General features: G+C 36.8%; 1 protein-coding gene across 1 annotated transcript; it reads left to right on the top strand.

The window, feature by feature from the left end:
- The first annotated feature begins 5,488 nt into the window (after positions 1-5,488).
- Positions 5,489-30,000, top strand: LOC147635428 (uncharacterized). Its single transcript, XM_086802189.1, has 10 exons — positions 5,489-5,718; positions 6,310-7,427; positions 7,849-7,931; positions 8,100-8,108; positions 8,313-8,401; positions 8,622-8,695; positions 8,800-8,850; positions 27,672-27,748; positions 27,864-28,498; positions 29,551-30,000. Exons 2-10 carry the CDS (start codon positions 6,484-6,486, stop codon positions 29,830-29,832), a joined length of 2,244 nt encoding a protein of 747 aa, XP_086658315.1. The 5' UTR covers positions 5,489-5,718; positions 6,310-6,483; the 3' UTR covers positions 29,833-30,000.
- Positions 30,001-61,200: the final 31,200 nt, after the last annotated feature.

Raw genomic sequence — 61,200 nt, 5'->3', positions numbered from 1 at the left:
CATCTTCATATACCGGCGGGGGGCCTAGGTATATGCATCAATTGAATCAAGATTCAATGGAAATTGTTAGGAAGATGGGTAAACCTGACCTGTTTATTATCTTCACTAGCAATCCTAAGTGGCATGAAATAACCAATGCCTTACTGACTGGTCAGGTTCCCCAAGATCGACCTGACTTGACAACTTAGGTCTTTTATGAGAAACACAAGGACATGATGCACTTATTGGTGAAAAAAGAAATATTTGGAAGAGTATTGGGATTTATTTCTATTATTGAAATTCAAGAAAGAGGCTTGCTACATACACATATATTATTGATATTAGAAAGTGGAAGTAAACCGATTGAGATTGCACACTATGATATGTTGGTATATGCTAAACTTCCTGATAAGGTGATGTTTCCTGGGTTCCATACCATAATTAGTCATTGTAAATATTCATGGACCATGTGGGGAACTAAATATGTGCTCTCCTTGTATGGTTAATGGGAGGTGCAAACATCGGTACCCTCGAAATTTTTTTGAGACTACTTGATGACAATGGATATCCAACTTATATGCGGAGAGACGATGGTAGTTTCATACAGGTAAAGGATCAAAGGGTGGATAGTCGATGGATTGTTCCGTATAACCCTTTTCTGTCTATAAGGTACAAAGCCCATATTAACATTGAAGTATTCTCTACTAATACTACCGTAAAGTATTTGTATAAGTATGTTTACAAAGGACATGATAGAGCTACTATAGAGTTGCAAGACTCACACGGGGTTCTTGATGAGGTTAGTCAATATTTAGATACGCAGCACGTGTCTGCTGCTGCAGGTGCATATATCAATATGATTTGCATGATGAAAAGCATGATATACAAAGGTTGCATGTCCATCTCCCAATGCACAACAGTGTGATATTCAATGATCAGGATGATTTGCGTGATGTGATTAGTTGTGATAGAAACCAAAGAACATCTTTGATTGAATGGTTCAAAGCTAATCAATTGTATACGGATGCAAGTAGCCTGCTATATGTTGATTTTCCTTGCAAGTGGGTGTGGAATTCAGCTTTGCGGTCATGGACTAAAAGGAAAACGAAAAATGTGATTGGACGTATGTATAATGTTAGTCCGAGTGCAGGTGAGAAATATTACTTACGCATGTTACTGTGTGCAAAGGTTGTAAATCTTTTGAGGATTTATGAACGGTGAATTAACATTTGTATCCCTATTTTAAGGCTGCATGTGAGGCCACACGAATGCTAGAGAGTGATGAGGAGTGGTATATGTATCTCTAAGAAGATGCATTTGAGAAAACAAGATTCCAGCTGTGTCAATTGTTTATCATTATAATGGTTTTTTGTGAGCCTATATCCTCGGGACACCTTTGGAATAAATTCTCCACCGAGCTTTAAGATGATTTTTTCCATACCTGCAGTAGAGAGGGTGTACAAATGTTGGTGTTTGTAATTCTATAACAAAGAATCAAGTTCTGGTGTAAATGTAAGACAATGGTATGGAAAGTAGTTTGCATGATTTTAAAGGGTTGCATGTTCCTAATAATCAAGTATTGCCAGTGTCAACAATGGTTTGTTGATGGAAGAGATAATGTTTGATTCTGTTCAGCAGACTGATTTGTCCGTTTCCATGGAAAGGAGTCTAAATAGTTGTCAATCAAGAGCATTTAACACTATCCGTCAGGATGTTTCTTTAAACAAGGGTGGTGTTTTTTCCTTGATAGATCAGGTGGATCATGCAAAACCTATCTTTATAATTCCTTGCTGTCACGATTACATGGAGATAATAAAGTTGCATTGGCATGTGCATCATCTAGAATAGATGCATTATTGCTTTCAAATGGTCATACAATACACTCACGTTTTAAAATTCCATTCGTACTTAATGCTTCTAGCACATGTGGAATTAAAGCTAATAGCCCATTAGCAGAGGTGTTGAAGCTTACAAAGTTAATTATTTGGGATGAGGCTCCAATGATGCATCGGTACGTATATGAAGCACTGAACATGACATTGAAAGACATTATGCAAAGTGATAGAGTCTTTGGTGGGAAAGTTATGCTCTTTGGTGGTGATTGCAGGCAAATCTTACCGGTTGTGCCAAAGGGATCACGTGAGGACATTGTTGATGCAACGTTATGCCGATCACGTATTTGGAGATATGTGAAAGTTCTAAGCTCATCCAAAACATGCGGGTTAGACAGAGTGCTTATGATTGTACAACACAGAATAAGAATTTGTCAAATGGACATTACAAATTGGAGACGGCTCTATAAGCCATCCAAACAACGAAGGCAGAGTAGTAATACCACCACGAATGTTGATCCATCGGAAATCCATTTTGAGTTTGGTAGAATGGGTATACAAAGATCTTCAGAGGGTGAAGGAATATGTATGCTTCTTTAAAGACCGTGCTATACTTGCACCACAAAATCTAGAGGTTGATGAGGTTAATGAATTAGCCTTTAGTCCATTGCCTGGTCTTGAAAGAGAATACCTCAGTGCTATTTCGGTTGCTTCTTCCGAGAATGACGCAATATTGTACCCAATTGAGTACTTGAATAGTTTGAACTTGGGTGGTGGTTACCGTCCTCATCGCTTGATTCTAAAGATTAATGCTCCTATCATGCTGCTCTGCAATTTGGATCCTCGGCGGGGACTTTGTAATGGTACCAAATTGATACGTAAGCAATTTCACTCAAAGGTGATAAAAGTAGAAATCATTACAGGTACCAACATTGGAGATAGGGTCTTTATTCCCATGATAACATTCATACCTACTATGCTGCCTTTTGACATAAGAAGGAGACAATTTCCTGTAAGGTTAACCTTTGATATGTCAATAAATAAGTCCAAAGGACAAACATGGAGTGCATTGGGACTTTACATGGCCACACAAGTATTCACACATGGACAATTATACGTTGTTATGTCACGTGTTAGATCATCTGATGCAATGAAAGTGTGTGTAAATCATCACATGGAATAGGAAAGCAGCATAGAAGGTTTAACCAAAGTCTTTACAACCAATTTTGTCTACAAAAGGAGGTTTTCCAAATGGCATAAATGAGGATGTAAATTTGATCTATGCCCAAAAGGTAGAGAACAATTTATTGATATAGCAGCTTACAAACGTTGGAGACTACAATCATAGATATATCTGTATCAATGAAAAAAATGTTTCCAATGATGTAACATGTGTAATATATGTTGTCTTTCTGTGCAATCTTTCACATTGATGCTTCTCTCTTTGGTATTATTGAATTCATGTATGTAAATCTACTTGCATTTATCTAAAGATACCATGTAGATCCACAAAAGAGAGTGCCCCGTCATTGCTCAAGAGGTGGTTCTAATTGTTGAGATGGCAAACGGGTGTTGGTGAGTTCCTATTTGTTATTTTTGGACATTTGGAAAAGCAAATGTTTGCTTTGGCTTACTTTTATTTAATTTTCTTGCTTGCACAAAATACTAAACATATATATATATAATGAGAGGGGGAGAGAGGGAGACCTTAAAGTGTTATGTAAATTATTAGTGTTGTGAGTGTTATATTTGATATCACGGGTATATTTCTTAGGATGGAGGTGGCAAGGAGATCATTTTCATTTGTTTATGGTGATGGCCAAGATATTGAAGGTAATTATTTTTGAGATTGCTATAATTCAGGTATTTTTTTTTCCATAATCTATATAATATTCATGGCTGAATTGTAGATCCTCCATTTTGGGAAGGACAAGCAACAACATCTCTAATTATCGAGTTGTTAGACAGCACCGGTGTCTTACGGTATATATAGAAACGTGTTTTTTATATAGGTTTTGCATTTTGTTTGATAAATTTATATTGTTATTGATACATTCTTTTCGCAACAAGGAATATCTTTATTTTTTAGAACCCAGATTATTGTTGGGTTTGTATGGTCAAGACCCTTACAATGAGAGCTTTGGGCTCCTTGGAATTTACAGTCTGAGATTATAAAAGATCGCAGATCAACTTCATATACATGTAATGTTTGTGGACTATGAAAAGCCTGACAGGTTAGATTATCGAGTCATAGGCACTAGACAATACATGATTTTTTGGTTTACTATCTACAATTCTGTTTAAACCCCATTCACCTCAAATATTGATCCACCAAATGAGTTCTGTAAGGTTTTGTTTTTTTCCTTCTTTTTTTCCACGAAAAGTTTATCTTGCACTAGCTAATGTTTTTTTCTTTAATGTTTTTTTGCTAGATGGAGGCGAGGAATATAGGCTTCCAAGGAGAGAATCCAATTGTTCGAAGATTTTTTTAAAGCTTTGTTCAGGTGTGTTGAGATTATCAACTTTTTTTGGATTGAAATGCTGGCTATTTATTTACGCCAAGTTTGGTGTTTTACTCAATGAAATTAAGTGCTTTAGGAATATATATATGGCAAGCATGGTGTGTTTATATATAGGTTGGCAAGTAAGGTACCATGGGGCCCATCATGGGCTTCAAATATAAGGCTTATCCCTACTTACTCTTCGAAGATGAGTGTTTTTTTTAATTGTTTGGAATTAGAAAGTAAGAAAAAAAACACACCCGTGTGTGCCATCGCTTTCGCAATGAGGGCTCTAAAGCAACACCTCTCTCTACTGAACTGATTTGTAATCAACAAATAAGAATACTCTTGCTTGTCAGGGACGGGTCAAGCCACTAGTGTGTGTAAAGGCCATAGAATCTGTTTTTTTTGGGGTGAAATTAGGGCAATGGCATGTGAACAAGGCCTTAAACATTTATAAAATAGATTGATTGTCTTACGAATTGTACAAATGTTTATTAATTATTTTTTTCTTGCATGAAATTGCGGGCGCATTTATTAAGTCCGGATTTAGTGAAACTATTACACTAAGCATATATCTTCTTGTAAATCGAATTGCGCCCTAGTAGACCGACCCTATCAGCCCTAAGGGCTTTTTTTCTCTCTTATCGGATGTCCCCACTTTCTTAATTGTTTGTGGAAACTCTCGCAGCAACGCAACGTTAGCCTAACCTCTTTATCCTGTAGGTGGAGCACACTTGCCGATACAGAAGAGTGAGTCCTCCCTCTCTCTCTCTCCTCTCACACACACATACGCACATATATATTCATATCCTCCTCTCCTCTCCCCCGATCTCTCTCTCCTCAGTCATTCACTGATATGCCCATTGCCCATGTCTGCCTCTCGAGTCTCTCTCTCTCTCTCACACACACATGCTTATATGCTAAGCTAAGGAGATTGAGGTAATTTCTCTCTCTGTCTCTTTCTCACTCTTGTAGACCGTACCTAGTCTCAACCCAAGCCTGTTTGCCCATGATCCATCACCATAAGGTATAATGATATTGATAATTGTACCCATATGCAGCTATATTGAAGACTTTTTAATAGGAAAAAGTTTGCCCGGAGTACTTCGGATGGGGTAAGCTTGCTTTTAAAATGGTAAGTTTTGTCCCTATCAGGCCGCTGCCACGGAACGGAAGCACATGACCATGAAGAAAAGGTCCGGCAAGGGCATTAACAGCTATGGTTTTAACGCAGACAGTTTACAGTCCAGGCTCCAGAGTCCACACACCGCGCGCGCGCGCCCGGAGTATTGCAAAGAATGTTTTATCAAGGATCTTGCTTTCTTCCTCATAACGATCTTCTCTTTTAAATAAAGATCACATGTGGTTATGAATTCAACTTAGATTTTATGATTTAACATAAGGTAAGTGCCAAGCCTTTGTGAAGATCAATCGTTGCCTGGTCATCCTCCTAATCACTGTAAAATCTTGCTTGGTATTAATCATCCTCCTAATCAATCCTTGCCTGGTCATCCTGCTAATCGTTGTGAAATCTTGCTTGGTATTAATTATTACCTTATTGGCCTCCTAATCGCTTAAAGCCTTCTATTGAAGTAAACATAGCAACTTGCTTAGTGCTGTTGGTTTCATGCTTTCGCTTCTATACTCTTGAGTGCCTTGATTTTGATCCAGAGTGAAAACATCGAACCGCATGTGTCCTCTTCAGGGGTCTATTTCTATATTCACCACAAGGAATCTTAGAATGTGCTTAGTATAATAGGTTTGTTTGGTTGAGTTTTTTTAAAATCTCAGTTTTAACCTAAAACATCAAGGGCGGATTGATGAGATAAGTGGTAGGCTGAGTTCCGGCTTTGACTAGAGGATGCAAGATTTTAAGTCCTGTATCTCACTCTAGGCACAGACCATCAGTTAGGGTTTCCTCCCTTAGATGGACTGAAACTAGCTGAATAGCGATTTAGTTTGTTAATAATCGGAAAGGTTCCTCATGTTTGCAGGTGACCGAGCAGTTAATGGTGATTGTCAAGGAGAAGTAATGAGATCATCAAGAAAGCATTAAGTGGCACCCAAAACTGGAAGATTTTCTGGGGATCGAAACTACGGCCAGACTAATCTACTCTGCTCGGCCAGTTGAAGATCAAAACCCCTCTGATTTGGCAACCATTGCCTTCATGAATGCTAAATCTAACTCTGGATTAATGTTTAATCCCAATGGGGTTGATCAATCTTCTCTCAAGCACTCCAGGTTTAACAAAGATGGCGCTCCTGATTTAGCAGATTCAGTACAAGATGACAATACTATGATTAGCATGGAGTTAACGGGCTCTAAGCCGAGTGTGAATATGCAACAGTATCATCAACAGCAGCAACACTACGTTGGATTAAGTAGCCCTTCATTAAGATTAATGCAGCCAATTTGCAGTAATATGGCTTCTAATATACTTCGGCTTTCTTATCAGAGCGACCCAAACGATGCATACTCTATGCTTGATTGTTCGGCTAATAATTGCAATCTGCAGCTAAACCAGGAAGCCTGTAATATTTCATCTGCTACAAACTTTATGAACGGCTTTTCAGAGGCGAGGTCGAATTGGAGGATGAGCTCACAAACGATTAATCAATGCAGTAATTTAGATGAAGGGCAACATAATTCAGTTGTTAACCAGGATTATCGTGATAGTAAATCAGGAACAGCTCCTAGATTAATCCCTAATAAGTACTCAGCGGCCTCTCCCGTTAACCCTAATCAGAATGTCCATGTGAACCCTTCTAATAATTATCAATCAGCTCTCAAGCTCTCCACGGCATCTTCTCCGATTAACTCTAATCATGATTATAGCCACAATAATCTCCAATCGGCTCTGACGCTTTCCATGAATCCAACCAGCAGCTCTATTAACTGGGTCGATGGTAACTCCACGCAAGCCGCTCATGCTGTTAACATTAACCATAGCATCATTAGTAATAATAATCAGAATAATGCAATGGTGAGCTCTTCTAGTGATTCGAAGGGTCTTTTGGTAAGCCTGGAAAAGTCTGCTGCGATTGAATCCACTTCCAGAAAATCAGTCGACACCTTCGGGCAAAGGACCTCAGTATACCGCGGGGTTACCAAGTAAGCATATTATTTCATGTGGTCTTATACCCTTTGATTAATTTTACCTTGATCATACCATAGCTTCCGTCGATTTACTCTACTGCCAATGCTCTGCTCATGATCATGATAAGCTCCAAAGGTATAATTTATGGTTAAGCTCTTTGACCTTAATGGAAGCGTACAAGAAGCTCGTATTGTTTCAAGATTGAAGTGTAAAATAATTGTAGCCTTTGGTATTAGGCTGTTGCGAGAACGATTGTTTTGATTTTAGTGGCCATCATAGAGATGGGTTTATGTGTATAATTAATTCTTATGATTAGTGCACTTTAACCGTTGATACTATGTTGAAACTTGCAATTAGGCTAAACTTCTTTCATTTTATTATAAGGCAAGCCCTTTTAAAAACTTCTTGATTATTCCCCTTGTTTGTGGTAATCAGACACCGTTGGACTGGAAGATTCGAAGCTCATCTTTGGGACAACAGCTGCAGGAGAGAAGGCCAAACTAGGAAAGGAAGGCAAGGTAGAAAAATTACACAAATCTGTGATTTTTAACCAGTAGTACTAAATTATCTTTTGTTTTCTTTAAATGGTCTTGTTCAATCACATTTTGTGATTATTGACCCTCCAATGTTTTGGCCCATTGGATGCATGTATGTACGTGGACTTTCTATCTGAAAACTCTGTGCAGTTTACTTGGGTATGCTCTTCTACCTTAGCCTGGATTAATTCATATGTTGTTATGTCTAATTTCCATGTTTTCCTTAAAACTTATGTTTATAAACCTCCAATTGATATTTAATAGCGACGTGCATCTTCGTAACCTCCTTGAATGAGACATACTAATTGATGCTGTCTTTTAGACACACTAATTGTTGTTTTCTTGTATTATTTTCATATCCAGGTGGATATGACAAAGAAGAGAAGGCAGCTAGAGCATATGACCTTGCAGCACTCAAATACTGGGGTCCTACAACCACCATCAATTTTCCTGTGGGTCATGTTCTCTAGACTGTTTTCTACAGTCTTATAAGTTAGTATGAAATGATTAATTGATCCAAGAAAACATAGTAATATAAGTACAACCTTATGATGTATAAATAATGTATAATTGTTATATCAATTCTACCAAGCGTACCTCTATAAATATTTTGCTGAAATGTGAATCTCAATCAAACGTAGTTTAAGACTAAGAAGCTATAATTTTTCCCAGCTCGAAAGCTATGAAAAGGAGCTAGAGGAGATGACAAACATGACGAGACAAGAGTTTGTGGCATCCCTAAGAAGGTATTTACACAGTCTAATTAGAGCATTTCTTTTAGATATTCAGCATTCTCTCAAGGTGAGCATGTCTTGAGGTGTTCCTTTTTGCCTTTTCTTTTATTTGTCAGGAAAAGTAGTGGATTTTCAAGAGGTGCTTCCATTTACCGTGGAGTGACAAGGTTAGTACAATCGTACCTTTGAATCAATTTACACTATCAACATCACTAAAACCTTTGGAAGTGTGCACCTTGTAAATGAGATATGGATAATGGTGTAAAAGTGCGTGTTTCTAAGTGCAATAGGACTTCAAATTTCCCTTAAGTTTCTTTGTGCACTAGTCTCCTGCTAAATAGGACTCAAATTTAAAACCTTTTAAGCCTTTCTTAAGGCATTTTACGCTCCACATAAGACAAGTAAATCTACCCTGAAGTACTTACCCTAGTTAAAATTTTGTCATATACATACACCATATAACTAAAGTACTTACCCTAGTTAAAATTATGTCATATACATATACATATACCATGAGAAAGGTGGAGCTCCCACATAGTTGAGCTTGTATTGAGGTCAAACTTAGCCATAAGTTTTTGAACTCCAAAAACCATGCCTTGTGTTCTTGCCCTACACACAACCTCATAAATATAACATGGGGTTGAAACAAGGCCTTTTTTTTTGGCTTAACTTGCCTATTTTGGCAAAGTTGGCATAAATGAGTTTGGCATGAATTGTTATGAGTGTGTGGACAACAAATTGCTAGTGTTTCAGGCTAGGCTAGGTCAAACATAGCCACATGTGAACTCCACTTGTGGCAGTTTCTACCACCTTTGAAACTTTGATATATATGCATGAAGCTTATGAGAAACTTCTTTGTCTTTGAGTGCACTAAGTAATGTCCATTCTTAATGGCCCGAAACTACAAAATGAGTAGTTGATACGAAGTTTGTAAAAAAAGCATACATTAGGTCACTCTTTCATAGTATACTTGCACCAAACATCAAAAACTTCTTGGCTAATTTTTTTAATAAAAAGATAGCATCTTTACGTGAAACTTATCAACCACAAAAAATCCTATAATTTGCCTAAAACATTAGTATCTCCACATGCATGATACTTTATTTATCTGCTAGTTTTTTTTATAGAACCATCTACTATCACGTACTTCATGATGCATAGCTTTCTAGCATTGTATCTATTCTTTGGTAGGGGTAGTCAAACCCTCAAACTCAGTCTTTTGTTTTGGTAGAGTTGTGGATACAAGGTAGTCGATATGAGAATATTGTTTGAGTTCTACACCAAGTTGTTAGCAAGGGATTCCAATTAAATACTCCTTCTTCATGCATATCTTGTCCCTCTCCATGTGTTTATTTATACCCATTTAGTACTTTGGTATATGAGCATGAAAATCTTTGTGAGAAACATCTTAGTTTTGCATGAGAACAAGTTATGCATTCCAATTGTGAGAACAAGTTTATGCTTTGAACAATTTAAATGCCTCCATAAAAAACTCATCTAAGGAGCACTTAAAAACATGTAAATCCTATACTATCTCAAGGAGCTATACAAATTAGGTCCATATTTAGCCGTATGGTCTACTATACACGTATCTTGGCTATAGAGAAATTCTCTATGAAGTCCAACATTGAGGAAAGCATATGAATATGATGATTTGGCTATCCACGTATATATAATGCGCCAATGCTCCTATAGTCAGTTAATAGTATTATTGTGTCCGCCCACTTGTACCTGACCTCCACATCATTATAGTGCCACTCATCACCACCCCATTGTCCATGCCATGTATCACATGTGATATCAAACTCGACTTGTCAGCTATTATCTGACGTCTATATGTGCCCTACATACTCCTTTGTGTGTCAAATTCTCCTCTACTTGCATAGCATCAATTGCATGTCCTCTTGATAAGCTCTCAACAAATGGGGAAAATTTGTATGTGAAGTGATCCTCATTAAACTAAGATGTGTGTTGGATTGGGTAGCCCTTAAACTTGAGGAGATACTAATGTTGCTTTTTACTAGAATCCCACTTGTGTAGTGATGAAAAATAACCTACGCCCGTACTAAGGTTTCTCAAATGAAACATCAGATAAGTCTTCTAATGGCTCAATAACTCCAACTTCAAGACTACATCATTGAGCTTCTTGATAATCTTCAAAGGACTTTTCTTCTTCGAATCCATCATGATACCATCCTCAAAGATGACATGTCCCAAAAAGAAATTTTTGTGATAAAAAACTCTAGCTTTTGAGGGTGAAGCTGTAAATTATGGGCATCAATCAACCACAAGGGTGTCTCCACATGCTTTGACTCATGCTCATCTTTATTCTTTGCTGAAGAGAATGATATCTTGCAAGAAGACAATGCTAAATATCCCAAGGAAAGGCTGGAAGATATGAGACATCATCCTCCTAAAGGTAGATTGGCATTTATGAACCCAAATGGCATCACAAGAAACTCAAACAAACCAAATGAGTTTTGGAAGGCCCTCTTCTAAACATCATCCGGATGTATGTGAACTTGATGGTATGTGGATTTTAGATCCAGCATGCTAAACCACTTCATTGCTCTCATATGAGCTTAAATCAATGCGGGGCAGTGATGTGAACTTACTTTTTATAATGAGCTTGTTGAGCAACTAGTAGACCACCCACTAAATAATCCTCTCCTTCTTGATTGCAATAGGTCTTGTGTGAGATGGCAAGGACTTGCCAATCACCTCTGAAGAGTGGGCCACCAAAAGTATCCTTGAAAGTTAGCCTATGCTCTTTGTGGTAGACCACGCGTGCTTGATCATAAAACCATGGGAGGCTTAGAATAAGATACACTTGATCCAAAGGTGCCACCTTCAACTGCAACATTTAAAAAACTCCCCAAATCCAACAAGGAATCTTTTAAGGTCTCCACAGTTTAATTTCTTTTGCTTGCCTTTCATGGTGGTGGTTAGGACTATACCAATTTCTCAACCGCACAGTGTCTAACGATGTCCTTTGAAGAATGTTTTCAATGTCCAAATATGGTCATCAAATTTCCATGAAGCCTTTCATGGTGGTGGTTAGGACTATACCAATTTCTCAACCGCACAGTGTCTAACGATGTCCTTTGAAGAATGTTTAAATGTCCAAATATGGTCATCAAATTTCCATGAAGCATTCCTCAACATGTCAGCATATCATGCCAGCTGAGGACCAATAAGATCCTCCTAGATAAGATTAATTAAAAAGAACTTGTGGCACTAGTTGGCAGCATGAGGAGTAGATGGTGTAGGTGCCATAGATAGTGTTGTGAGATAGACAAACTCTCCTTCTTGTTGGACTTCTTCATGCCCTTACCATTGTACTTCCTCGTGTTCTTTGGGTATTCCCTTATAATATGCTCTATGGAATCACAATAAAAGAACTTTTTATCACCCATCTTAGTGTGACTTGGCACGTCGCTCTTCAAGGGTGAGCAAGTCACCAAGGCTCCCCCCACTTGGCTTGTCCTTATCATCCTTGTCCTTAGACTCGCTACCCTTGTCCTTAGACTCGCTACCCTTGTCATTGTCTTTCTATTACCTTTGTTTTTGAGTCCATACTTGGAACTCTCCAATGTCTCAAGGGTTGTCGTAAGACAAACTACATCTCAACGGTCATGGGGCTGATGTGTATGAATGTCTACATGCGAAGATGGTTTCAAACCATCCACAAATTGTTCAACCAAAAATAGTCCTTGGGATGATGAGCAAAAGCTTCTAGAAAACAAGTGATATAGTTGATTTATCGATTCATAATAGTTCGTCCTTGGGAGCATAAGGAAAAGCTTCCAGAAATGAGCAAGATAGTTGGTTATTTCAACATAAAATGCCACCACCGTTTCTTGAATTCACATTGGTAATGTATGGGAATAAACTTCTTCAAGACTACCTTGCAACAACAGAGTGGTAAGTGGTATTTCTAGCATAAGAGTTGGTATCATCAAAGACATACTACGCACCAAATGGAGTTAAAAAATATTTGAGCCACCTCACCAACCACTTACATTCTCCTCATTTCACTTTCAATAATGCATGTCCTTGTGGCATAATATATTTGTATAGACATTTTTTTGTTTTGTTTGTTTAGTTTGATGTTCCATTTTTTGGATTATATATTTGGCATTAGACCTTCAACTTTCAAGGTCTTCTTTTATGTATCCAGTCTCATAGTTCATAATAGTTTTCTCTCTCTCTCTCTCTCTCTCTCTCTCTCTCTCTCTCTCTCTACTAAGAAGTGGATCAAGTCCCAAAAAATCTACAAAGACAAAAATCTTTGAAGCCCAACTTTAATTTTAGATGCATAGTTTCATCCCTCACTTACTAATGCATGTTTTCCCTTGACCTACGAGACACACTTATGTATTTAAGACATGGTATCAATCAATCGTTGATATGCCTCTCTTCCAAGATGAATCGATGCTAGTTTTCTAGACTAGTTTATCAAGGACATAAATAGCTATATTAGAAAATCTTACACTTCCCCAAAAAGAAATTAGAGTGTAATGCATCATTTTCACTAGTTTATGAATTTCTAGATTTGGATGTTTGATGAACGTGCCGCACAAAAAAGTGAAAAGGTACTTGACATGTAAGTTTTTCCTCAATGCTTGGGTGTTTCTTGAGATTGCATGGATGTGTGTAGGTGATGGGATGAAACACATTTTGAACCATATTTTTTTAAATCATATGGATAGCACGAGGGAAGTTTACATTACTCTTTTTAAATGTTTTCTTTCTTTTTACAAAGCAAGCTTAAAAAGAGGGGATAATTATTAGGTGAAATACTTCAAATCATGGATCTTTGAAATGATTATTATGTTTTATGGTGTCCATCACAAATTCAAAAGGAAATTCAACAAATTATTGTACACAAAAGAGTCAATGACACATTTCTGTTGGGAATCAAGGTCTTACATGTTTATGTGTGAACCATCTCCTAGGAGTGGTGATATGGAAAAGTTTGTGTGTCACCACCTGTTAGAGAAGTTATAATAATGATATTTTGTGTACTTTAATATAAGCAATGATGTTAGGAGATGTACCTTGGAACCTATAAAGGTATTGTACTTCTCTGAAGCAATATCAATCACCATTATTTGGTCGTGTTTTATCTCTTTGTTGAGTATGGTCTCTCTCTCTCTCTCTCTCTCTCTCTCTCTCTCTCTTATTTTATGCTTCTTAGCCATGGCTACTAATTGATTCAAGCCTCCATAGCTAAGCTCAGCACTAAACCCTACAAATGGAATCAAAGCAATTTCTTATTACTTGCACCCTCTTTCTTCCCTAATGTTGTGGCTATTGTTCATCGAGCTTTTGATTTTGTTGCTAATTATACTACTATTGTGCTTGTTGCTAATTATACTACTATTGTGCTTGATGTTGACATGTTGATGCTAATGCTGCTATTAGTCATCAACACCTCCATGTACTAGCTATGTAGCTTGTGTTGGCCCCATAAGCAATATCTACCATTGCTGCCTAGTATAGCTACATCTCCACTAGTGTCACCTTCACCTTAGCCACGTGAGCGTAACACCATCAATAGCCTACAGCATTAGAACACACCATTAGCTATTTGCAAGTTTAGAGGACTTAATTTAGAAAAACATGGCATACTAAAGAAAGTACAAACACCAATTTGGGCCGTTTTTTTGTGTAAAATCTTGCTCTCAATCAAAGCAATAAACTCCAAATACTTCATCTTTTTTTTTTTAAATTGAGGGTGCGTATCTGGCATTAAAATGTTTCTATGGCATGCTAAAGCATCATTTTTCAAAAACCCTAATTTTAAAAAAGCATAATTTCTTGGGCATTATCTATAAGGAACTAGAGACTAGCATTGGATAATCTCCATTGTTAAGACCTTCCCAAAGTCATAAGAAATCATGGCATCCTACATGTTTATTGAAAAAGTTAATGGAGAAATCTTCTATACCTAGCAGACCACCAAACTAAAGCTTAGTCTAATGAGAGAGCCCATTTGGGGGGGAGGAAAATATGTTGAACATGAAACACACAGAGCTTGGAAGCTCCAAGATCAGAAAGATTTTGGCTTCATAGTTGTTGGACAATTTCATACACCATGTTGTTGATCTAGCGACTTCAAAAGAAGCTTATGAGATGCTAAATAATATCTTTGGAGCACAAGGGAGGAACTCTAAGGTCTCTTTACAAATAGTTTTTTAGGGCTTGATGATGTTGTCACATGATGAGAGCTTCGACGTTCATGTGAACAAGATGAAGTTCTTGATGAACCGACTTGTTGTAATTAAAGCCAAGATGGAATAACATGTGGTTGTAAAAGTTCTTATCAAGTCAATGACAATGCCAAAAGATCTCTATGGAAACTTCATTCACCACTTCCAAACCTTACCCTAGAAGCAATCATCAACTCCATCAAAAGGGAGGGGACATCTACTTCTACACAAAGAATAACTTAACATGTACAAAGTGTTCCCTAAGTATAAGGAGTAATCATACATAGAGAAGGATTGCTACTCAAAGAATCCATTCAAACATTGTGGCAAAAATACCCACAACTAAAAATATACTTTCACAAAAAGACAGAAGTAAATATCATGGAGGATACAAGGCTTCCCAAAGAGGAAGATAATTACTGTCATGAAGATTAGGCCATCGAAAGTCCAATTTGTGTGTTCCTATTTCCAGTTGTGTTGTGTGTTATGTTTTCGTTGTGTGTATGTGACCTATCTTATGTTGTCTCTACCCTTGGGATCTCATAATAACTAGCATGAGAAACTAGAGCCATGGGCCTAGATTTATCCTTGACACATTATGGAGTAATCCATTGAGAGTGGGTTTGTTGTGATCAAGGTCTTACCTATTTATGTTTGGACCATCTCCTAGGAGTGGTAATGTGGAAGTGTGTGTTTGTGTGTGAAGCACTTCTTAGAGGGGGTATAATAATATCTAGATATTTTGTGTACTTTGATATATACATTGAAGTTAGGAGATATACCTCAAAACCTATAAAGGTATTGTATTTACATGAAGTAATATTAATCATCATCTTTCAATCGTGTTTATCACACTCTCTCTCGAGTATAATGTTTCTCTCTCTCTCTCTCTCTCTCTCTCTCTCTCTCTCTGATTTTATGCTTCTTACCCATGGTTGTTCATTGCTTCAAGCCTCCATAGCTAAGCTTATTACTAAACCCTATAATTTTTTATATTTCATGCTTAGGGTGGCTATTTGTAACATGAGTGCTTGAAAAAGCATGTTTATGATTGATTGATTACAATAAGAGCCCAATCAAAGACTTACCATGCACAATAAGCTGCTTTTTCTTCATGCTCAATACAGAGTTGAGAGAGATGACCTAATAAACCATTTATTACTAACATAAAGTATATACAATGTTGAATACAGATACTCAATGGTAGCACTGCTCCTGATCTCTAAATGGCTCAATAACTATGTATGATTAGCTTGGATCTTGACCCAGATCCAGGTTGGTCATGCTAATTTACATGCATAAAAAAGCTTTCTAGTTCCACACTTTGATCTTGCTCTCTTGATGCTTGCCTTTGTTCTTAGATATTCCTTGAGCATATTACAATGTACTAGCAAAATATCCCTTACAAACACATGAATGCAGCCATGTACTTGACCTTTAAGCTAGCCAATAACTAGATACATGTCCATGTCACACTTGTATCAAAGTTTAGCTTGGATCTTGACCTAGATCCAGGTTGGTCATGCTAATTTACATGCATAAAAAAGCTTTCTAGTTCCATACTTTGATCTTGCTCTCTTGATGCTTGCCTTTGTTCTTAGATATTCCTTGAGCATATTACAATGTACTAGCAAAATATCCCTTACAAACACATGAATGCAGCCATGTACTTGACCTTTAAGCTAGCCAATAACTAGATACATGTCCATGTCACACTTGTATCAAAGTTTAGCTTGGATCTTGACCTAGATCCAGGTTGGTCATGCTAATTTACATGCATAAAAAAGCTTTCTAGTTCCACACTTTGATCTTGCTCTCTTGATGCTTGCCTTTGTTCTTAGATATTCCTTGAGCATATTACAATGTACTAGCAAAATATCCCTTACAAACACATGAATGCAAAATATCCCTTACAAACACATGAATGCAACCATGTACTTGACCTTCAAGCTAGCCAATAACTAGATACATGTCCATGTCACACTTGTATCAAAGTTTAGCTTCTTTGATTTGACTTGATGCAAGAGTTGTGTGGTCTTATGCTTAGCATGAATGGGAGATTGTGTCGATACATTGGAATCACACAAGTAGTGCTCTTCATTTGACCAATTTTTTTAGAATCTTCGTTGTCTTGGAATAGGATTCCATGCCAATGAATATTCCTTTACATTTAGTGTCAATACTCTTGAAGAATTTGTAATAGTGAACACAAACAAAGTGGCTTTAGCCACCACTTTATGGGGCATGCAAAAGAAATTGAACCGATTTTTAGCTTTTGGATTATTTTTTACTTTTTCCACTACACCTTCAAGGTGGTAGCATTGGATCATGTGGATATATCTCTAGGAAACTCATGGTTATATGATTATTTGGAAGTGGTCTACTACAAGGAGCATAGGTTGAAAAGAGCAACAGAGTTGCCAACAATTATAAGTCCTTAATTACTAATTCAGACCCATTGTTGTTGTATTCCCTTCTCAGCCAAAGTGCACTGTTCGCAATGTGGTTATGCTTACATGTTATATGTCCAAATAAAGTGGTGATTTGACTATTCACAATGTGGTTATGCTTACATGTTCTATGTCTGAGTAATAAAGTGGTGATTTGGAGGATCTTGAGGAAGAGAAGAATTCTGGACTATTATGGATATCACTTTAGTTTGACGGTCTACCAAATGAGTTTCCACCATCTTGTTTTATATTGGGTTCATTACATAGATTTTGCAATCTCCTTGATAGATAATGTATCGTGAGTTGATAGAGTTCAAAGTACAGTTGGATGAGATCCTAGCAAAAGGGTTAGTCCATTTGAGTTCTTATCGTATTTTGGATCTCTTCACCTCTTGTTAAAGAAGAAAGATGGGTAGTATACAAGCCTATGTGGGCCTAAATAATAAGGATCTCTTCTCCTCTAGTTAAGGAAGAAAGATGGGTAGTATACAAGCCTACATGGGCCTAAATAATATGGATCTCTTCTCCTCTAGTTAAGGAAGAAATATGGATAGTGTACAAGCCTATTTCGGGCTAAATAAGCTTACCATAAAATCCAAATCTCTTTAACTTGTATTAATGATTTGGTAGATGAGTTATAAGTGAAAAATGGTCAAGCAAGTTGGATATAAAGTTTGCATATGCATAGAAACAATGACATTCAAAAGACCACTCTTTAGACTTTTTGTAAGATTATTTCAGTTCTTTAAGATGTTATATTTTAGGCTAATAACATCTCTTTCCACTTTTAGCAAGATGATGTCTTGAAGTTTTTAACTTTTTAGAAATTTGTATCATTATATTTCTTGATGACATCCTTGTCTTTATGATAACTAAGGATGAGGATACAACTCATGTTGAGATGTCTACTTGGGGGACTGAAGAAAACTTTCTATGGCTTCATTCTTAAAAAACAAAGTTCCTTATAACCAAGATCATAATTTTTATGTAACTGTTCTCTAAGAATGGAATTTTTATGAATATAGAGAACATTGATATCATTGTTTTGTGGTTCCTATTTGAAAATATATATGAGTTTTGGGGATCTTTGGGGCTGACTATTCTTTCTGGTCATTTTGTGGAGCACTACGCTTAGGAAACCATTATTAGATCCTATTAGAGGAATCCTATTTTGAGAAGTTTGAGGTACTCATTCCTTTACTCTTCTTCTCTAGATGCTTTCTTTGATTAAGTGTTTTTCTCAATTTTCGAATGCCCCATGAAGGTGGATTTATTTGGTGTCATGTACATGCTAATCCCAGGGCTAATCCTTGTAGAAAAATAGATAGAGAACCAATTTTGGACTAGACTCAGGAGCTTGTGTTGAATCCATGGGCAGGGGAGGCTTGTGGAGAGAACTAGGTGGCTATCGGCCAATGCATGAAGGGGATCTATCTTCTGTCGACTATAGCATATGGACATTTACTTGTCGAGGATGTGGCCGACAATAGGTCAGCCAATCCATAAGGACTCCCAAGGCATATATAAGGCATTGATTGGTCATTGAATAAATCATTCAATCCCCCATGGGTTGAGTCACTAGACTTAAGAATAGACTAGGTGAAATACCACCTTTTGATAGTAGCCAAAGGCTGGCCAAGACTTGTAAACCTTTTTGTACTACTGAAACTCAGTTATCTCTCTCTTCTCTCCACCTCTCTTGCTTGCATCAGGTTGTTCCAAGATGGTTTTTAGCGCTGAAAAAAGAAGACTTTGAGAGCTTTTGCATGTGACATTGGTATCACACCATCAGGCTTAGCAAGATTAAACTCTAATTTAGACCTAGATGAAGGTGCACAATCCAAGGAGAGGAACACAAGACATGGAAGAAGTTCCCATGAGGTTTGTTGGTGGTGTTTCACAAGGCCAAATGGGAATGGCAATCCTATGAGTTGGATGCTACTTGGGGAATACTAGAAAAGTCTTTCAGGGAATGGTTCCAAGGGAAGATAATCCTCCAAGGGGTGGAGTGAGAGCGCCAGCCTCAATTCTCAAGAATAGAAGACCAGAGAAAATGTTCAAGGACATGGCATGAAGGGCTAGGGGACAAGATGGAGCATTTGTATAGATGTTCATCAGATTTGTAGACCAAGGAGGGTTTTCAATGAAAAGGTTACCAAGAAGGGAAGGATGACAGGTTTGGAACTCTAGGAAGGGACAAAAGGATGATGACAATCATCCAAGAACATAGTTGGAATCCCCTCATCAAGTTTATCAGAGGGGGATTCTATGTGCATGCACATACTTGTGGAGAGAACCAAGTGGCTGTTGGCCAATCCATAAAGGGGATTTATCTTTTGTTGGATGAAGCATATGGACATTTATTTGTCTAGGACCTGGCCGATAGTAGGTCGACCAATCCATGAGGCCTCCTAAGGCCTATATAAAGCATTGCTTACTCATTCGTTCAGTCCCTGATGGGCTAAGTCACTAGACTTAGGATTAGATTAGGTGAAATACCACCTTCTAATGGCAATATAAGGCTAGCCAAGACTTGTACACCATTTTGTACTATATGAATATATTGAAACTCAACTATCTCTCTCTCTTATCTCCATCTCTCTTTCTTGCATTTTGCATCAGGCTATTCTAGGGATGGTGTAAATAGGACTGACAGAAGACTCCCACAGCTTCCACATGTGACACTTGGTTTCCCATGACAATATGACACATAATGTTAATGTAGTAAAAAGACTTTAATATTATTAGTGCTAAGCTATTAAGGCTCACCCTAACCCTCCTTGAAACACATCCAAAAAGAGATTACCTGGTGAACCACAAACTGTCGTAAAAGGATCTTTCCAATGGCTGAGCTCGTAACCCTTGAGGTTTCCAAGCTCTACAACTCCTTGAGAAGAAATTCCACCGCGTCTCCCGTGAGTGTTGTCACACCGGCGCGTTGCACTACGGGTCCTCATCCCTCCTCTCAACTCACTTCACTCCCACTAGCATGCATTAGGGAGAGATTAGCAAGAGGATGAGCAAGAGCAAGACTCAATTAAACAATGGGAGAGTATGCTAAATTATGAGAGAAATTCACTTATATATATGGCCATAAGTGTTCACACTCACTTAAACTATGGCCGGTTGGGCACTTTAGGCGCATAAGAGGCCTAATGCTATTACAATGACTACTCTGATAATATATCCATGAAGTACATCACTTAGGACTTCATCCTAACTTGTTACCACACGCTCTTGAAGCGGGAATTGCCATAAATACTTCGTCACACCATTACGGGCGCCCATCCAAGTTGTAGCTTTGGACACTATTGCTTCATATCTTGAATGTATGACCCTTTGTTGTATCTACCATGACTCCTTGATGTAAGATAATGGTAGTAGCTCTTGTTAATCCTAGAATTGGATTAACATAAGCTTTTTAGAGATGAATTCTAATCAAAATTGAGAAAGACACATTAATGAAGGAGAGATAGACCTAATCTATTATGTATCGCAAAACATGTTTTATTCATAATAATGAGCTTGGATCTTGTTCGATCTTGGTTATGTATACCTACTATTGATGCATACAAAGCTAGCTTATTGATTCATAGATTTTTTGATGATGTCTAGATTCTTGCATTTGGGGGTTGAGGAGTGCCTTCTAACAGGTGGTCTCAACCCTTGCCACTTTTAACCTACCTTTATATAGGAAATTGATAGCAAGAGTCATATTCAAGTCGCCTAAAAATTTATGACCCCAAAACATCATATAGAAATTATTTTCTTATGCTCATACTATACACAAATTGCGCATCAACTATTGGTCCATGTGTTGGACACCTGCACCTATTGGGTAGCTAAAACAATCTTGAAGTGGCCATACTCTTTCGCATGCTTTGCCTATAAGGTGGCTGAAAATAAGAAGCAATAAAATATGGCATGCACATGTGTGATGCATGTGAACTTAATTGCTCTATTTTTACCCCAATAGATACATAGGCATAGCCCCATATCCATCAATTTGATCTCCAAGTTGTAGAGCTTGATTAGTAGATCATCTATAAGAGATATAGGATCATCCTACTTTGTATCATACTCAAAAAGACTCTTTGGAGTCTCCACAGAAATTGATAGCACTCGATCATCTTTCTCCTTTTGAGACTCAAAGAGATCTACTTACTTTCTTTCAAGCTCATGTTTGGGTTTAAGTATTGGTAAGTCATGCAATAAAACATCTCCTCAAGTATGATATCATGACCTTAGAGATTCTTGTCATGGTAGGTCGAAATCTCTCCCTTACTTAAATCAATTCTCTTGGTGTTAGGTTGCTTCTTAACCCTAGGTGGTTCTACTTTGGTTCTTGGACATACGTATACTTTATTTTTCACGTTGTTTATCACCATCTTGATGATTTGGACTCTCGTTTTCTCTTACCAAATCCTTGGTTCATGTTATTCTTATTGTCATGTGCTTTTTGATCGATCTATTTCTCATAGTGTGCCTACAACCAACTCTCTCACTACTCTCTTGAGTCTCAAAATACTCCTCTCTTCAATATGTTAATAAATGTTCTAAATGTGAGAAATTTGTTTGGAATAAGATCAGATCAAATTCAAGCTAGTTGCTTTGTAGCTAGTGGTGTGAACACTTGTGTGTGCAACAATGATATGTCTATTAATGTCCTTGAACTATCTTTGTATAGAGAATTGATAGCAAGTTTCATTTTTCTTGGGGCTAGGGTTATTATGAAAAAAGTTATTAAAAATGTATTTACTTAGGTTTATATTGTGCCGAGATTGTGTCTCAAATCTAGTCCCATGTACTTTTCTCATAAGGTGGTTGCAAATAAAAACCATGTATGGCACTCACATTAGTGATGCACATCACATAATATTCCACAAAGGAGAATATGGTAGCTAACACATGTAGTCAATGGTTTTTGTGTGCCAATGAAGAGTATATATGTTTACAGACCCAGATTGTTTAGAGAACATGACTCAAAGTACTCCATTTATGATAGATAGTTTTAATTTAAAAATCAGCTATGTGTAGCCAAGGGTGCTGCATTTTATTGGTTAATTTTATAGAAATATCACAATGGTTTTTTCTTACAAAATTATGGTGATGGCCAAACATTATCGAAATTGACTTTTGTCTTTTATTTACCTCACATGAAGCAAGATGTGCATTAGAAGTCAAATCTAGACATTTGAAGGCAGCTGGCAAGATTCACTCATTATCAAATCCAAAGATACAATGAGAGGATATTTCTATAGAAGTTGTAGTTGGATTGGCAAATTGTTGAAGGTTTGAAAGCATTTGTTATTGATTTGTTTTAAGTAAGGAGACACACTTGGTTCCTTCGGAGTCACGTGCAAGTGCATAAGATGTCTCTATCCAAGAGGTGTTTTGGTTGCATAGGCTTCCACAAAATACTGCCTCAGATTTAAATCCAAAGTTTAAAGTAACAATTTAGAAGGTCTTGTTCTATGGTCCAGGGAAAAAAATATAGTTATATATAGACAAACTAGATGGTTATCTCAAAACCATCAACAAAATGATAACCATTATGCCTTATTAATATTGTTAGAATCATCATCATATGCTTTGGGAGGAAGTTTTATCATTCATGGAGAATGCAATTTATTACACGATTCATGTGTCAATGAAGGAGAGACCCTTTAGGATTGACGATCTGCAATGATGCAGTCTATTAAGACTTTAACACAACATTATGTGGTGAGGATTAAATGGTCTGCTCAACAAAAGATATACAAACCCAAAAGAAATAGTTTCAAGAACCAAAATTATATCATTTTGTGATAGTAACTACAAGGAACAAGATTGGTTTTACTTCAAGATCCATAAGAAAAGGCTCAAGTAATTTCTTCCAAACTGGCTTTAAAAAAGAAGGTCCATTAAGAACATCAAGAATCCTAGTAACATGGTGTCATATGCAAGAATTGCCATGGACATTGTCAACAGATAATCCAAAAGGGGCAGCCAGAAAAAGATGATTAGAACTAGGATTTGGAGCATGAAGTGCAAATTTGGCTACTGTTAGACTTGGAGAAGGACATGGTTGACCTGTCGACTGCAGAAGGGGACTCTTGGCTGCATGGAGTACATGCAGAGTAGAATTTATGAGTTTTATGTCCAGTCGACTGGCTAGTGTTGGACTTGGAGAAGGACATGGTTGACTTGTCAACTGCACAAGGGGACTGTTGGCTGCATGGAGTACATGCGGAGTAGAATTTATGAGTTTTATGTCCAGTTTTATGTCCAGTTGGCTCGCTGACCAACAGCCAACTCTTCAATTGTCCAAGAGCCTATAAATAGGCATGTTTGCTCATTGTGTTACTCATTCAACTCCCTATGAGTTGGGTCCTTAGAGTAGGACAAATTTTGGTGTATTCCACCTTTTATGTAAGGCAACCTATGGCTGTAGATTAGGGTACCTTTTTGTACCATATGAATATACTAAATTTCCAGCATTTCTCTCTCTCTACTCTCCCTTCTATCTGCGTTCTTCTATCTGCGTTTTGCATCAGCATGTTCTCAGTAGTTTTTAGGGCTGAAAGAAGACCCCCAGAGCTTCTACGTTTTGCATTAGCATGTTCTCAGGGCTGAAAGAAGACCCCCAGAGCTTCTACGTTTTGCATTAGCATGTTCTCAAGGCTGAAAGAAGACCCCCATAGCTTCTATGTGTTACATTGGTATCAGAGCATCAGGCTCAGCAAAGCTAAACACTGATTGAGTCCCATATGAAGGTGTACAGGTCCAAGGTACAGGAAAGTACACGGGTACGAAGCCTAAGGCAAGGAACAAAGGAACGGGAAGAGCTCCTAGGAGGTTTGTTGGTGGTGTTCCACAAAGACATAGGGGATTGCAGTCCTGTGAGCCAATAGGTTCTCGGGCAATGGTCCCAAGGGAGGTTTATCCTCCAAGGGGTGATGTGAGAGTGCCTGACTCAATTCTTAGGAATGAATACCAAGACAGTGTTCAGAGGGCAGGAATTGATTGGGGGCTGGAAGGAACAAATGCAAAGATCTTATTTAGAGTCAGAGTGGTTTTGGAGACCAGGCCGGGTTTTCAGAGAAAAGGGTTGCCAAGGATGGATGGATGACAGAGACTCCCGGAACAGAATGGGATGATGACAGTCATCCAAGGAAAAAGTTAGAATCCCTCATCAAGTTTAGCACAGGGAGATGTCACGTGCAAGAATTGCCATGGACATTCTCAGAAGATAATCGAGAAGGGGCAGCTAGAAAAAGATGATAAGAACTAGGTTTTGGAGCATGAAGTGCAGATTTGGCTAGTGTTGGACTTGGAGAAAGACATGGTTGACCTGTCGGCTGGCAGAAGGGCACTCTCGGCTGCATGGAGTACATGTGGAGCAGAATTTATGAGTTTTATGTCTAGTCGGCCCAGCAGTCAGCTAGCTCTTCTATTGTCACGGTCCAAGAGCCTATAAATAGGCATGTTTCCTCATTGTGTTACTCATTCAACTCCCTATGAGTTGGGTCCTTAGACTAGGATAGATTTTGGTGTATTCCACCTTTTATGTAAGGCAACCTATGGCTGTAGATTAGGGTACCTTTTTGTACCATATGAATATACTGAATTTCTAGCATTTCTCTCTCTCTCTCTCTCTCTCTACTCTCCCTTCTGTCTGCGTTTTGCATCAGCATGTTCTTAGTAGTATTTATTAGGGCTGAAAGAAGACCCCTAGAGCTTCCACATGTTACACATGGTTTTCAAGCTCAAATTAGTGAGCATCTAGAAAATGAATCCAATATTTCATTTAAGTAAGCTTGTGGACTAACATGGGCAATAGTTAAGTGCTTGGCCGAATAAAGGCAAACACGAGATGGTGGATGATAGAAGCCTATAAGAGGTGCTAGTGTCCAAGAATTTGGTGTTATAGGTTACATGCAACTACGATACCTTGTCAAGTTTAAACTTCAAAGACTTTGGGGTCTAGTTCGATTAGTATCAATTCACGGGCAAGTTTTTACCATTGTTTAAAACTTGCTAAGAAGTCATGTAGTAATTTTGATGCTAATGGAGGAGAGAGAAAAACCCATCCATAAGGTGACCAAAATCTAGGATTTAGGGCTTTAAGCATTCTTTATCGGGGCTTTAAGCATTCTTTACCGGGCCCAAAGAATTTCAATTGATGATAGGGCGACAACCCTTAATTAAGTGCATCTTATTCGGTAGCCTTAGACTAAGTCAAGTAGGTGACATCCCTATAGGAAGACCAACCCTTGAAACACCTATAAAAGGGGAATTTTTGGTCCTTATTCTCTATCGCATATTTGGATGAGTTCTTCAACAAAAGAGCACTAGTTTTTAGGCAATAAAGAGCTACAATTAGATTTACAGTTATCATTGAGAGGAATATATAATTTTAGCAACAACAACATTGGGCTAAGAAAATGGACATTCACCTTTTGATTTTATTTTTTATCGAGAACTTTCATTTGTAACCATTCTTCTCGATAATATACACAATAAAGTTTAGGTTAGTTTATTTTAAATAAGCACTTAGAGAGCCGTGTTATGTGGGGCCATCTATGTTATCAAAATCACCTGAGACTTGCACCTGGCCTAACCATGGGCAATTCACTTCGCTACAATGGTGGGAACCCAACCCCAAGTGGTAACATCCATCTCTTGCTCATGGTGGGGGAAACCCAAGTTCTTTTTTGGAGACCTTAATGCCCTATCCACTCCACCACTGACCGGGGGAAAGGTCTACATTTATGTCTACTCTCTTTCTATGCTTACATAAATATGTTTGTTGATGTCTTTTGTCTCTTAAGTCCTACAAAAACATCAAGTAGTCCCACACCCGAAATAGGTTTAAATCTATAGTCTTTTTTGTTTTCAAGCAAGCACAAAGTCATGCACAAGATAGACTTGTTAGTGTTTAGGTGGATTATGCAGATGGTCAACTTTGGCACATGATACTTTTTAAAGCCATGAGATCCAAGTATGGGAATAAATCTTGAGTTATATTTGTTTGTTTCATGTGCTTGATGAGGGTGAAGTTATTTTTAAAGCCTCTAGGTAGGCTTGATTTTGCACCGCCTCATGCTCATATTTGGGCATTACGACTATCAAGTACACATGAAACTTACAGGGGTCATTAAAATCATAATAATTTCGAACTTTGTAGGCATCTTGTCATTATGAAAGGAGACCCCACCTAGCAAAATTCAATCTTGCCTCTAGTAGCCACGCAACTTCTAAATGTGATTCTAAGGACATTGTTCCTATTTTGGGACTTTTCCCCCTTACAAGTCACATCTCAAAAGAGTACTATGGGTTCAATAGATTCATTAAAGAGGAGGCCACCAAGAGGTGCGTGGAGATTGTTTTTATGGTCCATATAGAGGTGTTGTTTTTATGTTTTATTGTGTAACATTTAGGAAAAGGAGAAGTTGCCTTCTTGTGTTCTTGTTTCCAAGCTCAAGCCACCTTCCAATACCCTAATGTCGTAGGACGACTTCATTTTGTCAAATTGGTTTTTTAAACCTCTCCTTACTAGTAAAAAGCTTTAGAGGCATTAGTCCTCTTATGCTTTTAGCTTTGAGTGTTTACAAGTCTCATAAAAAGAAGAAGGGAGAATGCACGTGGGACACCTAGCTACTCTATCAAGGCTTACATTGTAGCACCTTTATTTAAATGTATAATACTATAGGACTATCGGATTATACTTGTAAAACCCTCTATGTAGTGACAACTAAGATTTTGATTGTTGATGATGGCTCTTAAAACCTACATGACTCTTGGAATTGAGTGTAGCACAAGATCCAAATTTACTATCCGGACTAAAAAGGCGAGGCAAAAATTATCCAAGAGTTTAGGATCTACACAAAGCTCGGAAAACTTAACTCAATGATACATGAAAAAGAGTGGATAAGGTTAAAATGTGTCATTTTTTTGGATTCAAAACGAACACACAAGAAAACTTTAACGAATATGCTTTACTTGGATATGGTCTGCATTGTCATTAGAATTTAGCACCCAGCATTTTATTGCCTTCCCAAGTTTAGTTTGCATAGTTTTTAGTGTACACATGTTATTACCTACACAGAAGTAGCTTATATATAGGAGATTTGAACCCACATCCTGAGGGTTCTCGAGCTCTATTCTAGCCCTATTCTAACCGCTGCACTAACACATGATCGACAATCTTACATATTTGTCAGTGCATTGTGTATCGATTCCAAATGTGCTTTTAACTTAAAAGTTTCTGCCTTGCTTTCAAAAGTGATGGTGCGCGCTTATATAGTGAGTGCCTTGGCTTTCCTGTTTTGATGTGAACAGACATCATCAGCATGGGCGCTGGCAAGCCCGCATTGGAAGGGTTGCTGGGAACAAAGACTTGTACCTCGGAACATTCAGTAAATGCTCATTACACGACTACATTTTGTACAACATAATCCTCATTAACTTTACAAACTGTGCTAATTCGGTCATAATTAAAAATTCATTTCTTTTCTTCTCTCCCATATGCAGCTACACAAGAAGAGGCTGCTGAGGCATATGATATTGCAGCAATAAAGTTCAGAGGTGTGAATGCTGTGACAAATTTTGATATGAACAAGTATGATATTGAAAGGATATGTTCTAGCACTTCACTACCAATCCAAGCGTTGAGAAGGGCCAAGGATAATGATGCATCAGTTGATCACTTAATGCATATTCATCCATTATCAAATGTTCCTAAAGATAACAGTTTGATCAATTTGCAAGAAGAAAATACTCAATTGTATGGTACTGTACGCCATATGAGTACTACTACTGCTAGCTATAATAGGGGTGCTCAAGATCAGTGGCAACTTCTCGGCCACCACCCACAACCATCTTTGACACACCAAGATTGTCATGAGAACCCATTGTTAATGTGGAGAAAATTGGATCAACCAGGAGAAAAATTCCCACTTAATACTGATTTGTTTCTCCATCAAAATAATCGGTTCCTTCAAGCAGCTGCTACCACTTTGCAAGCCCAGAATTTCCTCGATTTGGAAAGCCCTTCCGTGGAGAGACATGTTTCAACCACAGCTGTTTTCAGCAACAACTTATTGATGAGTCAATCGGCAGGCTCCTTAAATCAATCCGAATTACAACAGCCAAGGATTTCTGACTGTGTAAGATGTCACATCGATTTTTTTCCCTTTTTGTTTTGTTGCCTTCCATTAGGTTTTCAAGCAATATTGGTAGGTTTAAAGTTAATTAGCCCATGATTAAGGCAGGAATAGACTTATATGGCGGCTTAGGGAAGCAAGAATACAAGATACTTCATTATTCATTGTTACAACCGTTCTTTGAACTTTTGTTCTTTCTTGAATGTGGGGTAAATGAAGAATGTCAATGACAAGGCAGTTGTAAACCTTTTTGGAATATTTCTTTGGGATGGCATGTAATTGATATATATATATATATATATACCTGTATATACATATATATGTCTAAAGATACGTGTGTGTAGAATATACACATATATTACATATCTGTATTTGTATATATATACATACCTATTTGTGTATAGGAATATATGCCTCTGGATATATCGCCCCCTCCCTTTGTGGTTAGCTGGGGACACTTCTCATGTAGCTGAAGCACATGATATTTTATGATGTTCAAAAAAACGAGCTTGGCATTCATCAACCCTTAGGCCTAGTAGACAATGTATATGTGATTGTGGTCAAGGAGGTGTGGAGTTAAAATCATAACACTCCTATGCACACATGTTCCTCTCAACCCATTGGCTTAGAAATTTTTCCGAGTGTAAGGATGTAAACTCTCAACTCATTGACTAAATTTTTTTTCTTAGTGTAAGGATGTAAACAGTGTGTAGCAGGCTGTAGAGCTCTGAGTAAAGAAGTAAAAGTGTGTGTAAAGGGTGTAAACAGTGTGTGTGGGTGTAAAGACCTGATGTGTAAAGGTGTGAAACTGTGTATAAAGAACCCCAAGTGGAATCATTGGGATCCTACTTGGAATCAATAAGGACAAAATAAGGAGCTTGGGATGTAGCACCACGGTTCTATTTGTATTCAATGTCTATATATATATACAATGTACATATATGTGTATACAAATATCATATATATATATATATATATTGTGTGTGTGTGTGTGAGAGAGAGAGAGAGAGAGAGAGAGAGAGAGAGAATTAAGTTTGACAATGTGCAACTTGCAGGAGGTGGCGAAGATAAACACTGTATATGATTATGAGCAGCTTCTACGTGGAAAAAGGTGGGCGTTCCTGCAACCCGCGCAGCAGGCAAGTGGAGGCAGCTTTGTCAAATCAAACAGCTACAGCCCGAGTAGAGTTCTGTTGAATAGCTGGGTGGCTGCAGCACCATCTGCATTAAGAGATCATCAAGCCCATGATTTGACAAGAGCACCAGAGGACATAACCACGGCAACAACCGTGTACAACCCATCGCCCATATTGTTGGCTTCATGGAGCGAGAGTTGAGAACGCTCTTCGCCTCTCTCGCAATATGCAGTTTCTTTTGCCAGGCTTTGCCGCTAGCTAGCTCGTCCCTGCATGTAGAGTACATATCACCTGACCATGTTTTTTATTTCCTCTTTTTTTTTAAAAAACTCCTAACTAGCGCTCTTGTTTCAATGATTTGAGGTTGTAAGCTATCCTTTTTGCAACACAAGAAAATCCATTTTGGGTATTCTATTTCATTTTGTAACTCTAATTTTTAAGAGGCCTTCTGTAGAAGGTTCGAAGGGCTTTGATACCCTCTTAGGGCTTCAACTTTTAGCACTGACTGTCAATCACGATTAATTTAAAAATAAATAAATTAATTGTAACAAGATATCTTAGCTAGAGTTTTCTCATATCTCGAATCTTTCAGTCTTATAATCGATATTGCACCTCAAACCAACACATGTCGATAAGCCCCGGCTTATGATAGATATTACGTCCCAAATCGGTACATTCAAAATCCTATGATACTTGAAAACCTTTCATTCTAGAAGTGGAGTAGTGCTAGCCTAGTGGCTATTAGATCTCTTACCATCATTACACCCACGAGGTGCAAAGCCTATATGGCAATTCTTTAAGTACCCTTTCTTGCAATGCAATAAGGACATTGGCCTTGTAGTTGGACTTACTATCGTTGGGTGGTTGGAGCTATGGATTCATAGCCTATCGGTGGGATCATGTGCTCAAAAGATATCCGAGTTTAGTGTTATTCCACCTTCTTTCTTTTAATGCCTTCATGTTTTCAAACCAATTTAAAAAATCAAATATTTTAATGAATTTAATGATATTTCTTATATTTTCTTGTTATTTAAGCCTTTTTACCTTGGGGCTTTTTAAACTCTTTTTACCTCCCTTTGTGATCTATGTGTGTCACATGCAAGTGGGCATGGTGGTGTCACATCCATACATGCATGATACAATATAATGGTAGATTACCTGATTCTTTGTCTATTTCTATAGTTATCATATTGTAACAAAGCATGCAACTTAGCCACTTTAGTTTCAATGTCTATGGTGCAAGAAATTTGGTTGCCACATGAACATTAAATATCAAGACATTTCCTCCATAATTATGGCTCTTGCTATGCAATATTGTTTTAACTCCATTCACCAACCAAGAGATACACTTGTTCCAATTACATATTTATAGACTAGCCAAGAGGCACTCACCAAGAGACACACTTGTTCCTATCACACGATTCTCTTGACAATTATATATAGGGTGTTCATTGCAAACATGTACAAGCCAAGAGAGACTCTGATGGAACTCATCTTGTCCTATGCCACAACTCAAGGCTATAATCCATTTTTTGCATAATCGTGTATGGTATTGTAGTTGGAAGAAGTGGCCCTAACAGTGATAGAAACATTGACTTTTTCGTAGATTATTCTTTTCCCCAATTGGAATGCACTTGGTATTGAAACATAGAACAAAATGTTTGAGAAATACAATCAGTTGTTGACTTTTCAAAATCTTACAAATATTGTAAATTGTTATTAAGCTTGAAGTAAGAAAAATATATTCATAGAATATCTATTAAAGGATGTATCATTAGAGTGACCTAGAAGATTTCTAGGTATTTAGTCACAAAAAATCTATTAAAGGATGTATATCATCTTTAGAGTGACCTTGAAGACTTTATGGAGTTACTAAACACATTAAAATGTCTTATCAATGTGTGGATGCACTTATTTATTTTCTCTCAATCTATATTGTGTATGTGTGAGCATGCGCACGCATGTATATGTCAATCAAGAAAACCTATCAACTCGTATCCTTCTACTAGTCGGTCATATGGATTGTGGGAGAACTGTATAAAATAAGAATTATTTATTACTACCAACACCCTCATTTTGAGTTCTACCTACATTAACTAACTTGTCTCTTCATGCCAAGAAATATTGTGATAGCAATATTGTGATTCTTTAGAGCTTTCATTAGCCAACATGCAATAATCATGGAAGCTCGTATGAAAAAAGTACTATATATAGTATTAATTATGCATTTCCATTTATGTGTAATGAATTTAGGTCAAATGATGCTTTCCATATGCATCAAGACACATATAAAGAAGACAATGAGAGTTTAAAAGGTAACATATCAAGTTAAAAATGTAATTGGGTACCATTCAAAAGACTCATAGTGCCTTTAAAGGAAAATGGATTCCAAGTCGACAAGCCAAAACTAAAGAATAAAGTCTCAACATATATAAACAACCTAATATATAGCACAATAGAAGAAAAAAGTGTTACCATGGCAAGAAGTGGGAATAAAGAAACCAAAACGATCATTTCAAAGGGGATGATGCACCTAGTATAAGTGTAGAGGTCAATACATGTGTAATTCTATCCAAAAAAGATTTTACATCTTAAAATTATTTTCATACTAAATTGAGAACTAAATTAGACATGAATGGAAGGGCATAACTGTACCTATATATCATACTCTTTCATAAGAGCTTTCATGCAAATGTTTTACTTCATTAGACATGAATGGAAGGGCATAACTGTACCTATATATCATACTCTTGCATAAGAGCTTTCATGCAAATGTTTTACTCAAGCTCATCCAAAAAGGCAACAATGTATTAAAGACCTTAAGTTAGACATGATGAAAGCCAAGAATGGTATAAGAATACAAATTTAAAAGGTATACATCTTTGATTTGATCTATGGTATATTCTTATATATACACATTTATTTAATTTGATTGATATTCTAATGATTTTATTATCTCCAAATCCACAAAAGTTTGTTTGCTATGTTATAAGTGACCTTAGTTTAGAGTCAAGGTTGTTTTTTTAGCACTAGATGTTGGATTTTTATGGTAAATGTAGATGCCATAGTATCTATCGGATTGTTGAGAGAAAACTGGATGACTTGTTGAGCCTTTTCTTTTGTTCCAACATTTTCCCCATGTCCTTTTAGTTAGATATGTTGGGTAAAGGTTTAACTTAGAGGAAAAAAATTTATAACCCTTAAAATGGACACTATTGTGTCCTTTCATGAATTTCACAATTTAATTTGAAAGTAATTTAAATTTGTAAAATCTTTTTCAAATAGACTTGTCTACATCCATGTGCAATGTATCCATTCATGGCTTTCATCATGTCTAACTTAAGGTCTTTAATACAATGTTGCCTTTTTGGATGAACATGAGTAAAACATTTGCATGAAAGCTCTTATGAAAGAGTGTGATATATAGGTACAATTATTCACTTCCATTCATGTCTAATGAAGTTCTCAATTTAGTATGAAATTAATTTAAAGATGTAAAATCTTTTTTGGATAGACTTGCACCTGTATTGACCTCTACATTTTTACTAGGTGCATCATCCCCTTTGAAATGATTGTTTTGGTTTCTTTATCCCCACTTCATGCCATGGTTACACTTTTTTCTTCTATTGTACTATATATTAGGTTCTTTATATATGTTGAGACTCTATTCTTTAGTTTTGGCTTGTCGACTTGGAATCCATTATCCTTTAAAGGCACTATGAGTCTTTTAAATGGTACCCAATTACATTTTCAACTTGATATGTTACCTTTGAACTCTCATTGTCCTCTTTACATGTGTCTTGATGCATATTGAAAGCATCATTTGACCTAAAAATTCCTTATTTATATAAGAATACAAATTTATAAGGTATACATCTTTGATTTGATCTATGGTATATTCATATATATACACTTTTATTTTATTTTATCGATATTCTAATGATTTCATTATCTCTAAATTCATAAAAGTTTGTTTGCTATGTTAGAAATGAACTTAGTGTAGAGTCAAGGTTGTTTTTCTAGCACTAGATGTTGGATTTTTATGGTAAATGTAGATGGCATAGTATCTATTGATTTGTTTAGAGGAAATTGGATGATTTGTTGAGCCTTTTCTTTTTTTCCAACATTTTTCCCATGTCCTTTTAGTTAGATATGTTGGTGAGAGTTTAACTTAGAGGAAAAAATTTATAACCCTTAAAATGGACACTATTGTGTCCTGTCATGAATTTCATAATCTAATTTGAAAGTTATTTAAATTTGTAAAAGCGTTTTCAAATAGACTTGTCTACATCCTTGTGCAATGTATCCATTCTTGGCTTTCATCATGTCTAACTTAAGGTCTTTAATACATTGTTGCCTTTTTTGGATCAACTTGAGTAAAACATTTACATGAAAGCTCTTATGAAAGAGTATGATATATAGGTACAGTTATGCACTTCCATTCATGTCTAGTGAAGTTCTCAATTTAGTATGAAATTAGTTTAAAGATGTAAAATCTTTTTTGGATAGACTTGCACCGGTATTGACCTCTACACTTATACTAGGTGCATCATCCCCCCTGTGAAATGATCGTTTTGGTCTCTTTATCCCCACTTCCTGACATGGTAACACTTTTTTCTTCTATTGTGCTATATATTAAGTTGTTTATATATGTTGGGACTTTATTCTTTAGTTTTGGCTTGTCGACTTCGAATCCATTATCCTATAAAGGCATTATAAGTCTTTTAAATGGTACCCAATTACATTTTTAACTTGATATGTTACCTTTTAAACTCTCATTGTCCTCTTTATATGTGTCTTGATGCATATGGAAAGCATCATTTGACCTAAAAATTCCTTATTTATATAAGAATACAAATTTATAAGGTATACATCTTTGATTTGATCTATGGTATATTCTTATATATACATATTTAGTTAATCTGATTGATAATATAATGATTTTAGTATCTCCAAATCCATAAAAGTTTGTTTGCTATGCCAGAAGTGACCTTAGTGTAGAGTCAAGGTTGTTTTTTTAGCACTAGATGTTGGATTTTTATGGTAAATGTAGATGGCATTGTATCTATTGATTTGTTGAGAGAAAATAGGATGACGTGTTGAGGCTTTTCTTTTGTTTCAACATTTTTCCCATGTCCTTTTAGTTAGATATGTTGGTGAAAGGTTTAACTTAGAGGAAAAATTTTATAACACTTAAAATGGACACTATTGTGTCCTGTTAGTCTACCAAACTAGTAATAAGATGCTACAAATTATTTTGGGGAGTTTATTAATTCTTGATTAATACTTCGTATCATAATTTACCTCAATCATAGAATTAAAAATTTATCAAATCACCCCCTCCCCCTCTCTACAATCATATATCTTGTGTCATCGCGTCATTCTTGCTATTTGTAGAAGTTATGGAACTCTCTCTCTCTCTCTCGCTCGCTCTCACTATGTGCATGCGTGCGCGTGTGTGTGTCTCACTCTCGTTGTCTTTCTCGCTCTCTTTGTTTTAATGTTTTAAGAAAGGTTCTTATAACTACTTCATACTCATGGTAGGACAACATATATTTTATAAATAGCACAAAATCAAGACAAGTTTTGTAATGCATATTCAACTAGGTTATTACAAGTCCACCTTAAAGAGTTCTTTGGATTTTTATATTTATAACTCATTGAAAATATAAACATATGATATGATTAACTACCTAGTTATACAAAAAGAATTAAAGGACACGTAGATTGATATAATAATTAACATTTAGATTAAATGCTTGAAAAAGGTTTTTTTGATAAGGTTTCACGTTGAAGAAAAAATTAGAGGTTTTTTTTGGCAATTGCAAGGAATTTTTGTCTTCAAAAATTATAGAAGCTTTTGATATGGCTTTATAATAATGAGATATACACTGCTATATTATGCGCGGGATCAATCTAAAAAGGGCAGCATTGCCCCCAAGGCAGTAGCGTAGTGGATAAGGCTTTGGACTTTCTACAGCTGGAGGTCCTAGGTTCAAATCCTCTTTGGGACACCTCATACAAAGGGTGTGTGTACATGCAGGTGGGCAGGTAGGTTGCCACCTGCACACCTTAGGCAGTCATCATTCGATCGTCGTGGTGCTTGTTTCCACCCTCCTTTTTGGTTATCTTGCGGCGGTGAAACTTCGGTTAGCACTAAAGAAATTTGATAAAAATTTTACCCTTTTAGTTATAAGACGAGTAACCATAGGAATTTGAATAACGCTACAATCCTTTTTTTCGTTGGCTATGATAAAAAGTTTATTCAGAGAACTGCTACCTTCCGTCCATGGCATTGAGATACCCTTTGATTTGAATGGTACCTACTTAGGCCTAGTAGTTAGGGGGGTAGGAAATAAAAATAAATAAATAAATAAAAGAGGGAGGTGTGCTAGAAGTCGTATTCAAACGTCAAAGATTTGGACAAAGAGCAATGTCAATGCATGTAGGCTAAGGAAGAGGCTCGCCGCAGCCTGCAAGAAGGAAAAGCAGCATGCTTTTGACTGTTCTGCAGTAAGAAAATATTGAATAGATCTGGGCCCTGGCAACAAAAGGGAAAGGAGGGGGGGTTCTTGGGATGAGGATGGACGTGGACGATATATTTCTGTGTTTAGATTCTACTGTAGAAGTGGGTATGCGTACTATGCGAGATAAAGGAGGTGTCAAATCACCAGTCGCAACTTGTTCCCCATGTAAAGAGAAGGCTTAATTAAAAGATAAGCTATAATAATTATTATTATATTATGCCATATCCGTGCTTGATCTTGATTAATTTATGATATCAAACACCCTGCCTTGCTTTTGATCGGATTGTGCCACGTGCTTGCACCCCAGGGGATTGTACACAGAGGACCTTGCACCAATACACCCACCTCATGTAAATTGAGATGTCTATTGAGTTGATGGGTCAATATTATCCCCCACACACACACAGTGTCTCACACACACACCTGCTTTAAAACACATTAATATACGGAAAATATAGTTAATATCTGATCCTGCGCCCCTCTATGGCCTGTCCTACGATCGAATATTTTAACGCGCAATTTGAAACCTTGTGCCTTTTTTCCAGTAGTAATGTCTAATCTTTCCAATCGTACTGGCTTTCTTATCGTCGTTCAAATTCCGGTGCACACAAAATCTTCTAAAGTATGAGCACTATATCAAAATGCTCAGCGGCTGGCGCGCTCCTTTGCCCTAAAGTAACGGAGATTCTGGTTACATGTATAAGCCCTAGTCACGTTAGCTTCCGTTCACACAACAAAACAATAATCTAAGGTAACACCACGTCTACATTAGCTTCTAGCAGAGTTTCAAAGCTCTAGAATCTAAACAAACACTAAGCTAAGCTTGGCTCTGCTATCATTCGAGTTTGATCATTTCGCAACTTGTGATCGGCATTCATTCGGACACTGAGAAGTTGACAACCTCTCTTTGCACTTATGATTATCAGGGTCTCCGTGCTTGGAAAAGCTAGCCAGTCCGCCGGTGAGTGCGCTTTGCGTAGAAGCTTACATCGGTAGACACTTATGCTGTAAGGCATAATTAGGTTTTATCTCTAGATTGTAGGTATTTCCTCCACGTTCACTTATAATCATCTATTTCTCTAGCTGCCGTATATGAATTCGGCCACCCAATGACGTCAAGTTCATGCGGTTGGGTGCCAGCTGCGAGCCTGCCTGTGATGTCAGTGTGATTCGCTAATCGCACTTCAAAAGGAGAGGCTTAACATCAACACTTACATACTGGGTGTACCAACCGGCATAAGAGCTTACTGAACTTAAGTATTAGAGTATCAACCAGCATGAAGAGATTATCGAAAAGGAGAGGCTTACCATCAAGAGTTAAGTAGACTTTGTAAGGAAATACATTAAGCGCTAACAATAGCATACAAGTTGGCTCCTGAGTCCTTAAGCTCTATAGAATTTGAGGGCATTAAAGATGTGCTTTTCACATAATATGGTGTTTTTCCTACTATTACATGTGAGGCATGTACGGATAGTGTGTCCACTACCTAAAACTTGGCATTCACCGCCTTATGGTACTTGTACATGTGTGCAAGTGTAGTTTTTTAAAGTGTATGTGTCCACCCACCATTAAAACAGATGTGAGCCATAATAATTATATTTAGAGTGGACTTTACAAGGAAAGGAATGACCTTGGGAGCCATAATCATTATATTTAGAGTGGACTTTACAAGGGAAGGAATGCCATTATTGAAATGATCCTTTTAAATCTATATTTTTGGGATGTCTTTAGGCTAATTACACATTTCATATGGCATGTAATACCATTACTTGCACATTGTCCAAGGCATTCAAATGTGTGCCAAAACATTGGGTAAAAAAGAAACCTTCCCTTTCTTTGTGTAGCTTAAATATCTATACATTCATATGGAGGCCCGGTAACAATGTTCATGTTGGGCCTCTCTCAATGTCAAGCAAGATATGTGGAAAAGTTGTGCATCTTATGCTTGTGCCTTGTGTTGTTCTATCTCTCGGCCATGTATGACTACTTAAATAGCACAAATTCCAAGCATATAACAAGCACCTTGACTTCTATCCCTCAGTCATGTATGGCTACTTTAATAGCACAAACTCCAAGCATTCATTACATAAAAACTACAAGCACGCATGCACCCAAGAGGTTTTAAAAACACTTGTACTTTAGAGATTTTAGAAAGCACTCCTTTCAAGGCTAATACAAAGTGACATATGTGCTTTCGTTATTCCATATACCTCTCATGCAACCTTGAGCACATAATTTTAAGTCATCCCCTTAAGAGCACAAAGTCTCCATAAAGTATTGATAATCCTAGCACGTATGATTTACATATTTACATAATGCTTTTCTTTTTTTCATGTTGCCAACCTTTGTATGATCTAATTAAACTATTAATGCTCTTAAAACAAAAGTCCTTACATGAGTCCAATTGCTACTTTCTAAACCCTATCAAAACTATAGAATAACCATCAAGTATTTTAAAACTATCCTTAGGTAAGTATTACAACATCAACATTTTTATCAACAAATTTAAATATAAGTTGATAATTTTAAAAAATGATACTAGCTCATGATTTACCAAAAACTCATTGATATAAGTGCAGCTATAGAATTGGGGGCAAGGGGCACTAGGCGCACTAGGCACACTAGTAAAGCAACCCTTTGTAGCATCACATATTACAAAAGAAATTTTAGGTAGACTCAGGTGATTCTCTCAAATCTCCCCACGAATATACTATGATAGCGAAACACATACAGTAGAGTTTCTTCTTCTCCCCTTATTCTCTTAGATAATTCTTTTAAAAGGAGAAGAACAAATACAAAAAAAATATTCTTTTATTTTAATAACTCACGTCTTTCTAAGCGAGATGTGTGCAAGCACCCCCTCATATGCACACACTTGAGTACCAAAAGGAGATAGTATAAAGGCTAATGGACATGTGCTTTTTTTGATAAAATAAAAACTCTTCTATAGCCTCACATGATTTTAAGTTGGTTCCTTAACAGCACAAAGTCTATCGATCCTAGCATACATGGTTTACATATTTACGTAATGAATTCCTTTTGTTAAGTTTACAAAGTTTGTCAATCCTAGCATACATGGTTTACATAATGAATTACTTTTTTCATGTTTATAACGTCTGTATTATCTAATTCACATGTTAAGCATCTGGGTGAAAGCATGATAAGGTGGACTGAAAACCTGTGTCGTCCTGGACAATGGTTTACAACTGGTTGTGAAACACGTTAATGTAGAGTTAGAGAATTAAAACACGGTTGTTTAATCTTGTTTCACATTTATTATATCTAAAAGGCACTAGATAAATTGCTAAATACATCTTATGATGATATTAAATCCTCTAATATTGGTGGTCTTCAAGTGTAGTATGAACCAATGCAACTAGTAGAAAGTGTACCACCTTATTATGCTTTCACCCAGGTGCTTATATGACTCCAACCACTAGTTGCTAAATCCAAACTACAGTACCAACCATATTGAAGTGTTTTAAACTATCCTTGGGTAAGTATTATAAGTATTACTACTATAGGAATTAGCCATAATATTAGTAGTTTCTATAAAATAAAATAAAATTAAAGTTAAGAATTTCAAAAAATGATACAAGCTCATGATCTACCATAAACGCATCGACATAAGTGCAGTTATGAATCTATGGCAAATGACAATTAGGTAAAGCACCTTCTAGTAGCATCATGGGTAGATTGATGTGATTCTTGAATCTCTTGAAGAATATATTATGACAGCAAAAAAGTCATGGTAGAGCTTCTTGTTTTTCTCTTATTCTCTTCTACACTTTTTTTATGTAAGCAGAAGAATAAATAAAGAAAAAGCCATTATTTTTCATAAACACAGCCTACATCTCTATTTATGGTACGTGGAGACGTGGGCAAGCATCTCATAGACACACCTTGGAATACCTAAAAGAGGTACCACCTTCAAGATATTCTCCTTTTTGTGGGCATTGGGTAAGCTACCAAGACATGGCTCACATGCACAAGCCGCTCGATCAGTTGGAAAAAGACACCTAGCTTAACATGTGAGTGTGGCATCTCTCATGCCCACCTAGATGAAACACAAAAATAAGCAGATATGATGTCCCTAAGATTTAAACCCAAGACCTCCCTTTTGGAAGTACTAAGCTTGAATCACTAGGCTAAACTTTAAGCCTAGGGTACAAAAAAATGGAATTCTTTTTATCCCACCCACACTAAACCCACAATTTTCAAATTGTTGAGATAAACGAGCGTATGAAGAATGAAAATTATCCTCATGGTGGAGAGACATTGATTCTACATAACATGCTCATGGAAGATGAGGAGAGACGTTGATTCTACAAAACATACTCATGAAAAAAGAGGACATTTTAATAAGAGAGACATTGATTGTACAAAACAAACTCCATAAATAATTGAGGAGACAAAATACTAGTGGAGAGTTGAAGAAGATGAGATTTGAATAAGAGATACATTGATTGTACAAAACAAACTCCATAAATAATTGAGAACAATAAAAATTAAATAAGAAATACTTCATCTTCTTCACTTTTTCTCTTTCTATCTCTCTTCTTCTTCACTTTTTCTAATTCTATCTCTCTTCTTCTCCACTTTTTCTAGTTCTATCTCTTATTTTCTTATAAGAAAAAGAAGAAGAAGAAGAAGAAGAACTAGAGAGAAATATAACATAACGAAGTTGTAGTGGCACAAGCTTTTGAATCTTAGTATCAATATAGCCCTTTAACATCTACTTTGGTGTATAATTGTAGGATGTCATTTTGTGATTGTTATAATGATACACTAATCTTTGGAGTGTGTATCACTATCATCGCAATGTGTCTAGCAACAGTCACATCATTATAGTGTTTTGTAGTGTTATTGGGCTATGAAGTGGGGTAAATCCCTACATGAAGCCAAAATTTGAAGACATAGTTATGGTGCATCTTTCATTATTATATCCATCAACGATTAAAGAATGATAATTTGTAAAGTGCATAAGGAGAACACTAGATGTTTTTCATGCTGAAATTGAAACTTCGTTGTATAGGGAGAGAATGCTAGCTTCTTAGCATCATTATGTATCCTTTTGCATGATTTTTTGTATGCTGTGCCATCAGGGAATATAAAGTATGGCTCCTTAGCCCATGTCACTCCCATCACCCTCAAGTCTCAGATGGTCAAAAGCTACTATGGATGTGATTGCAATTTGCAAGGTAAAAGTTAAAAATAATGTGCAAGATTGAATAAAACCAAACAAAGGCTCCAAAGACATTCACTTAAGTTGCTGTATTCCCTTTAAAATTTAGTTGTTGTTCATTTATTTACATCTAAAGAATTGAACAAAACTAAGATTACATATAGTTGCAAGAGTCCAACTGAAGACTAGATGAAACATCTCTTAGGTGAGAAATGGAATACAAAGAGGGCCTACTAAGAGGACATAGTGGATTATCAAGTTTCAAAACCTTATGTTACATTTTGATAATAACTTGATTACACTACAAGGAAATGATCCCATACGAATTCCCATGGTGACATCTTAGACTTTGGGTTTTTTTTTAACTTTTTCTCTTCCATCATTGGTATCATTGTATGTTTAAGCATCAATACATAACCGTTGGTATAAGCATTAGGAGAAGTAGGCTTTGGTAAAAACATTAGAATGGGGATCTATCGATCAACATATCGACGATATTACTAACTCTAGTTATTACCAACACTTATACTGATGATGTTTCTATTTTTTTTTAGAAGAATGAGATAGATTGGAGTTGGCAACTCTGCTGGCCCTAGTCTATCCCAACTTGCTATTGGTACCACAAAAAGTACTCACATTTGAGAGATTTAAAGGAAAGGTATTTGAAAGCATAGTTACAAGACATACTTCTATACACACAAATCAAACTATATTGATATTACTGAGAGCATCATTTACATTATTGTGTTTAAAAAAATAGAGCCAAGATCTCCCAAAAAAACATTCATAAAAAGCATTTTTTATATCACACGAGGGCCTATCTACTCGTTATCATTCCCACCATCCCACCATTTCCCTTTCTTGTCGTCTACTACGGGCCTCTTTTGGAATTCCCTACATAAATTTAATTAAACCATAAGTTACATGCTATCAAAACATAAGTTACATGTTTACAACCTTATTTAGCAAACCATTATACTTACATAGTTGACAACTTGGGCCCAATAAAATTTTATACTCTTCTCGCTTCATCTTTGTGAGAAATGTAGATGTCTCATGCCTAGAAATAGAGTTCCATAAGCCAAAAGCTCCAAGAATATAAAAATGTCCAATAGAGGTAATATCTAGAGATCATAAAATGTCATAAAGGGTCAAAAGGTACAAATGACAACCCATGAGCCCGTTATATACCTTGGTCTTAAACCTAATCTAAAAGTTGTTACTCCATTACATAAAGATACCATGAGGGTGACACCGACAAAACATCTTTATTGTACTCATCTTGTGTATATGTAAGTTAGGTTTCTTCCTTTTACACACATTTATGACATTAGGTGAAATATAGACTCTCATTTTTTCCCCTTAAGGATTTCCACACCTCCTCTCTCTAGAAAAATGGGCTGATGGTGAACTTTTTGCAAATTGACTCAAAAGTGAGCGGAGTTTGGACATTTGGAATCTACTCTTTGAGACCTTTCCAATGATATATAGCATGATAAGAAATTTTGAATATTCAAGAAGTCCCCAAATTGGTGATAATGTGGCATGTAACAAAGACCCCAAATTGGTGATGATGTGGTATGTTACATGCCACATCATCACCAATTCGAGAACTTCTTGAATATTCAAAATTGCTTATCAAGCTATATATCATTGGAAAGGTCTCGAAGAGTAGATTCCAAATGTCTAAACTTTGCTCAATTTTGAGTTGATATGCAAAAATTTCACCATGAGCCCATTTTTCTAGAGAGAGGAGGTGTGGAAATCCTTAAGGGGAAAAAATGAGAGTCCATTTTTCACCTAATTAAGACAACTAAATATATATGGTACACGGCTATGTATAAACAAATGGAGTAAATGTGAGGGATTCACTTATAAAGTATGCATGAAAGCATCCACAGTATTGCTATTGTTGAGATGAGAAGCCCCTAGAAATATGAGACAAACTTTAGATGCTGCTACTTATACATGTCGGAGGTAACATGTATCTTGTTCCTCGCCTTCCTCCCAATTATATCCATAAAGACATATGGGCTATTTTTTTCCCACTTTAAATGTATCTCTTACTTTCTATGTTTAATGGATTATTGTTGTCGTCATCCTCTTGAGCATCCAGTTTCAACAAAAGAAATTCCCTCTTTAAATGCATCTCTTACTTTATATCTTTGATGTCTTATTGTTGTCGTCATCCACTTGAGCATCCACTTTCAACAAAACTCCGTAGCTTTATTGGACTTCAAAATTTATTGATATAGTTGTCAGGTATGTAGATCTTCTTCTTATTGGGTTGGTCCTTCCATTTCATGAAAACTATAGCAATAAGTGTTGATGCATATGTGTCAAGATAGCAACACCTTGATGAGCCAACATTGTAGCATAGATACGAGTACCATACGTGTGCTCTAGAGCAAGGATTGTAGGTACGTGGAGAGCAAGGAGTAATAGGAGTATAAATGCCTTGAGTGGTTTGTCCCAGAGTGGACTCAACCAAAATAGTGCTAGCTCTCTCAGGAGATGTCATGGTGGAGTATAAGCATTAGTCCAACCATCACCACTGCCACCACCACCACCACTTCCCACTATGGCTTCTATCACTTGAGTGAGTCCTATGACATATAGATTCCTTGTGTTGATGGCTTGGCTATCTATGATGCAAGACAATAGGATGGGTGTGCCAAGCTCTAACCTAGCTACCTGTTGTTGCTCAAGGGTGAGCATCCAAGAGAAGTTTTAGATCTCATCCTATGTGTAATCCTATGTATTATAGCAATGCGGTCTAGGAGGCGAGTTCATAGGTCTGAAATTTTTTTTTGAAATAAAGTTTCCAAGCACCGTAGGGTGCAATAGAGAAAAGAGTATGGTCGGGAAATGAAGAAATCATGTTGATATAAAAAGGAAAATAATCAAAGAGTTAGAGTATAGAGTTGTACACATAAGGGCTATCACATAGAGTTTTATACATATAAAACTATGCAATACACTCTACGAATACAGTCTACTATATAGTCTTAGCATAGAGTCTTGTACATAAGACTATGCAATAGAATCTATGCATATAATCTTACGCATAGACTCTTTACATAGTTAAAGCATAGTATCTTATGCATAAGACTATGCATAGAGTCTGATGCATAAGACTATGCAATAGATTCCATGCACAAGACTATGAATAGAGTTTAAAACCAATAGTGCATTAAAAAAAATAAAACAAAATGCTGCCATAGCACACCTTGGGGTGTCATAAGTAAATATGGTGTGCTTGTTTCTAAGCTTTAACAAAGACAACCTAGAAACAAAGAACCAAAATAAACAAGAAAACATTAGCTGATACAAGATAGAACCAAAGAATCTAGCTAATGAGAGCATACATGCTACTAAGCCTAAAATTACAGATCACAACTGGGGGTGCAACAAAACCATAGACATGATAAGAAAAGATGATACAAAAGACATTACCCATGGATAACTTGGCTGCTAAAATGCCTACATTGCGACACCCAATCTAAGGGGAAAAAACTTGTAAAACTAAAAAAAATACTAGCCCTGACACGTAGGAAGCCCTTGCATGCTTGCAAGGAAGAGGACAAGGGCTTAACATTGAGAGGGCTTGCTTAAAAGAAGATGAGCTTTCTAAAAACATTTTATTCAAAAGAGTGTTTAAGAACTATTATTGTGCTTAAGTCTCTCTACAGTCGGTATAAGCATTAGTCTATAATTTATCAAGAGCCACTACATGTATTCGTTAAAGTGTCAGTAAAAGCAATTGTATATGTGCTAGTAAAAGCATTAGATGTGGATGTATATTGATGATTTTACTCACTCCTGGGATGAAGAGTCTCTCTCTGTTGTATTGACAACTCCTTATTGGAGCAATTTCCCTATTAAATCCACTCTTTGATCCCTTGCATGTATTCAAAAATACGGGAAGCACTCTTTAGGAGTAGTTGATTGGTGGGCAAGACAACAAGGGTGCAGGGGATGATTTTAGAGAAGTTGAAAAGTGTGATTAAGGTCTTGTATGGCCACAATCTGTGGTGGATAGAAAAATAATCATGCTACTAACCTTAAAGTTTCTCTAAGTGGCAATTACATCATAAGGTCCTTTTAGTTCTATGAATGCATGTAATGATGTGAAAGAACAGTTTCAAAGTGGGGAGTGAGTTAGGATACACCTGAGCAAGTGGAAAAATCTGGTCCATATCAAGGTTACACGTCTACTGTAAGTTGTAAATATGGATATGGTCTGTAGGACTACACCTCAATAACCTAAATTTCAAACTCATCTAGAAAGCTCATCGTCAGATAACCATAGCTCATAAGCATGCTCCGAATCGGTAGGATGGGAAGGCAATGGTCTTTGTGCATTCTGGCTATGAAAGGGTATATGTAATATAGGTAATTTGGTCACGCTTGTCATGCCCTAGATATCATCCATAAACTCGCCTACTGTTACCCATAATAGACATGGTGTGGGTAAGAGCATTTTATGAAGTGATGGGGTGAGGACAAGTTATTTCTCTTGCCTCCATTGCTCCATCCCCTCCTCTTTGGGGTGTTGTTACTTGGTTAGGTCCACTAATCACGTAAACAACACTCACATCATCATGCCTTTGTGATGATACTCCTACTGTGGATTGGAGTAACGCGGTCCTATAACGTTAAAAAAAATATGTTCTACATTGCCAACAAAGGTGGGATGCGGCAAGAAGCATACTCCATTTACATACATCGCATGGAGCCATGGGATGGAATTACAGTAAAAATAAATCGACGAAATTACCTCTACAACAAGTAGCTCCTAAGGGTGCATACAAGCAACATGAGGGTGTTTGGAAAGATGGTATGCTAGACACTCCCTGATAATACCATTCTTGACAATCCAGATCATCCAAAATTGGTGTGTTGATGTTGCCCCCCCAAGTGAAATCTATTGTGTGAGGCATGTATATTAGCCAAAGGAGTCATGGAAACCTTGTGCTTTCAAGCATTCTCTTTGTATTGTTGTGTGCTTAGCTCTTCACCTTTTTTGGGGTTTTTTTTTATATTTTTATATTTTTTGTGAAATATGTGGCATGTGCTGTATGTTTTAGTATGGTTTTGATATTTACAAGAGTTGTGGGAATATGTTTTTGCAATAGGCTACCGCTTTGCGTGAACGTTAGTTGTTAGGGGGAAAATTTTTATCTGGGGATACAAATATAAAAGTTAGTTGTACGCCCCCCTTCCTACTTCTATCATCCATGGACTTCTTGAAGGGTGATGTAAGTCTTTTGAAGCCAATCTCTCCATCTTCCATAAGAATGATGCAAGTCCAATGAAGAACACTTTGGCACTATAGCAATGTTGACATCTAGTTGTAATAGTGGCAAAGGACTCTCATAAGACCTAATCAGGCCTATGGGTTCTTCTTTCGAAGGAGATGTGGGTAGTTAAAGTTTGTGCTACATGAAGAATGTCCATTATAGTAGATTAAAAATACCAAACTTGCGGAGATAAGGGTGAGCTTGATGAAGAAGCTACATGTGAAGCCTCTCTTAGTGAAGAACAAGTTGTTGCAATGGAAGCATCCTTTGTTTCCCCCCTTCCCAAGATAGATTCCAATGTTTTAATGTGTTCAAGAATCTAAACTTTTTGAGGGAGGGATGGTAAGAATTCAATCATAGCCTTCTTTATCTTGTCTAATTTTGGGTGGATGGATTTATAAGCTACTGGTGAGGCTTGCACATTAACTTCTCTTGGGATAACTAGGCTATGCTTTAGAACCCAAATCCAGTTGTTATTGGTTTTGATGGCATCTCGTCAACACTTGAGCATGTAAGTTTTTGGTCTCTTGAAAATGTTTGAACTTGTCTAAACCTTTTTGTGGTATCTTTCTAATAATTGTCCTTCTTATGTGGTAATGCTTCCTCTATGGGCTTTGTCTTTCAGTTATTTTTGCAGCATGAATGAAAGGCCATTGTGACCACAAACTTAAAGGATTACCTCTATCACACTATGACTATTTTCTCATGTGTAGCTTTAGTGAACAAGAAAGGAAGCAAGTTGAGACACAAAGAGAGGATGAGGCAAAACTTGGAAAGAAAGTTTGGTATCCATTGACACAAGCTATTCTTGGAAGTTAGTCTTTGTGGTAACTTGGTCTAAGTAGATTGATGTTTCTTCTCATATAAATGATGAAATGGATTCTCATTGGCATATTGTGTATGTGCATAGGGTAAATGGGATGCTGATCTTGATGCTCTTATCAAGAAAATACTTCAAGGACTTCCATAGGAATAGTATGATGGACAAGTTGTTAAGGCAAAAAAGACACACACAAGGTCTTTCACCCGAAAGATGTCAAGGGTATGTGGATTGGGTTTCTTATGGTTCAATAAGTCAAAATTAAAAGGTATGCTTAAGGTAATCAAGCTTTGATTCATTTGATTATATAAGCCATATTTTGAATGTAGCTCTTATCTATGGTGAATCCTTCAAATCGCGAGATGATTGGTTTGAGGTGCTTTGAGGTCTACCATTTGAAAGCATAGAGTTTAGGATTACCATAGAGACACTCTAATCCATTTCATCAAGACATCATCAAAAGGGTTGAAAATGTGGTTTCTTACTCTCCTTGGGATGGATGAGAATATGAGACAGTCTTTTGGGATGCCAATGGGTGATCATGTGTTCATTCTCTACATTGGAAAAGAGGTTTGGATGGATCAATTATTGGAGGAGTCAAATTGTTTTCTCTCACAAGTTACTAACTCAAAGGTGTTAAACATTGTTATTGTGCTGTGAGAAGATCCCTTACTTGATAGTTACTACCGTGACGTAGTAGCACGGTATAGAGGTGTCTTATTTCATGCATTTGAGACATAGATGAATGTGGCCACTCCCTCGGCTAATAATGTGGACATGCAAAATTTAGCTAGACATTCGGTGTATAGGTATGTTTCTCGCATGACTTTGATATCAATAGAGAATATGTTTTTCCAATACTCTATGATATTGTGTGTTGACATCATTTATCTTTGCTATTATTTCATTTAAAGTTTAGACTCATCTTGGTGTGTATATTCTTAATGCATCTTATTGACAATAAGCATAATATAAAAATGCCTAAGGTTTGTAAGGCATGGACAAACCATGAGCCTCCCCAATTTTGTATGTACACTTCACTTGTTTTTAGAGAGAATTGTCAGCCGGATGGGACTTTTTGCTGACTAATTATGAAAGGAGAAAATGCCTCTGATGGTTAGACATGAAAAAAGGATCATGTGTTGAGGAGGAGAAGGTGGCGTATTTGAAACATTTGAAGGGGGAGTATATGTCAGATTCTGGTTCATCACGGGAGTTGGATGCGAAAAAAATAAAATTGAGGAGGAGCTTCAAGAAATGAAAGAGAAGGAACAGAAGGAGCGCAAAGAAGTGGCCAACAAGGGAGGTCAACCTTCCAAGCATTTTTTAGTATGATTGAACATCTCATGGAAAGCCACAACTTAATTGTATGTATGCTTGGGTATTTGTGGCATATAGATGTTCCTTGTCCAATTCAATCAATACTGCATCTTTTAATGTTGGTACTTTATGGACAAGCAACTATGAGGAAACACCTATTGTTGTAAAGAAGGGGTCTCCCACATTCCAACCTCTTGCTACATTCACAAGCATGAAAAGTGTTGGATCTTCAAAGAGTATAAAAGTTTGGCCATGTGAATATATTGCTCTTGGTAGGGAACTCTTAGCCGGAAATTATAAGGATGGTTTTGAAATTATGTGTTGCTTTTACTTGGGAGTGGACCTAATATAAGGGCTTCAAAGCAAAGTTTTTGGAGTGTGGATCTAACTATAATTGATCTTCCTACTACAGGTTGTTGGATACATTTTATGATTTATATTTGAGATACAAATAAGTCTTTAAAAACATACTTAGCAATACTGGTTTTGTAGGAACTTCTATTGTTGGGTTTGAGGACATTCCTCGATGGAATGTCCTTACTGAGGATCATGATAAGTTTTCCTTAGTGGTAGCATCATCTATCATGGATGAGCTTGTGTTAATGTCTCCATCTATACTGAGATGTGGTAGAGCACCTCGCACATCGAATAGGGTTGGTGGTGGGATTTTCAGGGAATTTGGAGGGCTCTGATCCATATTCAAAAGAGAAGAAATATGGTGTGGAATTCAAGGTAATAATGCATTCCATCATACATTCATTGGCATAAGGGCCCTCCAGGCATGCCTGCCGAAGGCTGGCGAGGATGGCCCTGAATCTGCAGGCCCCTGAGGCCCCGCACCAAAATTTTCAGGAAGATTTAAAATTTTTTTACGTACCTTCTCAGCCTCATCATTCTGTTTCCCGTCCGGTGTATCTAGGTCTGCCCCAGGGATCACTCTATCACCATGTACAAGGTCTGAGAGGTCAATGTGTGGTCGAGGTCTAGAGAGCTCCTCTTGCAACCTCTCAAATTCTACATCTAAGATATCATACTTAGGAGTAGCTTCTGCAGCACTTCTTTGGATGTGGATGATTGCAGAGACGTTATCCATGCTCGTGCCATCGTATCGGCCAATCTCAGTTACTTGTGTGTGGGGAGGGACATCCATAGTGTCAAATTCAATGAGGTCTTTATCAACATCCCAGAAAAGGTGGCACTAGAGCTCTTCCTCCCTCAAATCAAAGACCTTAAGGACATCCTGCATGAGCAAGTACTCAACACCATCTATAGTGATGGCACTCAATAATGCAAGTTTTGCATTATCAGTAGGATGGGGTACCTCTCCTGGTAGAAAGTCAACAAGTCCAAAGACAAGCTACGTGCCTCCTCTTCTTGCTTATGCAGGGCTGTCTCCTCTGGCTCCTTCTCTTCATAGGTGAGAAGAGGCACGACTGGCTCCTCATCATTCTCCTCTTCAAAATCAGAGCATAATATATAAATAGCAAAGGCAATAACCCGCTCGATGAGATCGATCGGGTTTGCCTCCTCAAAAGTGAGGGGCATAGAGGTAGATCAGAAGGGGGGGGAATATGTGCAAGTGCTCTTTGCACAACCTTTCTATGGTTTTCACCACTCTTCATGGAGAAGAGGAACTCTAGGGGTATCCACCGAGTAGTGGAGTCAGGGATAAAAAATGTGATATCATCACATCCCGCGTTAAAAAATGCAAGCAGTGAGCTATCGGGCTCTAGAGTCCTAAATATATTCTCTAGCTCAACACTATAACAAAACCTAGGGTAAATCTGGTCCCACATCTGCCCGTACGGGTTTCACTCATCCACTATGCAAACGCATCATGAGATGAGAAGCCACGGTGAAGGCATAAAGGGAGCAACAAGCAAGGTGGATAGAAAGTGAGAGATAGAGAATGCAATAGAAGTGAATGAAAATAACCCCTACTTATACTTGTAAATATAAATTTATATGTTATTTCATTAAAACTTTAATAAAGTAATATATATTTTATTAAAATTTTAATGGAGTAATATTTATTTCATTAAAACTCCAAGAGCTCCAACACATCTTGCATGAGGAGGTACTCCAACCCTTCAATGGTGATGACACTCAATGAAGCTAGTGGTGGGTCATGACTTTGGGTTTCGTGAGGCTAGATGGATGCAATTTATATTTATGTTTATTATTGTAGTTAAAATATCTATAAACTTATATTATTTTAATACCTTATGTTTATACTTTAGTAAATAAAGGACACTTCAATAAAATATAATAAAAAATAAATCATACTTCTATTTCTTGTTACATATCATTATCATTATCATTATATTATATTATTTACAAAGTTACTTATATTATTATTTGTACTTAAAGTTATATTTATTTTTATACTTATATCCATAGACTTAAAATTAATGACACTTCATTCAAATATAAGAAATCATAAATCATATTTATATTTCTAGGATATTGTTTACACTTAAATATATATTTATACTTATATTTACAATTGTACTTACTTATACTTATCTTTAGTTTCTTACATATTAATAGGTTCGAAACACAGTAGACTTAAAAAAACCACTACAATTTATGAAAATGAAATAAAATCAAACTTACAAGACTTTTAGAGAAAAAAATTAATATTCACTTGGAAGAATAAGAATTACATGGACTCTACAATTCCAAGGATGGGTGGAGCAACATACTGCTTGCATGTTTTGCAATGTTCACTTCGACTCCCAACCTTCCTACCATCCAACTTGATATAAAAATTACAAGGGGGATCATTGGACGAGTTGGATTTCCTGCCTCAGAAAACTAAGGGGCTAATGAATTTCTACACTAATGGTGAAAGGGTCATGACCCTCCCAAATAATATTCACATCAACGAGTGCTGAATGCGTGCCATCTTGCATGTCTTGGTCCAAGCTGAGCCACACCCCTCGTAGAAGTCGCCACCTCCTATACTTGAAGTGAATGCACAAAGTTTGTCTTGCAAATGAAGTACCTATCATAAAAAACAAACAACCAACATAAAAACATAAAAACATAAAAACATAAAAACATAAAAACAACAATCAACAGTCAACAATAAACATAAAAACATAAAAACAACAACAACAATCAACGATTGGTAAGGCAACATCTGACACAGTGATTTTGCACTCAATGATATCATCATGGTGAGTTTTCTTGAGATGCCATGACTCACCTAGTAGCTGAGTCATCCAATCCTCAGATGGGCACTTGCATTGATATTACGTAATCTTAGTTTTCTTTACTACTTCACAGGATCCAAACAAATGTGCAAACAAACAAACAAACTGGAATAAACCAACTTAGATGCACATGTCTAGAGCTTGTGAAGGGTTTCATGGTAGCATGAACATCAATTTTTATCTTTACCCTACATGCTTCTAACCTATTTAAGCTAGGATTATACCATTCCTAGCTAGACAACGATGGTAGTGGAATGTACTCTAAACTATGTCTCTCTACAACATATGTGGAATCATAAAAGTAAACATTCTGAGATGCCAATTTGCTTGCACTCTTGTTGTCATAGATCAAGGCACCTATCTCTGCATGTAAAACATTTAGCTTTCCACTTAAGCACTCTACATTTTTTCATTCATGAAGAGTTGATGGATATAAAGCTACAAGCAACAAACATGCTGTATTAAAACATGCTTGGACTCAAAGCACATGAACACAAAGCACATAGATATAAATTTACTGTTACGCTTATGTCTCGCACACTGAAGTTTTCATGATGCACTCGAATCTCTTTGTGCATATAAACATGATGAATGAAAGCCTCTATCATTGTACCATTGGTGCATCTCCTGAACTCTATGATTCTACCTTTCCATTGTTTGTTGGGGTCTGTTACATCTTTGAGCTTGACCTTGAAACTCCCATGACGAGTACTTGGTCTTATTAAAATCCAATTTAACTTAATGTATTGATCACGGATCCAATTACCTTCATCATCTCTCCTATTAAACACCTCCACTGTGTGAATATTACTGATATTCCTCCTCCTTGAAGACATCTATAATAAAAAACAGAGCACCAGATATTCTAGGAGAGGTGGAGAGAATCAAGCAAAAGAGGTGAATCAAGGAGAAATCAGTGGGATTAGATGCTTGGATGTAAACTCTATAAATTGAGGCATTGGCCTAATGAGAATTTGCTGGTTTTTGATTATCCATGCCAACATTAAGCTATTAGTTAATTGCTCAATAATTACGTCTTAATTATTATCTAATCACTTGTTAATGAAGTTGATTCTCGTATTTGATCCACCATAGCTCATCACATTGCTGTAATTTTAACATGGTATCAGAGCCAAGCCTAGAATCCATCAAATTTATGAGTCCATTATCTAGTTAACTAGGATTAGTAGATAATTAGAAAATAATCAATTTTTTAGTTATTTTCAAGAAGCTTTCTATGCCCCTAGCCAGTGGAGGAGCTCCCTCTCCTTGTAGGCTCAACCATTGCCCAAACCCTTCTAGCCCAACATAGCCAACTCATTTGTGCTCCAGCCAGTCAAATCAAAAGCGCAAATCGCTGACGCATTCAGGAGAAATCGCGATTTTGTCAAGCACTTGTTTCTGGGAGCAAAACTAAGTTCTTCTCTTCCACAAATCAAATGGGTCTAATTCCTCTTAGCCCCGGGGATTTTCAAGTATGCTCTACAAGCTGGTGAAGTCAGAATTTGATTTGATCAAGTCTACAATGAGATCCAAGCTCTTCATCAAATCTGCAGGTGACTTTGGTAAAACAGAGATTAAGCATTCAATGTTTGGTCAAATATTGTGTTTCTTGGCTTAATCCTCTACTAGACTAATTGCTATTGATGGCCTTGAAAGGATTTGAGCTCATTTGAACTCTAAGGCCTCAGATCTGGGCTCATTTGAACTCTAAGGCCTCAGATCTGGGCTCCCCGTATACTCTATTTTTTGCACACAAAATAGAGGATTAATTTACTAATTAGTGATTAATTAATACTATTTTAGTACAATTAAGGGTTCAAATTAACCATTAGGTATCTGATATAGATCCCTATAACTTCAAATTTCGATTCGGAGTTGGTTTGATACTCCAACCATTTCGTACAAATTGGTTACCCTTGATTTAATGTAATTTATTGGTAAAATTATGCTGATAAATTTGTGGTAATCATCATTTTTCATTTAACCCTTGGTTAATGCATGCAAATCACACTCAAATTCAAGATTATTCACATCTAGAGTTGCATTTGGGAATGTGCATAAGAATGAATGCTATATGCATTATGTATGGGCACATTACATCAGTGTAAAAATGGGATTAGACACTGCTCTTGTCCAGAATAAGGCAAGAGGTAAGACCTCCCGCATAAATTTAGGTTTTCATGGCATAATGACACAAGAAAAACATCAAAAGTCCAAAAGAACTGTCAACAAAACATTTAAACATGTTGCTCACTTGGAGCAAGAACTGACGGGCAAGCTCATGGCCCCAGTCATGAAAGAAGAAGAACATCTCTTTCCAAGAGGAAGATCCACACCAAGAAGAAAAGATAAAGGAAGCATTGAAGGAAGACATGGACGCGTGAAGAGAAGCTGCCACAACAAGAGGACTGAAAGAAGAGAGGGACGCGTGAAGAGAAGCTGCCACGACAAGAAGACTGAAGACAAGAGAAGATGTGAGGCTCCAAAGAGTGAGGAGCCATGTGAAAATCTATGAGAGAGAGAGAGAGAGAGAGACCCCACAACCCAATGTAACCTACCCCAACAAAGTAAAACCACCTCTAAGCCACCGATGATGTAGGCCACGTGGTAGATATATGTGTGAGCACTTTAGTCAAGGTCACGGGCACTTCTAGTAGCCTTGCACACATAGAGAGAGAGAGTGTCAAGGACTATGAGTTTAGGGACTTGAGGCATTGGTCACGGACTATCAAGTAAGAGAGAAACTTGGTACAAGGTCCAGGTGTGCTAAGTTCACTTGAGGGGAGGTGTGCTAGGCACTGGTCGCAAGTAAGAGGGAAACTTGGTATAGGGTCCAGGTGTGCTAGGAGTATTCACTTGAGGGAAGGTGTTGAAATATACAAGTGAATAGGGTGTGTGCGGGAACAAGCCCTTGGTTAGAGGCTGTAAAAGAGAATGTATAAATGTGAGAGAACCTGTGAAAAGGTGAGAAGAATCTACTGGGAGAGAAGCATGAGAAGATTTAGGAAGTGTGGAGATATTCTGGGAGAGGTGGGGAGAATCAGCAAAAGAGGTGGAGTGAATCAAGGAGAAATCAGTAGGATTAGATGCTTGGATGTAAACTCTATAAATTGAGGCATTGGCCTAATGAGAATTTGCTGGTTTTTGATTATCCATGCCTACATTAAACTATTAGTTAATTGCTCAATAATTACATCTTTATTTTTGTCTAATCACTTATTTTAATAATGTTGATTCTAGTATTTGATCCACCATCATCACATTGTTGTAATTTTAATAATAAACAGTAACCCATTGCTTTGATTCACACAACCTTGTTGCTTACAACCTATGAAAATGAACATAAACACATCAAGATAAAACATAAACAAATCCTAAACCTATGATCATTACTTACAAGTATTTTATGCCACTTAAAATCAAGATAGTTATCTATGTTGTAGAGAAGATTATAAGCAACAAATAAAGATTAAAACAACACAAGTATTTTATGCCACTTAAAATCAAGATAGTTATCTGTGTTGTAGAGAAGATTATAAGTAACAAATAAAGATTAAAACAACACAAAATAAATAGCAACTTACTGCTTTGATTTTCACAATCTTGTTGCTCACAACCTTGCTCCTATGAAAATAAACAACAACCCATCAAGACAAAACATAAACAAACCTATCTTACATAAAGACAAAACATAGACAAACCCTAAATATATGATCATTACTCATAAGAATTTGATGCCACTTCAGATCAAGATAGCTATTTGTGGTGCAAAGAAGAGAAAGTTTATGTGAGAAAATGTACATAACTCATAGAGGTTTTGTCCAAATAAGATGAAATTTTATGATGAGAGAGCTATGGTGGAGAACAACATACATATAAAAATTCGTGAAGAAAGAACTACAATTGTAGAAGATATGGCAAAATTAAATTCCACTAAAAAAGAAGGGAAATGAAAAGGTAGTGAAATGCAAAAGGAGGAAAGTAAAAAGTTACATAAAAAAAGGGAAAAAATAAAATTCGATTTTCAAACTTCCATGTACATCTGACATGAAATCTGACATTTCTCTATTTTTTAAAGATATGGGCTCTATTATTTTATTGTCTTAAGATATTTGGGCAAAGATTTGACAAAAAGATCCATGTTACATGGATCTAGAATCCTAGCTCTCTCATTGGTCAAGCCAATCTTTTTTTATTCACTCCTTAAGGGGCAAAATGGAGAGTCCATATTTTTCCTAATGATAGAGAGTCCTCATGTGAGAATACCATGCATCGATCTCTAAAGCAATTTTGCTCTTGGGTGGTCGCAAAGTATTGCACAGCATCATATGCCAAATTCTGCGAATCCCAATCATAGTTGTGCTTTTCCTTCAACCACCAAGCTCTAGCTCTTCCTGTGAAATGAGAAGTCACTTTCTTCACTTTAGTAAGCTCATCAAGGAAAGGCATGAAGATAAGCATCCCAATTACGAATCCAGTCCTTGAGTCCCATGCAAGTGACTCCTTTGCCATCGAATGCAAGTGACTCCTTTGCCATCAAATGCAAACAATATTTGTGCAAATGGATCACCTCTTTTGATCCAAAAACTACTCACTTGAGTAGATACCATATAATCAAGAAAATCTTACACTTTCATTGATTCCAACAACCTTGTATTCAAAAGTACATACATCATGGCAAATCTAAGCCTTGCTTTTACACCACAATCTTCTATAATCTTTATGTCTTCAAAAGCATATTTTTCTTTGTCTTCACTCTCAAATGATAAAGACCTTTGATAAGCATTTCCATCCATTGCCTTTGAAAATGAAGAAGCTCCAGTTAGCATTTGCTTGAGAGAAGTCCTGTCCATGTACACCAAATATGCTCGAAGAAGGCTGCTTGGAAAAAATATTTCTTCTTGCTTGCATGTCCCTAAAATCCTCTTCATCACTATCCTCTACAAAATCCTCATTCACCATTTCCCTATCTTCCCTTATCTCTTGAAGTTCCATTGATTGCTTGAATTGAAGTTTCATTTCTTGCTTGAATGGATGCCTACTTGGCATAATGGCTCAACATGGAAAATGGCTTGTAGAAGGCTCAAATGGTGTCAAAATTTGAGGATCCAGGGCTCTATAGAAAGATCTTATGATGTAGAATGCAAATATGCAAGAATAGAAGATTTTCAAATAGCCATAATATTCTTTGTTTTAGGGTTTTTACGCATTGCATAGAATGGGAAAATGGTCCCAAAACACAAAATATGGGTCCAAATCAAGTACTTCTTGGCTTGTTGGATAGAACTAGGGATATACCAACTATAATCAAATCCAAGTGGTTTAACCAAGTCAAATTTCAATCAAGACTGAATTGACTTTTTGTGAAAAAGTCAATTTGCTAGTTTTGACCTATCAAACAATGTCAGAATAGAGTGGTTCTTGGCTCATTAGATAGCTCTAAGGGAGTATTATGAAGAACTCTAAATACATTTTTGATAACCCTGAGGGTCTATGACTGAATTAGGGTTTTCAGCATGACAGAAATGTCCACTTTGTACCCTCAGATGGTGTCCGAATCAACCACTTGATGGCTAGTTTTTAGGACCATCTTAAGACACCGTTTTAACAATTCCAAAGGCCCTTGAGAGATCTTTAGTAAGTTGGGACCGAATTGCACTTCTTTGCCCACTACAGAGTGTAGAAAATCACAAAACATTTACCATAGTTTCCTCGTAATTTGGCCCAAATCTCAAATAAAATGCAAAGAGATTGCCCAATATCCACTCATGATGTATTGCCCCAAATGATCTTCATCCTCAAAAGCATAGGCTTTCTCAAGTAACCCTTATGCTTTTGAGACGACTAGCAAACATCCATGGCATATCCAATCAAGTGAGCAATGGCTTCCATAGCGTCGGCATGCCCTCGGAGAAGAGATTCAAACTTGCCAATCTCCTGGCCAAGCCTTCCCACCCTCGTACCTAGTCCGATTCTAGGCACACGTTGGGGCCAAGTCTTCACATCCAAGTACCTAATCCCCCTCCTTGCTGCCGCTTTACCAAAAACACTCACGACAAGGAGAGTTCATGCCATGCTCCCCCTTGGCCTCTCCACCAATGCCAAGGGTACCCTCACACATATACTAGATTCTATGAATCAAAGTGAATACAATGTGTGTGAGTGGTGTACAATCCAAAATGTAGGGATGGAATCACTTACAATAGTTTTAGCATGAACTCATGCTCACTCAAACATCTTTTTAGAATGTACTCATGCCACTTTATCCTCCATGTGACTCCAATCGCATCAAGTCATCACAAAACAACATCCAAAATCATGTGATTCACAAGCACAATTCACTGATTTACATCACTTCAGCCCCTTTGCCTTTACTCCATGGCCCTCATCAATGCACCAATCAAACAATCATATGGCAAGTAGATTCCAATTGGTTCAATGAACACCAAAGGAAAGATGCTTGCTTATGCTTAAGCAAAGCAAGCGCTCATATGATGCATTCCCAAATCCCTTCAATGGTGGATATAATGGCCATAAAAAATCTTCCACATGTCATGAGCATTCCACCATTGCAATTAACATGCAATCGGCAAACTAATCAATATTCTTGTTCCATTATTTTCAAACCAAGTGTCATCTGAGTCTCTGTTGAAGACCATCTAGTCAACCAACAAGATCCAATTTCATAGTTTCTAGTTCACTTAAATAATTTCTCGCCAATCCATGAATATCTCCCTCGACATATGCATGGGTGTCCTAGTAGCTCTGAGCCTGCGCCACACTTGGTCAGAACCCTCTAGGATCCTCCTAAGGTGTCCTAGTACTTCACTCAGGGGGGACCGCTTTGTCGGCCCTCGCCCATCATACCGAAAGCGCACCATTTTTAATCGTGCTGAGGCTCATCAAGACCTTGGCAAGCTTTGCCCATGAGAGATGTCCTTTGATGACTCTCCGCCACCTGTTGCAACGTAAACTCTCCTTTAAATAATAAACCAAATGCTTCCTCCCCAGCATTCTGGTGTAAGACAAACCTTTACAAAAATAGAGTTTCTATGCAAGTAAGATTTTCCCATTGAGTTTGATTTCCTCTCACGAAAGGCCATTTCACTAGAGAACATCTCTAGTGTTGATTTCACAAGACCCTTTTTTTCAAAACCCAGACTTCCTTAATGAAAATCACGAATCTCATATCTCAATGATCCATCCATCAATTACAAACGAGTTTCTAACTTATTTCTAGATGATTTTGGGTCTTAGGGAAAATCTCTAAATCAGCCGGTTGTCCATTCTTCGTACTGAAGAAATGGGAATGGTCACAAGTTTTGGCTTAATTTATGATTCAAGAGATGGGCAGGCATCTTACTGACCCACCTTTCTGAAGTGTTCATGGTCTAGCACCGAATTACTTGAATTTATTCCTAGATTTATTCCCTAAAGATATTTCTCCATTTATCTCATAAAATAACTGTGATTTCTACTCGTGAAGGTAAACATGCAAAAATATGAAAATTCATTCTTCCTTCGATATAATAGAATTATAAATAATTCTACTCGTGAATAATGAAATTTAACAAGGATATTTCTTTTTCTAAATGATCCTTTAATAAATATGCATACATCATTTTATTAAAGTATTGATATAGAAATATTCTTAATTATTCTTTTCTCCATTTAAACCTAGGCATCAACATGCCATAATTATCTACATAGAAATATGATAAAACATTCTCTTTTTGATACACCAAAACTAATTATGCATATTCCTATTTAAAGATACGATGAAAATTTCTCTTTTAATAAACAAAAATATTCATGTATATACATACCATGAATATACATATTTAAAATATAACAAAAATTTCTCTTTTTCACATTTAGACATTTATGCCTACACATACAATAAATGTATACTAAGAAATGTAACAAAATTCCTTCTTTTAGTATTAAAATGTTTATGCATAGAATATGTTAAAAATTTCTCTTTTTACATTATCAGATTAAAAATAAAAAACAATACATTCAAGCACAAGAGATTAACATTAATGCAACAAAACAACATAAATCAATAAGGGCATGGTTTTAGGAAGAAACCATGAATTAGAATCCTTCCCAAGCATGTAGAGAGGTTGGGAAGAAGATTACCATCTACTAAGAAGAGACTAAAATACCATTGTTTTAGGCTTACCCTTGGTTTTGATTTGATTCTTTAAGGAGATGTGTAGCCCTCAAGGAAGAGTCTTGGCCACCAAATAGAAAAGGGTAATATCCAAGAGAAGAAGAGGATTAGTGAAGCACCAAAGCTTCACAATGGAGAGGCAAGGTAGAGGGATAATAGAATTACACTAAAATGAGAACTACACTAATATGTAAATACACTAAGATAAAAATACAAAGGAATGAGGTTCTATTTATAGGAGAGGAAGGCCACTTACCAAGTCCAATTGGGATCTAGAGGCTTCCAGACAAGTTTTGGACCAGTTAGGCCCACTTTTCTGATCTAGTTTGAAAGAGGAGAGAGGAGATATGAAATATCTCATTTTTTTGAATTAAAATTGGGGAAAATGATGAGATTTTAGGCGCCTCCTTCATGAGCTCCACTCACCCTCCTGAGGTGTCAAAATTTTTGGTTTTTTACTATTAAGTGCCAGTACTAGTCAACTCTTCATCTTATGTGAGAATTTACTCATTTTTGGTGGATTTTCTTTTATTCTTTCATTTTTCTTATTTAAACACTTGGATTAACCCCATTGGCCCTTGAGAACACTCTTTGGACCTTAATCCATAATTTTCTGAAAATGGGTACCCTTAGGCTAATGTGTCCAATGCACATATTCAATTAATTTCCAATGCATATTGGAAAACTCTTTTTAAACTTCTGTTTTAGGAGAATTCATCTTAAATTTAAAGGATAACTTTATATCCAAAAATATCTCAAAACTGTATTACCTCTCTTTATAATAGTTTCTCTCTGGGCCAAAAACAAGGAAAAATAATGTTTTCTTGTATTGTGAAAAAGGAGATAATTACAAGACTGAAAGGAGAACTTTTATATCTTTTAGGGGCTGAGGAGGAACCTTACATCCTATCCCACTTGAAAAACGTGAAATGTCCTCATCTCGCAAAGTGGGGGTAGTCCTTTATCAGTTGATCTTCTTTTTCCCAAGTGGCGTTCTCTAAAGGATAGAACTTCCA

Source organism: Cibotium barometz, chromosome 9 (assembly GCF_041138505.1).
Source record: "Cibotium barometz isolate CiBa-2024 chromosome 9, ASM4113850v1, whole genome shotgun sequence".
NCBI classification, from domain to species: Eukaryota; Viridiplantae; Streptophyta; class Polypodiopsida; order Cyatheales; family Cibotiaceae; genus Cibotium; species Cibotium barometz.
The sequence above is the reverse complement of the archived record's forward strand: the minus strand, read 5'-3'. Positions and strand labels throughout refer to the sequence as shown.

Coding starts and splice junctions, on each gene's coding strand:
- LOC147635428 (XM_086802189.1), top strand. CDS start 6,484: ATGAATGCTAAATCTAACTCTGGATTAATGTTTAATCCCAATGGGGTT. Junction 27,749..27,863: donor CTTGTACCTCGGAACATTCA/GTAAATGCTCAT, acceptor TCCCATATGCAG/CTACACAAGAAGAGGCTGCT. Junction 28,499..29,550: donor AGCCAAGGATTTCTGACTGT/GTAAGATGTCAC, acceptor TGCAACTTGCAG/GAGGTGGCGAAGATAAACAC.